Here is a 72,089-nt window from a genome sequence, read left to right as displayed (position 1 = left end):
ATTTCTGCAGACAAGACTGGTGTGGGTAAAGTCGTGTTCAGTCTCTAACTGAAATTCTTTTTACTGCTTTCTTGTGTTTTTTAAAAACAAAAATGTTTCTTAATGCACAATAGCAAAATAACTCTGTTTAACTCTGACCAACATTTTTACCTTTTAGGATTTTTGGTTACATGATTGATTAAAATTAATTATTTCTTGGTAATGAAGCTACTATTAAACTATCTGTGTGTCCAAAAGAAGAGAATATTAAAATTGAGATACTGACATTCATGTTCTCTTCATTTTTTAATTTCTTTACTTTTCATATTCTTCACATAAAAGTCAGTCCCTGATTTAGACTGTGACAAGATATATTGACAGACACCCACAGGAAACTATTAATACAGATTTTTTTCCCCTATGGCTCTTCCTCAGTCATGCTTTCTTAAAATAAAGGGAGAAAGTAATAACTTAGCATGGATTAGTATCTGTGGCATAAGGATCTCGTAGATTTTTTTCTCAAGATGCAGTGTAGAGACAAGRAAGGAAGTGGGATGACAAGTGAGAGCTTCAGGATCTGATTCAGATACAGGATATCTAAGTTATTAATTTCAGTGTTTGAATCTTCTGAATCTATTTCATCACTAACACAAGAGAAAAGGCAAAACTGGAATTATGGGTGAAAGAATTAATTTGAATGTTAATCAAATGTATGTCCACTGAATTGCAGCTACAAAATTTACCATTCAAAGGAATAATCCAAAGTAAAGGATTTTGGTTGCATTACTTCATTGTAAACAAAAGATGTCACTATCAGACACAAAAAGCACTGACGTAATTAAAATTTGTTCTGAAACTATTCAGATCTTAACATTATGCTTTAATAATGATTATTTTTAGTTTCCTTCTTTCTGCAGTGGGAAACCACTGAAGACACTCTGTGAAACTACTTAATCTGMAAAAAAAACCCCAAACCCTACCCCAAATTCTGATTTTAAAAGTTCCTTTTTGGATAGSAATGTTTATAGAAATGCTTCCAAGTTCCTGTAAATGCCCCCATATTTCACACATCATATCATATGAAGCTGTTCTTGACCCCAAAGAAGATGCGGGTGAATCATTGAACCAAAATGAAAGAAGAAGATGCAGAATAGAAAGTTTGTGAATTGTGAGGACAGAACATAGTATAAAGTGGAACAAAAAGGGAAGTTTCAAACCTGTAGATAATAGAGAAAAAATTACACCAAATGAAGAGATTTTCTTCTGCCTTTATCCATATTTCAGTGAGGTTAAACTAAATGCRGTGGAACAATRTCTGATGCAGCATGGATCTCAATTTTCATGATCCCACTGCTATCAAACTCCTGTTGATTCCTATTGACTCATCCAAAAGTAGGACTGGATTCATGTGTTGTAACTGGGCAGCATTTTCACAAAAGGAGCATCATTAACAAGAAAAATGCATCTCCGGACACAGCCAGACCCCTTCCAAGGTCAGCAGGACTGACCTATCCTGCCCTCTCGTTCTACACTACTTCCTCCAGAGGTATCTTGGGCTGGATCTGAAAGTTGTTACATGGGTCAACTGTCTCTGTTCCAGCTTTCCTGGGAGTTTCATCTCTCCCCTCTACTTCTCAAGTGTGATAAAGCAGAATGTGGTCCTCAGATTTTCCTCAGGCTTTATTGAGATCAAGCTCTTAGAAGTCCAGGTCATTTTCTCAAAACCAGTATTAGGCTGAAATGTCATATCGGCGTGCATGATCCTCTTTATCCCTACTTCCACTTCTGACTATGCATGCTCTGAAAGACTATTGTGATTCTTGTACTTATCTTTCAGTCTTTTCCTTTTTCTGATTTTTTTTTTTTTCTTCTTTCTGAAGGGAGAGCACAAGGTTCAGAGAGGAGGYAGTTTACGGGAAGAAAATAATTGTCCCTCAGTTAGTCCCTTGGGAGTCTTTTCAATGCTCAGTACAACTGGAGACTTGCATTTATTTCTCTGTGAGTCTGGTCTGTTCTGGGGAACTTCCCCATTTAGGGGAAATCCACATTCAGCCACAGCTGGGGGAGTCCCAGGCAGCTGGACAAGAGGTGAGAGGGGTGAAAAGGACTTAGAAATTGTTTCAGAGAAACTAGGGCATCTTTATAGGCAATCTTCAATRCACACCAGTAGATGAGAATGACGTTGGAAGGTCTGTAGACTTGAGGCCTAAGTCTGTGAATTGTCCCATGGTGAAACAAGATGGTCATCTTCGTCCCATTCTCTGGAAATAATGAATTTGGAAAGTTGGTGAAAGCAAGTTGTGGAAAGTGATGGGAACTTTTGCCTCATAAAGCAGTGGGGAAAAGCTGAGTGAATGCGTCAGGATTTCATCAGATGCAAGAGGCAGAGAGGAGGCCTCTGATGTTCKCAGAATTAAAAAATAAAGCTTAGGTTTACTAGTCGGGATTAGGAATTTCATACACAACATTGGGTCACAAGCTGGYGAGAGATCATGCAGGGAAGATTTCTGTATCTATGTAAGTGCCAATACATGGGCACCTACAGCATGACAGGAACCAGGCTGTGTAGCTCAGCTTCTTGTGAATTTATCTAGAAATCAAACCCATTCTTTCCATATTTGTTTCCAGGTACAATTATGACTACAGATCACTGGGTCATCATCCTATGCTCTTTATTTAGGGTGAAAATTTAGACATGTCTGCCTCCATTTAAACAGCTTGTTCTGTGAGAACAACTTGGGAGAAGAAGTAATTTTCAACCTATCCAAACCAAAGGAAGTTTTTCTGTTTCTTTCACAGGATCTTTAGACCAAAATATAATTTTCTGATGAAATATAATCTTCCATTATAGCTGAATGATAATGGAAGTTTTAGTGGTTTGATCTCACTATAGATGAATGGACTAGGAAAAGCACAGTGCAGTTTTTTTCCCATTTTATGAAAACTGTAAGGTAGGTGACAGCAGGAGATGCATTAAGAAATATTCAAATGTTGATAAAAATGTTGATCAGTTTTGGATACCATAAGAACTTCCCGGAAAGGTGAAAGGCACAGGTTTCTTTCATTTTTCCTACCTTGGTACCTCCTTAAATAAATGTTACTCAGCAGAGTGTAGTGTTGCATTAAATATATCATGCCATACAGCATTTTAAGAGAGCAAACTCATTAATTTAAATTCAGAAAAAATCTGAAAGTCAAATTACTTCTGCTTCTTAAGAAGTTTGCATAATATGCAGAATTTCTGTTTCCTTAAGCTATTTCTATCATTGCCACCTTTTCCTAAATTTCTACATAKGTTTCTGTATAGTGAAGTAGTTACATGGTATATTTATAAATGGTCTTTAGTTGCCAATTCACATTTTTATTTTCTAGCAATTTTAGGATATTCCTCTGTAGCAGTTCTTTCCAATCACACTGCTATAAAATTTCATATATAGATCAAGAATCTTCACTGGTTAAATAAATCTCTATATGTAAAGAGCCTTTTTTTCGTGATCATGCAATAGYATAGTCACTTCACTTGGCACTCATGTCATATTCCAATAGTGGCATATGCAGACATATCTCTGCAATGCACTGGATGCTGATTTATAAAGCAAATATTTTAAAGTAAATATGCTYAGGTATAAGTGCTAGGGAGCTCATCAGAGCTCTTAATTGATACTGTATTTACTAATTGCTTTTTGATTCCCAAGGTTTCCAGACTGAGCATACACGTTCTATGTACTCATTTTATTTGACTGTGGTGGAATAAGGGATGCATCTGCTCTAGTTTTGGTACACAATTATTTGAAATGTGCAAGTATTTACAAATCTTGCCCAGGGTACATTGGAAGTAAATTTTATTTGGAAAATGTGTAATTTACAGAAGGAYTATAGTATTTAGGAACTTGGCACAGTACCATAGAATAATACAAGGACAATATATTATTCATTTACATATATTAATATTAAAATTAGAATTGTTACTCAGGTACCATAAACCCCTTTGCTGTCAAGGTGGTTCTCTCCTCTTGGAGCTTGTAATCTAAGGGTAACCCAAAAACATAACAGTGGAGCATAGTCTGATAAGGAAGAGGGAATTTGAATTATCTCACTGTTAGCAAAATTAGGAGCATTTCACAACAAAGGAGCATTTTATAGGTACAGATGTCAGAATGTGACAGGTGGCTGTATCACAAGATATTTGAACGGACTTCTCATACTCAGCATTTCCACAGCAAACACGCAGTCAGTAGATTAAGGCTAGACTGTTACGGATCCTACAAGCAGAAGACTGGTTAAACTTACTATGATTTTAAAAAGCAAGAGGTGTCTCAAGACTCTAGATTAAATAAAAATCATAATGTAGAAAGTTTCAGTCTGCTGAAACACTTGCATGGTGTAAGACTGTGTTTCCAAAGCTAGGAAAAGAAATTACTGGGGGAGAATGATGAGCYGTATTTAGTTTACACTGATGATTTCACATCCAGAGTGAGCTGTTGGAAAGACAGGCCRAGTTGTTAGYGTGGCTAAAATGATTCATGCCTAGAGTGGAAATGTGAATCTGTAAGCGATGAGCATGAAGTCGTTAAGTGCACACACCAGGGGAGTGATTATTCATAGATAAGGGGCAGAAGAGAAGGAAACCAAATCTAGGGTTAGACAAAATACCCAATCCCCTCTGCAGTGCTGGAGTGGAATGAAGAGGTCTCCAAAGAGCTTTGTGAGCTGTTACWTGGGGTGGAGAATTAGGAGAGAGTGGAGACCCTGAAGCCAACAATGAGTGTGAAATTTTCAGAAATGACGTAGTTGTGCCAAGAACAACCAGCAGACCAAGAACGGGAAGCCTGCAGTGCTAGAACTGTAAGCTGCAGTCAAGAAGAAGTCACAAGAGACTATGGTGAACACAGTTTAGTTGAACTCAGTTGCCAGGAACTGAACTGGGGGAGGCCTGAGATGTAATTAAAACAGACAGCCCTAGACAGTGTGCTTACAGGTGCCACGTGCAACATATATGGAGTATCCAAAATCATTATTAGGCTAAGTAGAGACCATGTTACTAAATAATTCTGAAAGAAAGAGACCATGTTGCTAAGTAATTATAAAAGAAAGAGCTCTTCCATGTTTCAAACATCAAGCCTGCAAGAAATAGCTGTAGTTAATTAAGGGAGAACGCTGGTAATGTACAATGAATTAGCTGAAAGAAATTCAAGTGTGTGAAAAGAATAAAAAGTAAGTAGATGTTTTGGAAAAAAACAAGCCCCACCCAAACCAAAAACCTCGCTGATAGAATGCAAACTAATCAAAACAAACCCAAACTAATAAAAGCACATAGKGAAAATAAAGAAAAATTACACAGATATCGGAAAGTAACAACTAGAAATAATTGATAGAGTTCAGAACAAATACATTTTAAAATCAACAGGAAAAACTATGTTTATGTTGCACTGATTTCAAAGAGAAAAATTTGCTGCTCACATTTCTATCAATGTCTTATGTATATGAATATTTGCTATAATTTTAGGCATTTTGCCTTACTGATAAAAAATRTATTTGTCTGCTCCCTAATGAACCTTATTCCACCAGAGAGACAAAAATCTGTAAAAATAGCACAATTAAGAATAGAATATGATCAAAATTATTYGTGTTGGGAGGAGAAACAGAAAAGAAAAAGATCAAGAAAAAGARAGAGTGAGACATGCAAGGAAGTGCAAAAGAGACCAGGAGCTGGAATCGAAAAGAATCGTGATTGCAAGAGAAGATGTTAAATGAGGAGAACAGATGAAAACTTACACTCTGGAGGTGAGAAGARGGAGAAAGCTGAAGCAAAGGCATGAGCAATTGAAGGGAAGCTAAAGTGAGGAGGAAAATCACAGTGTATTTGATCAGTTATCRCTGGAAAGAAATTGTTGGCTTCTGGTATGATCTATTTCATGTTCTATAAYATCCTGAAAGTTCTCATCCAGAAAAAAAGACCCATTATATTAGACACTGAATAGCTGTAAAGGATTCATTTTAACAGTTTTTCCTGCTGAGCTTTTTTGTGTGAAATCAATCTCTTTCCATGAGTATATTTTTTCTGATCGTAAATTCCATCTGTGGGTTTGCATTTGCCTTTTTCTTTTATTAATATTGTTTTTCCTGAGAAGGATCTTTAAGAGCATTTATTTGTTCTGGATTATCTGTTCAAGTCTTGCTTTATGAACTCACCCTCTAATATTAGACAGTTCTTGCGCTGATCACTACTGGAATGATTGATCTTTCTACACAGACCTATAGTTAAGCTTCCTTTCATCTTTTCTTTCAAAARCGGTATCAAGAAGCTACTGTCACTATAGGTTCAGTTTGCTTCAGTCCTGTTAATTCCGTCTTCATTGCCTGTGGTAGAAGATCAATTTTTTTCTTCCTTATTCAGACTAAAAGTCTTCTGGAAATCACCAGATTTACTTGAATGTGGTCTGTATTTTAGATCTAGCTTCATGACAGAAGGCTAAAGGGATAGATCTGAATGATGAAATGAAACTTGGGAGTACTTGGAACACTGCAAGACAACAAACCAAAATCAAATATTTTAAGTTCTCATTGGAATGCACCCAAAACCAGCAAAATGTTTCAGTCAGGAGCAAAGGGTGAGAAAGGCTTTGGGAAGTTCCAGCAAAAGCTGAGATTTGATTAAAGCTAATCTCGAAGTTCCCCCACCCACATATGTCACCTGATATTCAAAAATACTCTCAGAAAACAGAAACTGTATGGAAAAGTTTAGTTTCAGCTGCATTTCCTAGCCTAACTTACAGGACCAAGGTGAAATGACAGAAGCTACTCTCACTTTCTTAAAAAATAGGAATCTCCTCTGAAAGACTGCAGCATAAGAAAAGAYGCATTTCTTAAAAGGCTGCCCTTTAAAAGTTGAAGCAATACAACCTGTTGGTGGTGTTTTGTTGTTTTGTGGTGGGTTTTTTTTTTGGTTGTTTGGTTTATTCGTTGTTGTTGTTGTTACTTTTGGGTTTTTTGGTAGTGCTTTTCTTGTTTTGTTTTGTTTTGGTTTTGTTTAGATTTCTGCTTAAATCTCTCCACTCATTCAAAAGAGTGGATATAACAAAATATATTCCTTGCTGGAAAGATGATAAGATTGTCAGACCCAGAAGAAGGGTAAGAGGAAGGAAACAGTGTTATCCCCATTTTCTTGAGGTGCAGTTTTCAGATTTTGGTTATGTTTACCCTTTAGACTTCAGTAGGTAAATAGATAYCAAATGATACAGAACTCTACTTTCAAAATGTACATTAGATGGCTCAATATCTTAATCTATTCCAATTGAAGTATTATTGTCTAATTTATATGAAGCTCTGCACTACAGACCTACTGAAATGCAGGAAACAAGACCAAGTTTTAAGAATCTTAAATYCAGAATCTTTGCTACCACACTTCCTGTCATCCAATAGTAAAGATGTGATATGAAAACTGGAAGGAGAGCTAAGACCATGGTATTAATCTTAATTTAAGTTTATAAAAATTACCTTTTTAKAAAATTCTCTTTGAAGATTAAGTCTTTTAATGAAAGGAAAAGAAAATAGTGGAAAGCAAAAGAATCTGTGAAACTGTAGAATATCTTAAGCGAGTCACCAAAATGTATAGAAAAACCCCAACCAAACAACCTCACAAAATGATGTATGGAAGTAGATGTAATATGAAGCTCAGATTTCACTATTTAGTTTCATTACTGAAAGGGAGGGTAGGAGATTTGGTGTACAAAGAAACTGCAATGTTTAGACACAGCCTGAAGATGTATTCTTACAAAGATGGATAAGTAAAGATGGTAYCTAACAGTGAGACTCAASTGAGGATGTTTGTCTTATCCTGARGACTGAGAATATGGAGAARGCTTTTGGGAGAAAAGCTTGAAGTTCTGTCTGTGTTGTCTTTAAGGTGATGGCTACAGCCCATGAGAAAATACTGAAACAGGGTATTTGTTTGGAAGGCAGAGGGAAAGTCCAGGAAAAAAATAATTGTGAAAGGCCAAGGCTAGCAGGGGAGAGCTACAAGAGCTGCCTCTTTATGTGAGATATCCCTTAGCAGTAGGTGATACATGGGGAAAAGAAGCAGAATCATTGGGTCCAAGACTTAATTGAAGTTGGAAGGGATCTCTGGAGGTCACATAGYCCAAACTCCTGCTCCAAACAGGGAGCATGCCACAGACAGATCAGGTTGCTCAGGCCTTGCCCAGTTGGGTTTTGGTTGCACACAATCTCTCTGGGCACCTGTTCGAGCCCTCAACCACCCTCCCTATAACCAGGCRTGAAACTCTGGAAGACTGTGTAGGATGCTGGAGAATGGTACAAAAATTTTATTTTAAAAGGATGATTTCAGCATTAGGATAAAGTGCCAGAAGTTGTCAGTGAATGAGGTTTCAAAACTGGCAGGTCAAAAGCAATTTTGCATAAGCCTTTGATGTATGACACAGGAAGAGTTGAGACTTTTCTAGAAGACTTCTATGAGCTCTAGGGATAAGAAAACTTAAAACTAACTTTCATTGATAGATAAGAATTTTTCAATGATTTTGCAGGTGTTATATCCCTTTCAATGGTCSACCTGTTCATATTTCTAAAACAGGTTTTTGCCCTCATCTGTCTGGTATGTTCATGGTCAGATACCTTTCCCAGTATTTAAAATATTCTGGGGAATCAGAGACAGAATTAAAAAGAAAGATTTAATTAGCCACATGGCTTCAGCAATGGGTCTTCTGTTTGGAGGTTCTTTTTGGCTTTCAGAATACAAGATGAAATGCTTTATAGTGTACAACCATCACCCAAAMTTAAGGTCAATAAAAAATACTGTCTATTTTGGTGAAAACAGTTAGGCCAACACTTTGTGGTTTTGAAAATTCTGCCCATAGATGACAATTGAAACTACTCAGAATATTAACTGTGATGGAAAAAATGCATGAGTAATAATATTCGAGACTGAGCGTTACATTGCACAACTAGTAATGCCATGTACTTGTGTAGGTGCCAGATCAACACAGTTTTCTCACCTCTGTGCCACAGGCATGTGACATGCTGCCCAGGCCAAGGCAGGACTGCTTTATTATCAAAGGGTGTTTCAGGGTGCCACAAAATAATGAAAAAATAGCCTGAATGTCACAGGCACACAAAAAACAYGCAAAGCATGCAGCAGGCTCACAGCTAAACAGCATCCTGGATGTTCATTCAACTGCTAAGTAAAATTTGTAAGTAATACATTTCATGTCCCAGGAAGAGACATGCACCTTGTCTAAATTTATATTACCTGCTGGAGTAGACATTGGCTGCTCACAAATTTGTCCATCTAGGCTTYATTGTCAAAGTGCCAGTGACTGTAGCTGTGTTTTGAGGTGAGACTCCAGTCAGATGTTTGGATGAAGCTGAGGCTGGTATTTGGTCTCAGGAAGGCATAATTTTCTTCTGTTTCTTAATCTTGAAGTAGCTTCAAAGCCTGTCTTTCATTTCCAGAGGTTTAGTGCTTAGACTTTGCTGCTGACCATACAACTGTCACATTTCTCTGGCATTTTTGCTGAAATAGCAGCCATCTCTCTGGTCAGCCACCAAAGTAAAATCATGAGAGGGTCACTGGAGACTCACTAAAAAGAGATCTTTGTCTAAAGCCAAGAAAAGCCAAAGGCCAGTTTAAATCGGACACTGTTCTGAAGTTACAAAGAAAGCATTCCACTTTCTGTAGGAACAGCAGTCATCACCACTTGCATTTGAAAAGGGGTTTCCCCCTGATTTTACCTCTGTGCAGTGAGGTGACCAATCAAAGGAGGTGTTATTTGATTCAGTTCTGCATGAAAAAGTTCAGTCTTTGCAGCAAGGACTTTCACACCTTGACCCAATGTATACAGGAGCAYTCCCTCTGTATCACATTATATTACAGTCACCCTGAAAATGATGAGTTTACACAGAAAATATTCAGGGACATAACATGATGTTCTGGAGAAAAGTTTCAAGAAGGAAAGAAGCCATCACAAGTGTTAGAGATCTGGCTGAATTTATGCTATCAGACTGCAGAARCAGGGTAATCTTGCTTCTACACAGGCAGAAAACCTGTGTACGAAAGACAAAAGTTCTTGTATTCACTAATGATTCATCACTGCAACAGAAATTGACAAGCAAATAAATTTACACGTTCTTTCTCATTTCACATGGGCAGAGGAAAACAGCTTCTTAATTTTAAGAATTAGCATCAACACTTTCAGTAGAGAATCAAGTATGCATTGAAGATGCCAGACTGCCGAGTGCACCAGAAGGTGCACAGAGACTGAAATCCTCCCTGTAACCACAGAAAGGCTCACAAAGGCAACAGTAGTGTAGACTTCCCAAACGCAGACATACAGCAATCTTGTTCTAAGGGTATCACTCCTTCCATCTCTTCCTCTCTCCTTCTCTAGTACTAGAAATAGTTGAGCAACATCTTCTGTGTCAGCAATTTGTTGGAAACCTTTCAGACTTAGGGGCAAGTGATACAGCTCTGCTGATTTCAGTCAATGTTGCACTTGATGGACTGGAACTGGCTGTCACCTTTTGGTTTCCAGTAGGACATAAACTACATTGGGGTTTTTTGAACACAGAGACATACAATAGTTTGATTTGACTCAGCAAAATCAATCCTTTTAATGAACCTTCTATTTCAAGTTCCATTTACAGACAGAGAGGTACTGAATCTGCAGCATAGACAGGATGTCATAGCTCCTGTTTCTCAAGAGTTGGTGCTTTGCCCTGTTCTGTTTCCTGATGAACTGCAGAAAAAATTGTTTCCTGTCATTTTTGCTCTAAAATTATCCTTACTGTTGGAGTGAATAAATCAAAAGAGGTCTGCTTGTCTCAGACAGCATCCTGCTGCTCATAGACCATCCACCAAAATGTCAGATGGAAACACTTTTCTTCTGTAGGATCACTCCCATAGGTGTCAAGGTGTGTGTGAGTGGAGGAGGCTTCAGCAAGAAGAGGACGGAAGAGCCAGGGGGTGGAACAGCTGCTATCTTTTGTGAGAACCATTTTTCCCATGGGATTGGTACTTCAATCAGTAGAAGCTATTGCCATGCAGACTAGCACCAGCTCTGCTGCTCAGCTGTGAGCTGTATCTCATGTAATAGATACAGACTTGGCAAAGCCAGAGAAGTAAGTGCCTACCCCAAGGAATRTTTAGCTTCCACTACAGTTTCCACTAGCCCTCCTCCTTCTTACATCCTTTCTGCTGGAAAAGACAACACACAAAGAGACATGGAGAAAAATTACTCATCTTTCTGTAGTTGCCTCTCTGTTTTATGTAGTAAAGGAGGCAACATATTTGATCAATATAGATGCAAATGCATCTGTCATAATCCTGCTGACCCCGAGATGTGGAATGAAGGTGAATCTGGTGAAAATATTTAGAATCATGCATTGTGTTTGTAAACTTCTTCAGGTTAGAAAATCTGTGTTTTTTCTTTAGCTCTGGCTTTCCAGGTATATTTTCTGGGCACTGAATCTCTGGAAACCCTTCCAGGAAAAGAGATCTTGTGGTCCATCTGCCTAAGCTAATTTTTGAAAGCAGTTTTGTTCTAGCAGCTTTTGACTCCATTTTTTTCCTGTGATATTTTATGCTCAACTCTGCAGAAAACCTGATGCCATTAAGCCAGATCCATCCTATTGTTCTGCAGCACTTTCAATTTGCATGGAAAATTACTCATGTTAAGAACTCCCCATTGTTCATGTCTTATCTTCGTAAGTCATGTCAGAGAGCTACACAATGCAAGCCTCACTGTCACAAGGTTTCTGTATACTTAAAGGCATGAAGTAATTTGTCTTCAGAGAATTCAAGTGAATTAAAGGTTTTAGGGACTTATGTAAAATCAGACAGAATTCWTAAGATTTTCTTAATTTCTCCTCAAGTYGCGTTATCAACCTCTGCCCCTGCTAGCAGTCTTTGACCCAAATACTCCTGCCTGTGGTTCTGCTGAGCCTTGTGYTTCAAAGGGAGGCCACCTGTCATTCTGCACTGCAATGGGAGGTGTTCAGCTGACAGTGCAATGGGAAGGTACTTTCTCAGCTGTCATCAAGTTAAGATATTGATTACAGATATCACTTGAATTCAGCAAATGATATTTGACCTATCCTTGCATTTGCTGCGAAGGGGTTTGCCTGTTCCTASAAACCAGGAGGGTAATTGCTGGTCAAGTGAAGTTACAAAGTCTTTTAGGTTTATTGCCTTCTTTCTCCATTTGTACACATAAGGCAATGCTCTGGATTAAAAAAAAAAAAGGGTTTTAGCAGTTAGATTCATAAGTGTGTTTTCTTCCTCTTCAAAAACTGCTGATATGCTMATATTACAATAAAAAAGTTAATGTTTGATGGATATAATCCAAACTACACTACTACCACTGATAGAAGATGCAGTGTCTTGTACATAATCACAGAAAACTCTAACATGTTTTCAAAGTATGAGGGAGTGCTTTAAAAAACATCAAAGCACCTTTTCAGTTGCTGTTTAAAACAACTCTTGTTTCTCAGTTTTTAAGCACTATCACTCAGCACTGGTTTTGCTTCCTAATGTTGATTTGCTTTGAGGTGAGCTTTTGTTTCACAAACTTTGTGAAACACACCTGTTTAAACACTTTGGCAATATGGAGCAAACCTGAAAATGGCTCAGTATCTATTATTTCATTACTGAAACCCAGTTAGGTTTCTTTTGTATTTTAGTATAATATTGTAAGCCACACAGGAAACCTACCTTCATTTCTATAGTGAGTTATTGTAAAATATTTGTTCAGATATTATCAACTATATGATATATTAAAATTACTCAGTTTTGGCACCTCTCCTAAATACAAGGCCATSTACATGCACTATAGATCTATTCGGATATTAAGAGTATAAAATGAGTTTCATTTTCTGACAGATGACAAATAAAGTAACCATYAAAGCAGGTGGAATAATAAATGAAAAAAGATACTGTGAAATTTCCTGAAACGTCTTCTTTCATTATTTACAAAAAGATAGGTCAAGTGAATCTGGTATGACAAATGGTGTTCCTACTGAAATCAGTGACTAAGCTACTCTGACTTCACTGGCAGCATAAGCTGTTCCTGTTAGGAAGTAAAAATGCAAACCCTCATTATGCCTTCATGGACTTCAGTGTAAACTTGCATTAACCCTACCCAAGTCTAACTGGAGTTYGACCATTGCATTCCCTCCCAGGGGGTTTAACTCTTTCTGAACAAAGTACAGTTGTACTTTGAAGGGACAAAAGTATTCTTGCTTACAAAACCAGGTTCAAAGACACGAGTAAATGAAAATAAACTTAGTTATTCTACTAATAAGCTGAACATTTAGCCCATGTTATCAGCATTGCCAGATGGATTTCACTGGAAATATGTTGTCTTTTCACAGGTAGTGCTCTGGTAGCATATACCATTTTCTCARGTTAAGGGGAAATTTAAATATAAGAAAGACTGAAAACTTTCTTTCAGTCCATTCTCCCCATTGAATTTTCCCCAGCATTTGTATAACAGCAATTTTCAGAAACCTTTTCAAAGGATTCCCCAAACCTCAAAAGGCTCATTAAAAGGCTTTAGTTTGAAGGAAGGTTCTTTTGTGAATTAGTAATGGGTTAGAGGATGAAAAATAAAGGTGGRAGCTTCTGATCATTTTTCAGAATTAAAGGAATTTGCAAGAAGAAGGCAAGCATAGGAGACCATGCCAGGTTCTGCATTGTCCAACACATTCACAAATGGGCTGGAAAAGAAAGTGGATAGCCAAAGTGGCTGATGATACAAAGTTGTTTCCAACAGTCAAACCCAAAATTTGCCTCAGAAAGTAGCACAGAGATGTCACATTATCAACTAACTGGGTAGTAAAGTGTCAGAAAAGTACAATGCTGATAAATATGAAAGAGTGTATATGTGAAAAATACAGCCCTAATAAATGCAAACAGTTCTGAATGAGCAGTTGTCAGTCCAGAAAGAGATCTTGGAGTCACTGTAAATGTTACCACAGAAACACCAGCTTAACATTCAGTCCAGGGACTGGGTGTGCCCTTGGCTCACAAACTTGACCTGCTGGTTGCCAGAAACTGRAAGATATAAAGGGGGAGGGAACCTTCTGTACTCACCCTGTTTCTCATAGGTATCCACTACTCGCCCCTATTGAGAGAAGATGTGGAGCTTATGGATCTTTGCCAYGACCTAGAACAGCTGCTCTCATACCCTTAGGTAAAATGAAGAGTTTGAGAGAGTAGATCTAAGATGAAGTCACAAAGGAAATTGAAACCATAGAGCTATACAACCGGAGAACCAATGTCTCAAGTCCCAGACAAAGGACCAAAAGATCAAAGCAAACAAAAAAGACTCAGAAGAGATCACAAGGAGACCCTGGATTGACTCTTGACAGCTTAGAATCTTACTGGGTCTTCTGGTGCTTTAGCAGAGGGGGTGACTGAAAGTCCAAAAAACCACAATAAAACATCACAGAAACCCCTGAAGAGCCCAGAGACTGACGTAGCAACATGTCCTGGAAATGCAAGGTGTCCAATACTTACAAAACTAGACAGACATCTGCTTAGACAGCAGAGTGTAAACAGAGAAGACAGTATCCACAGTTTCAGAAGTTCTTCCCTTGGAARGAGGCACTGGTTGAAAAGACCTGAAAACAAAGAGCACCCATCCCAGACCAGTAATTCTGTGAACTACTTCACTGCTGACTGTGCCTGTAGTGCCAAACAAGACACATTGGCTATTACTATGTCTGAAAATATCTTTAGTTTAATGACTCTGAATTTACACCATGTGCAATGGAGCAAACGTTTACATATCATTATCAGGTGTCCATCTGTACTTAACTGGGTCACATCAGTGGGATGGTTTGTCAGCAGTGGATACTTCCCTTGGGAGATACAGTGCTCATCAGGAGATGATGTTAGAAGAATAGGGATTTTCAAACAGCAGAATTTGAACAACAGCAGAATTTGAACAACTGGCATTGTTACTGCTTCCTGAGCTTGACATCATCACATCCACAAAGATACTTAACCATTGCTGAGAGTAGTTGCAATCACACTGATGCAGAGTGTCTCAGGAGGCCACATACCTAGAGAGAAAACACRGTAACTTGCAGAAGGCAGGCAGGCRAGGGGCACTGAGTTTGCTGCTTAACCTGAGAACATCCTAAGGGTTTACACCCACACACTCTGAGGCAGGTTTCTTGGCTGTAAGCAYGCTCTGTGCTCTGCTTCCCACTCATCTCCTGTTCCCAGCTGTGCTACAGACCACTCCCAGACAGCACAATGCAGCATCCTCGGTATGCTAAGTTCAGATACATCAGAACCAGAATTTCTAGGTAACCATGTAGCTTGGAAGCAGCTTTGGAGCAACTCTGCTGCCAGATAACTGCAACAGCCTAAAATAATGAAACCAAGTGAAAACTTTGCAAGAAAAAWCAAATAAATAATACTGGATGATAACACTCTTGTATCAAGGGTTTTTTAAAAGCAACAGTGCAAGGGCCTCACAGAGTAACTGAATGTTCTTGGAGAATGTGATCACATAAGTATTTGGATTTGTTTTTCCTATGTGGTATTTAAGGGCTATTATCTTAAATTTTGGCCAAGAAAACATAATATRGAATTGAGAACTGTTTTCAATTTTTCAAACACAGGAGATCTTAAGACAAATCCCATTAAGGAGAAGCTRTTGGGAAAATGCCATCAAAATAAAGATCTCTGCCCAGTGTTTTGCCTGGAGGCAGGCTGTGATTGCTGAATACCACACTCTATAGTGAGTATCATGTGATGATGGAGGGATGGTGAACTRTCTCCTGGCACTGATCACAGCTTTTTGTGCAGTTGATTCAGAGATTCCTGCTCATTTTTTGGGGGTCAAGCCCTAATAGCTCTCAACTAATGGATGAACATCTCAATTATGYTCACCAAGTTTCAGTGAGTCAAAAACTGAGCTCTTTCTACTTTGAAGAGTCTTCATGGACCTTACAAGAAGAGTCCAAGGGATAKAATGGTCTGTGGGCTTTCTCCATAGAGATGTTGTGAAGGCTCTGTGGTGGTCCCCTAGGATTACATGCATATGGCCTGCAAGCATAGGTTAGGCTGTTATAACATTGTTTTTCCATTTGATGACACTTTGGCGTGTGCCCAGAGAGAGGAATACATGCTTAACTTATCAAGRGAATGCATTTGGATATTTTCAGTCACACTCAGCAATGCACTATTCTTAGTAACTAATAATATGCATGTGCCTTGCAGCATGCTTTTTGATAGCCTTGTTTCTATTCCTTAGGGATCTAATATTTTACCATATTTCCAAAGAATCCTGGAGCAAAAGAAAATGTCTTATGCTTTTTAAAACATGACAGTTTCCTGCAGTGAAAAATGAATAGAGCTGGTGCTAAGACCAATTTCTTTATTATAAACACATTTGAGGTAAAGGTGTCAGGTTGACCTGAAAAATATGGGCAAGGCAAAGCAGTACAAATGCAGGGTTAAAACTGCCTGCTGTGAATGTTAAAGAAATTATGTATTCTTTAACCACTTACTAAAATCAGAGTTTTCAAGGGCTATCTCTAATTTTAAAATGTTTAAACCAAGCACCCCACAGCAGTCCTAGTATCGGCACTTCATTTGAAATCCCTCATGAGTTTTAAGGTGGATTAACTTGTTTTAAAGCCTGAAGAACATACAAACAAAATCAGCTGCTGGCAGGTTTAGAGACACAGAAGTGCAGTAATTTGGTACATGGTTGCCATGGCAGCTAACCTACATCTAAATTATCCTACATGCTTTTCTCAGCCATTCTCTGGCATTGTTCCTCCTGTCTGAACCATTGGTTCCTTTTTTTTTTTTGAGTGCTGCCTTCTGCAAAGCCCTTCTTTGTGTCACTTAGGTCTCATCTGCCCTCACATCCTAGCATATTCTCTGCTGTTATCCATTAATGGAAAGGGGAAGCAAGAGGAGTACAAGCCAGGGTTACAGTCTTCCAGCTACTCTGCCTGTTGAGTGCAGCTTCCTGAAAGTGAACCACAGTGGTAATTCCCTTCATTTTCAGGACTTCAATCTTGCTGCAGTATCATTGATTTGATGAAATTACTACAGATTCACAGAGACATAGTAAAAGCCAAATTTGCCCTTAAGACAGTGAATTTTTCAAATGAATAATGAACTCTGGTCTGAGGCTACATAGCAGCAAATCAAGGTGTTCTCTCTTCTATCCAGAGAAAACAGGTTTTGAAATGTTTTGGCAATGTTTATTACYAAGTAAAAATATCAAAAGAAAGGGAAATGAGTCCTCCAAGCTCTTTTCCTACCACTGATCTCCCTCTCAGCACAGTTAGAAAACAAGCCCAGTGCTATATATGAMTGTTAAGGTTTCATTATTTATTTCTGGTGAAACAGTCCCCTTATGTCAAATCACTCTGGTTCAGAGGAAAACCATCCCACTGGCTATTTCTGACCAGCCATCTTTTTTATCTCCCTTCTTGCCACCACTGAGAACTCAGTTCTGACGTTGCTTCCCAGGAACCCAGCCCAGGTCTTATCAGTTCCTGACAGATCAGGGATAGCTGACATACCTTCTGCCTATGATTGCATGTGAGCTCAGGGTTTAGAGAAAGTGAGATCAGAAGATAAGAAGTAGAGAATATTTACTTACATATTTTTAACACAGTAAGTACTRTCRAAGCAGAAGTTTTGTTGTATTTTTAAGAAGGTTCAGTTTCATTATCCATTTGGTTTGTTGTTAGTTTTCAGGCAATTGCCTAGAAGATGGTCGCTGCTGCTGAAGACCTGACATTAGCAGATACATTTGTGTGTGAAGTCAAGAAGTGGGGATTACTCAATTTATGATCCTCATATCACAAAGGAGTAGGAAAATCCCTGGATTTGAGGGATTACAGGGAGTGCTAAAGTGATCTCTTTTCAGGGATACTGATTGAAGACTGTGAGATTCAGCAAGAGCTTTTTTCTCTTTTTTTCTGACTTCATTTATTCTGTCCAGTCATCTCAGGATAACTTGCTTTTTAAAATGAACTTTCRAAGTATTAAAAACAGTGCAGATACTAAGCACAAGGAGTAAGATCTTGAGAAGTGACAATGAATAAATGTTTYATGAGGATTTAGGCTTATTGAAGACCTGCCCCCATAAATGCATTATGTGGTATTTTATTAAACAATTGGCAGAAGAACTAAAACAATCACCATTTGGAAAAACTGGGTAAGAGAGGCAGGTCTGGCAACAGTATCAGGATTCCCCCTGTAGACCCATGCAGAAGGAAAGGATATACTATACACACGGGTAAGTATTTAAGAGAGAAGTGTTTTTTCTTTCACTTTTTAATATTGGTATGTTACATTCTTCCTCTCTAGTTTTTGCTCTTTCACTGTAAAACACTGCATGCATGCAAGAAAAGTTTAATATGGGAAAACACTGCAGGCTGAAGAGACACACAAAACTTGAAATTAAAATAGAAGATCCCACTTCCCATTCAGAAGAATGAGGATGTTTAAAATCTCCTATTCAGAAAAATGTCAGATACTAAGTTATTCCGTCTGTATTGCCTAATATAATGACTTCATATGAACTGCCCATGCACAGTACTTTTCCAGGGGTCTTTGAAAAAAAGGTCAGAAATATTGTTACTTATGTTTTTTTAGATAGAGGAACTGAGTTATGGGGAAGTAAATTGATGAGCCCAGGCTTCCAGCATATTGACCACAAGGCCTTCCAGTTATCCTGGACCTCTTAGCACAACACAGATCCCTGCAGTTATTATGGATATTATTTACTTTTTATCCTTCTTGCCAGAGTTTCACTTCAGGGATACAATGTGTTTAATAGTTATTATGGCAAGCTGTGATTCATACTGTTTGGACCTCATTGATATTTTGCGTGGCATGAGAATAAAGTAAATTACATTCTGGGAAGGTTTGCCAATGAAATATTAAAGTCAATATCTGAGATAAAGCTCACTGCTGTGCTTTTCAGCAGTAGGGAGGGAGAAGGGGGAAAGGCAGCATATTAAATCTGGTGACTATTATTCCTAGCCTTACAGAGAGACTGCTCTGATGGTTTTGAGGCTGATGATGACACTATACAGCCCCAAAACTCTGCTGAGCCTCAGGGAGAGAGAGGTTCAGGAATGATTTTTCCATCTTTCTACATAGCTAAACTGATGTCTTAACTTCTGTTGGCTTTCAAGTGTGTCATTGGCTTCTGTGGGAACAGCACCAGTTCTTGAGGACGTGACAACCTAATGACAAGCCACTGCTGACGTGGATGGTCTTGATTACTGTCTCTGAGTGCACTGGTCTCCCATGGAAAGTGGTTTTGTGACTCCCCAGCTTTCTACAGGCTTTATTCTCTGAATGAATTTGGTCTTGGGTTAGATAGGTGTCAAGGGTTGTCTAAGGAAAGGGGAACAGAGGTGCTGTCAAGGGCAGTGTGAGGACACGYTACCACCTCTTTGGCAACAGCCAATGTTTGATTGCATCTGGAGGTTGTGAAATTGTTCCCTTGGAGTTTGCTTGTACTGGCAAGTACTGCCACTACATAAGAGTCCCCCATCACTAATCTACCCTTTCCAGAGTTCATCTGTCCATTGTTTCATACCTGGTCTTGCAACCTGTTGGSTTTTACTATGTTCTCCATCTTTCACCCTTTCACTGCCTACCTTGGACTGCAGATGCCCCTGACCTGCCTAGTCCTACCAAGTTGTGCCCAAAAAATGACATCTTCACTTTTTATACACATCTCACACTGATGTGTGTGTAAATGCACAGGGAATGTGACAGTGGCCACACAACRGCATGCTTCTTTGTTTTGCATTCGAGCCGCTAAGGATATCAGGGTTTTTTGGCCAGTAGGGAAAGAGCTTATGCAGTAGTATCCTGTTCCTGCATATTTGAACTGTGCGTATCCTTTATCAAATTAACTCTTAGGAGAAAATTTCTCTGACTAACTATCAGATCCCCATCACCACACCTCCAAAAAACACATCCCCGGTGTTAGAGGGGTGCGGCTCCCACGCTTAACTGTGCATTAGGGAGCAAAGCATGGGGGTGGAAGTACTGAGCATGGCTTTGAAGCCGCGCCTGCCCAGGCTCAGCAATAAGCATCTCTCCCTGCTTCATGAAGATGGCTGGACTAGGCAGCCTCTAGAGGTGTCTTTCCATCTCAGTCACTATGATCCTCCGATGCTTGCTTCAAACTATTCGCTCTCTCCTGTGTCTGTTTGAGTTAAGGCATGAATGTCCTTTGTCTATCTGCCAACCCAGCCTGACCGCGGCATGGCTGGGATGACAGAGCAGGAGCCACTGCAGGTGCTGTGACAGGGCACAGGTGGCTGGGCGAGGCGAGGCTCGGAGCGCAGCCCGAAGCTCACGCGTGGGCACCGCACGGCGGAGAGGCACGGGCTGGCAGCGGGACCTGTGGCGGCAGCCCCGGCGCCCAAGRCCTGGAGCCTCCTGCCACAGTCCTTTCGAGGCCAAAACCAAACGGGGTTCGGGATAGCAGCGGCGAGCGGGTGGGTGGGTGGGCAGCACCCCTCGCACCGCATGCCACAGCCCTGCCCTCCATGGGCGCACCGGCGGCGGCCGCACCGTGCGGGGGAGCGACCCACAGGAACCAAGATCGGGGCTGCCGCCCCTCCGCCGCCGCGGCCGGCGCTTATTCATCCTCCCCGGAACGCCCGCCGGCCGCGGCAGGTGGGGCAGGTCTGCGGCGCGGGGGTCTCTGGGAAGCGTAGTTCCTTGTGGCGAGCGGCGGCGGCGCGGCGCGGCGGCGCGGACTACAAGCCCCAGGGTGGCCCGCGGGGCCGCACTGCGCGTGGGGAGGCGGCGGCGGGAGGTGGTTCCTGGCAGCGCGGCCCCGCGGCTCTCGCCGCTCCCGGGGGCGGCCGAGCGGAAACCCGCCYCCAGCCGCCCGGCATCCAGGAGGCAGACGGCCCCGGCCAGAGCGGGAGGGATGCGCCTCGCCCTGTCCGACAGCGGCGAGCAGCGGCCGCCCTTAATWAGCAATTAGCCCGTCCCCAGTCTCCCCTCGGCAAGCACTATCCCATGCACGCCGACCCGCCGCCGGCAGCAGCGGCCGACGGCTTCTCCCGCGGTGCTGGCGTGCGGGTCGCTTAAGCCATGGGGAATGGGATGAACAAGGTAACGCCGCTCGTCGTTGTCGCCGTGCGCGAGTGCATGTGCAGGGGCCAGGGCAGCGGAGCCGGGGTGGCGGTCCCTCCCCGCCTCGGGCGGGCGGGATGCCGCGGCGCCCCCGCCTTTGTCTCGCCCCTGCGCCGCGGGCACCCGCTCTAGGAACAAAGGCCAGGGCSAGAGGGCTTTTCCCTTCGGTTTTGGGGGTCCCCCGCCTCGGGGCGAGGGCGGAGGGACAGAGAGCGGGGCCGKGCCGCTCCCTCGGGGCGCGCCGCCYCTTCCTCCCCAGCCGCAGCGCGGGCGGGCTGGCGGGAGGGGGGCCCTGGTTTCGGTGATGCGCGCCCGGGCTTCCCCTCCGCGGCTGAAGCGAGTTCCAGCGGGCGGCGAGGGCCGTCGTCCCCCCGGCGCYGGGCTTCGGTGCCCGCTGTGTGTCCCTCAGCCCCGGGGGTGCCGTGGGGCAGYGCCGGCACCCCCTGACCTGCGGCAGGAGCCGGGGCATGGGGCTGTCAGCGAGCGCGGCACTGAATCGTGTCACTTGGCCATCGCTCGCTGCCCTCCCGGGGCGCGGAGCAGCCGCTGGACACGGGCTGTCGCTGGAGGGYTGGGCCGGTGCCGGTGGGACAGGAAAGCGCTCGGCCCCAGTGGAGATCGCAGTGAGGAAGGAAGATGGATCTGTTTTGCAAAGGGTGTTGGCCTTTTGGCAGTACGGGGGTTATTGTACGCCCCGATTCCCCCGGCATGTCATGGTTATCAAGTGACAGCTGTGATTTTTCTCAGTATCTCCACCTCTGTTTAAAACCCAGGTTTGAAAGTGTGATGGTAACTAGCCTTTTATATATAGCTTACTATGAGGAACAGAAGTTGAGTCACCTCCTCTGTCTTACATCCTGCTTTGAGTGCTTTGGGAGTAGCTTTGCTGTGTGCGTGGCCTCTGACAAAGCAGAGAAGAGCTAGAAATAGCTGCTCACATCTTGTCCCAGCCTGGTATCCTTGCCCCTAGAAGTCAGATTGATGAATGTCCAGAGAGCTTAGTGTGCCACCTGGGAAGGTGAAGCCTTTTCATCCTACGGGAAGAGATACTGAAATAGAAACCTTAGGCAGGGAAAATGTGGGGAATAGATCTGATTGGTGAGGAATTGAGTTAGGGCGTAGGAGTTAGAACATCCCTTGGTCCTTTTCTCAGTTTTTTCTTTCCAAATCTGGGGATAATGCTGTGATATTAGCCACTTACTGATAYTAGCCTTCTAGAAGTGGCCAGTTAGGAAGAAATACAGCTAGAGAGACTCCTTTTAAGCTTCTTGTATGTTTGTAGTATTTTTCTTGGAATGTTTGAAATTATCAAAACATTTAGAGGGACACAATATGGGATGCTTAAATTGCAGTCTGGGGAGAAAAAAAAAATAAAAGGGCAATTCTCAGCCCTTGGRAGCTGCTTTACATTTTACTTTGATACTGTGTGGGTAGAAATTGGCAATCTGGCATTGGCCAATTTGGTCATTTTAATTCTGTTAAAGGTTGCCCTAACATGTGCCAACTGGATCTTTCAGGACAAGCATAACACAAACTTGGATTTTTCCTCCCATTTCTTAGGGCTATATGCAAGAGGTTGAGATGTTCAGTTTGGGAAGGGCTGTCTTCTTGAAAGGCTGCAACCATTTTGGGTACTGGCCATCAGGGGTTTTTTTTGTAGGGGTCCCACATGTAGGTCTGGTATTTGCCACCTTCAGAACGTGCTCTTTCTTTTGATCTTATGAGTCAGCAAAGCTGGAGGGGCAACGGGAAGCACGAATTCATCAGCTCAGATGTTGGGGGGTGTTTTTTTGAATCAGTGTCAATCAATACAAATTGCCTTAGTTTCAAATTGAAGAGGGTTTGTTTTTTTTTTTGGGTTTTTTTTTTTTTTTTTTGATACAAATTGCCTTAGTTTCAAATTGAAGAGGGTTTGTTTTTTTGTTTTTTTTGTTTTTTGTTTTTTTTTTTGTGGTAGGGCTGTATATGGATGGTAGGAGAAAATAATCAGCTTATTTGATGGTGGATTATTTCATTTAAGGAATCCCTTTGTMCTGATGCCAAGGGAAGAGGATTAATGATGACCTGTAATGGGTGTGGTAAGGAAGAGCTCCGGGGATTGCTAGAGCCTCTGGATGCTAAGCCTTTCTCAGTGGCATGGTCCCCTCCTTGTTTTTCTGTCCCATGATATTGATGTATTTCATAGCAAATAGCAATTGCACCTGACTTTATGTGGCCTTTAGAGAGATAAGGGCTGGAGGCCTGGCATTCTTTATAGGTGGGGTTTGTCTTTTRTTGCTGATTTTCTCTGTAAAATTAGCCTGGCCTAGTTTTTTTTTGGAAGCCCATCCAAGCCTTCTGACATTTTCCAAATTAAACTGAAAGCATTTGTTCATGCATACCCTTCTTACTCTRTTAAGAGAAGGAGAATCGGCTTGTGAATGTGCATTAACCTGGCTAGTATTAATTTTCAGTGCTTCACCTTTTTTTCTTATATTTTTGAGATGTATGTTTTACAGAATGAGTAATGGGCTCTGAMTTAGGAAGTTGTCTGGGTGATTTGTTTTCATGCTTAACTTTCCTCTTAACTTTTATTCAAAGTTCAAGTTGATGTCTGTGGTTGAAATTTACAAAGATGTTTTCCAGGAGCTGAAGTCTAGCGGCTGAGATGGTGACAAGATTTGATTATCTGTGAACAGGATATGCTTGGTGAAGAGTTTTTCCTGAGGTTTAGTTGTTGTTCCGTGCTGTTACAGTTAACTGACGGTTATTCATGTAAACTCTTCAGAAGGTTTGGTTGTTATCTCTACAAAAAGGGCAGATAAGCTCTGTTCGTTGTAGGAGTGGATTCATAAGAATTAAACCAGTGAGGCTAACTAGAACTAGGTAGCCAATTTTATGGAAGTCAGAGAAGCTGGGCCAGTTCACGTCAGCAGCAAATCCCCCTTTCTGACGTGTGCCAGTCTCCTGTACTACCGGACAAAGGTAGGCTTGTCTTCTTCTTTTACAGTGCCTGGCCATCTCTGAGAAAGCCCCATGGACTTCTCCGGAGTGCCCATCAGTACTAACACACCTAGAAGCAGTGCTGGGCAAGGAGTTAGATGCTTTGTTATAAGCATTTGTCTAGATAGGAAACAGCAAAGTAGCCCTTTAAGCCATTTTTCAGAGAGGTGTATTGTCAGAGAGGACTGACAGAAGCATTAGCAACTGCTGCCTCTTCCAGGGCTCTGTCTTTGTGCAAGGTGGAGAATGTGAGCTGCTCTCGTGTGAGGTACAAGGGAAGACAGGTGTTGGGAGTCCTTGGTAGTGCATTCTTCTACTTCAGTTACTTAGTCTGTGGTCATTTTCTTGATGTTTCAGATCGTATAAAGAGGCTACTGTTTTTATTCATWAAGCAGTGGTGGAGAAGTTCACAAAAACAACCACCTTATTTTTCTRCTCTTCTGACTCCCACCCCTTCTCTCTCACACGCCCCTAGCAGCCATCAGCCTTCATTTTGCACGTACCAGAGTTGCAGTTACTGAAGGCAGTGTGAGATGACACAGCTGAAAGTTCCCAGCCATAGTCGAGTGCTGAAKTATTAGTCAGCATGACATGAAGATTCACTTCTTTCCAGGTAGCTTTCACCCATAGTAATGTTTCTTGCTTCTAGAATGACTCGTACAACAGGGGTGACATCTGTCCTTGGCTGCACAGTGTCCTAATTACCTATCTAGCATGTAGCCTTGCTTCATGATGCACAAATGCAGACTTCTGGATTTTTCCTCACTTGCCAACAAGAAAYCTCATTTCTGCAACCCCCCAGTGTTTCTCAGTATCTTTAATTTCTAATGTCAAAGCTTAATGACTGCGACTGGAAATTAAACTTTTATTCCCTCTTGAGAAAGCACATTTGATGCAGAAATAATGTCCTGGAGTCTATAAAACGCTGTAGTCTACAGCAGTGGCAGTGCGATTAGAGATTTGTTCTGCAGATAGGAAATACCAGACAGCTATTTAAAAATATCAGAAAGGCTTTTTTCATTTTTTTTTCATTTTTTACACTTAAGATGAGGGAGCTCACTGGGGTGATCTGGYTGGTGAAATTCATTCATAACTTGAGTCCCTTTTGCTTTAGAACATGATTTTATTTGTGGRATTTGGCCTTTTTGACAATGACTCTTGAGTACTGCCCTTTCTGGAACAGGTACAGGCTTCTTTTTTCTGGCCTGGGAGGTAGCCTTAGAGCTGCACTTCTAGCAGTGTCATGAARTGTGCTTGAAATACTGAATCGTCCCTTGAAACCGTGAGTGTTGTGCATGTAGAAAGGGACAGCAGGATGTTGTAAAGGTTCTTTACCCTACGTGATAGATACTATGGCACTGGAAACTGCCCTGGGGATTTTTGCTGTCTTTGTAAGAATGTTGAATTTGTACAAATGAAGAGGGTAGGAAAAGCAGAAAACTGTCTGGGCTTATATTTGCAAAATACATGCAGGTGCCTGTTTGTATAAGACTAAAAAACTCTTTTCTTGACCTGCCAGTGCTGTTAATCAGCCCTTAATTTGCAAGTGAGGGTGTACAAGCAGTAAGGTASAGCAAGGGTCCTGGAGAAGCCACCTTTCAATATTGGGGTGGGAGGGGGAGTTGAGCCCTGTGTTTAGAGCTGGTGTGATACAGCAGGCAGAGAGTGATTGCCCAGCAAAGTCTAGAGGGAGGAATGTTTGCACAAACCAAAGCTGCAAGGAGTGCAAGAGGTGACACAGCCTTTTTCTGTTTCCTGCAAGGCTCAATAAATAACGGCGAACATGACACTTTTATTGGAGGAAAGGCCTGGAATAAAGGCAGGTCAGGAGGTATTTTACAGACTCTTCTTACCTGTGCATGGTGAGCTGGGTCGCCTTTCAGCAGAAAGGCTACAGTGAAACGGAGGAGGCTGTGGCATTAATCCCTGATGAAAAGTCCTTCATGACTTTCGGAACTTCGTGGCTGCCAGATCGAACAAAATGGGTGGAGTTTTCCCTTTAAATAGCTGCGTCTGAGAGACTGTTGCTGCTGTTGTGGGGACACCGGGGTGTTGCTAAGGCTGTAGGAAGTGAGCGCTGACATATCTGTATTGGTGGTATGCTCAGYATGCACTGAAGAAAAATGGATCATATGGTTTCACCACCACAGTTCTGATGTCTTGAAAGGATGTAGGTGTGGGTCAGAGACTTTAGCTGGCAGAGAACAAAAATCTTGGCCAGAAAATGTGTGCTCTGTGTGCCTAGGTTTTTTTTTATTATCCTTGCTGTTGTTACCAAATAGGGAGGGTTATGAGAGGGTGGGAGGGGTAGCACTACGGTGTCACCTGCCTCTGTGGCTGCATGCACGTGTCCCCAGACTGCACATGCTGGTCCTTGGGCAGACCTTGAAACTCCCCAGTTAAAGAATGTCCTGTAACTGAGAGCTGTGCAGGCGTCTGGGAGTGGGGGGTGAGTGGGTAGATCTGGGAGAGAAACATGCAAGTCACGGACCTTCAGCAGTTCCCTTTCCATGTGAACGCACAAGTCGCTGATGGCAGTGATTTCCTCTGAGAGTCCCACAGTGCTGCAGCCCTGACTTGCATGGTGCTGCACTTCAAAAGCCTCGAAGGATGTCGTTTTGCAGGGCTTTGTCCAGCTTCCTTAGCAGCTTTAGGCAAATCACCTTTGCTGTGTGAAGTTTCATCATTAGTTCCATGAGGGTAGCTCTTACCCTGCTGTGGGGGGCAGGGGAGGGCTGTGTTGCGAGGCCCACTTCATATTTGTAAACCACATTTGCTGTCCTTGGAGAAGCCTCCATTAAGTGAGAGTCCCCACGATTAACAACAACGGTCTGCCAAGGAATGCTGTCAATGCTCAGTGTGCCTAGAGCTGGCTGGTTTGAGAAGGTTGCAAAGAGGCATGAAATGCTCTCAGCATGTTTTAGATTGCATTTGACAATAGTCTGCTAAAGTAGTATGTTCCATCCTGTATGCAAATTGAACTTTGTCAAATTGTCTTACCACAAGATATCTATATTTGATACTATATTTCTTTCTCACAGATTCTTCCTGGCTTGTTCATTGGCAACTTTAAAGGTAAGATTAGTTTTATCATTATCTCTAAGATTACTTAGCAGAGATCTTAAGGTATTGTTTTGCAGGCACTCAGACTTCTCTGGAATCTCTGTAGCTTTTTAACCCCATCTTGCTTCATTTCTGGATTCATCTGATAACACTGAAAGAAGAACTCATTCGCTTTCTCATCCGTGTGCTGTGTTGCAAATACTTTTAAAAAGTAAAATGAACATCATCTCCTTKGAGCATGCTTCAGCTGGAATTCCTAAACACTGTCTGCCTTAAACAATTCCTGCGCTTGGMAGGGCAAGCCTGTGAGCCAGGCAGATCCTTTGTAAGGCTTATTTCAAGCCCTCCTTATAAGTAAAGGCTTACTATGCCTCTTGTTCATTGCTTTCATTATTTTGGTTATTTATAACAGCTGCTAAAGAGTTATCATTGCTTGTGAGACTGATAAGTCTGCAGCTTGCRGCCTGACCACTGATACTCACACTGTCTCTAGTGCAGATGTAAGTTTCTATGGATTTTTTTCCCTTTGTGCACGAGGTTTATTTTTGGTGTACAGAAAAACAGACRTATTTAGAAAACACAGGAAACTTTGTATAGACATCCAAATAAATGGCCTCTTCTCAAAGCACTCTGTTAGCTGCAGTTCCAGCTGACTCTCCCTACTCAGAAGTAAACCAGTTGTGCATGTACAGTTGTTTTGATAGACGTAGACCCCACATTTCCTATACTTGGGTAAAACAGCAAAGCAGGGCTCACAGGGTCTCCTGTAATATCCTATCGTTCCTGGGCTGTCTGATACCATGCCCAGTCTGTTAAGAGTGGCTACATCTACCTTGGATTTAGATGGTACTGCACCTTCTCTCTGCCTTATGCCCACCCTTTCTTCCTTGCCTCCCCATCCCGAAACATGTGAGTTYGGTGCTTTTTGCCTGATTTACCTGCCACTGGATCTGCTGACCCATACYGCAGATCCAGTGCTTGCTGCCCCTTGGGACATGGATCTGGGACATGGATCTGTGACCACTTTGGAAGGCAGCCCAGAGGCTGGCGTGTGAAGTTAGAAGCTGCCTTTTTCCACATCACAAACACAAGTACAATGGCTACTGCGTGAGAGTGTTAATCATGCCATGGTAAAGCAAATGAGAGCATGGAGGTGATTTTATGCTGCTAATGGAAAGAAAAAGGTAGGAAAAAAGGAACATAAGGCCAAGAGGGTAGTTTTGAAAGCACTTTGGATTGACCACTAAATGGGCTGATGACAAAATTAACTAACTTGGCCACAGCCATGTGTTGCTTCCTCTTTTTGTTTTCTGTTTYTGAAATAATTTCGGCAAGGAGTAGAATTGGGAAGATGTTGGATAGTGGAGTCCTTTATGTTTCAGATAGTCTGGAAAGGTGAGCAGGATGRGCCCTGGTAACATGGCTTCCAGTCTGTCCCTGTCACCATGGCCATCCCTCTGGTAAGCCCTTGCCAGTCTGCCCAGGGGAGCGAAACCCAGCTGGAGTATCTGCTTGCTGGTGCAGTTGTGGTTTCAGTGGAGGGSATTTGGCCAAGGTTGTGGAGTGAGTCAGCATCTCTGCCCATGCCAGGCCTGTGGCCCTCTTGCTCCTGCTGTCCTGGCCACACTCCACCCACCTTGGGAGCAGCCCTGGAATGGCACAGCAGGTCCTGCCTGCGCAGAGAGCAGAGGCGTGCTCTGAGTGGGCAGTGTTTCTGGGAGCCTCGCTGAAAAAAAAGCAGAGGGTGTAATGCTTCTGCTTACCTCCATAAAAGAATAAAGATGAGTTGACTTTAACCCCAGTGTTTGTGTTATGGAGTCTGTTTTTTAGATTAGTTAAAAACACGAAATGTCCGTTTGTTTACTGCTATGACCTTTGMTCATATTGAATTTAATCATTACGTACTACCATCACAAGTACTTGTTATAATATCAGATAAACTACCCTACCTGGAAAGGAAAAGATATTGTTGCAGTACTTCACTAATACAAAAGCATACTTTTACGTTTCTTGCCCTTTTCTGCATCCCTTGTCCTTCACTGCTTAGGAGCAGTTGCAACACGTCTCTGTGCAGTGAAGTCATCCCATTTAGGAACAGGTTGTTGGTGAATTACCARTGTATTTTTCTGGAGGAGTTTGATCACCATATTGCTGGGGTGTGGCCTGATTTGTGGCACTTTAAAAAAAAGTGACTGATGAGTGCTATGAAGGCGATAATTGACTGAGAAATACTCAGCAGCATGGACAGCTGGGATTGGTCAGAGTATCCTGATTCGGGCAGCTGAAATGAGTATCTACTTGTAAACACGGGCGTTTACAAAATTATTTCCGCTAATGCCTTTTTGACCAGTCTCCCATTCTTCAGTTTAAGACTGATAGCTTGAATTGAATAAAGTTGCATCTTGTCAGTAAGAGGAGGAAACACTGAACCCCTGGTGTTGCGCATCTTGCTTGGACAGGGTTGAGAATTTGTGGCACTGAGTCCCTGAGCAGACGTGGACAGGAGGGAGCTTCTGCAGAAGTTGAGTCAGGGGAATGTCTGTAAATCGCTCTGATCTGCCCTCTGGAGGATAGCCTTTCCCCGGTAGCTCCTCAGGGAGCGTGGGCATGCTCAGTTTCCAGAGCTAGATCAAAATACCATCCTACACACCCTCCTGTCTCGCCACTGCATGGGAGACCTCTGGGARCACTGGCAGACTGGGAAAAAAAAAGGCACACTTCTTCCAGATGGGTGCCTTTCAGCTGAATGAAAGTAGGATGTTTGAGATCCTAAACACTGATTCTAGAGGGCTGTTGTCTTGAGAAGGCATTCAGCARTTGTTCTGATTGGGGAATTATTATTCACCATTCAGCTGTATTTCTGCTTTTAGGCTTAATCAACTTAAAAACTGCTCYGTGACAGAGCAGTGGAAATTCTGCATTTGACTGGGAGATAAACTGAGGCCCAGGAAAAGCTTGTGAAATGAACTGTGGCAGAAATGGGAGCTGAGCTTGCTGCTTCTGTTTTGTTTGCTGCTGCACAAATCTATAAGCGCATAGACTGAGATGAGGTTTAATAACCACCTTAAGGGTCTTTAGGGTAGAAAATTATATGTCGTGCTAATTATGGAAAGCACTGAAGTATCTCCTGAAATCCCCCTGAGTCCACAGGGCTTGAGTATGTCTCTGAAAAACTTTCCTGATTAAGCACAGATCTTGGCATATGTTCAAGTGCTTTTTATCTTACAAGCTCTGTAAGCATGATTCAGCTCATCAGTAGYACATGAAAATTGTGGTATGCTCCTGAGAGGATGTATTTGAGATTGCACAGCTAGAGGGCAGAAAAATTCAAGAAGAGCCACAGATGTCCATAWCAAATACCAAGACTGAGCCTGGTCTGAAAAGTCCAAAAGGAAACAGAGCTCTTGGGCTCTTCTGTGAAAGTGGAGTCATTTCTTTGCAAATGGGAGAGTAGGGGGCTAAGAGAGAAAAATGAGGGAAGAGAAAGAGGAAGTTAACACTTCTTCCCACCTCTGGTTTTGGAGAAATTTTGGTTTGTTTCATTTGTACCTTTCAGATGAAATGCAATCCTCTCAAAAGATGAAGAATTTATTGTGGGGCTGYTCCACATGTCTTAGGCACTGAAACCCGATTTCCCTTGAAAATAACCTGTGCTCACAATAAAAATGGCTTCTTTGTTCCTTAAGGGATTGACAGGACAGCCTGTTTCTCTGCACAAATGAAAAAAAAAATCTGTTTCTTCTGATGAAAGATTCTCAATAGGTGCTCAGTTTGCCTCCAAACCAAGAGTTGCAGCATTAGCAAGAACCAGACTCAAAAGTGTTTCTACCTTGATTATTAAAGAGTTTATGTTCTTCCTTGTTTGTAATCATTCRTGGTTTTTCCCATGGAATATTTGGGGGCTTTTTAATTTGAAGGGGAAAGCCACAAAATGAGGTTTAATTTCCCCCAAAGAGTCCAGTGTTTCTGTGGATGTTCTGGAGAGTCTTGGGAAAGTTTCTGCCCTTCCCATTACTAAGTGTATAAAAAGGCAGTGCCCACCAAATAGGTCTGCTGTGTTTCTGGATTCAATTAATTCRTGTTCTCCTCTGCTTAGTATGTTTTTAAAGTTCTGTTTCCTTAGGCTTTATATCAGAAAACAGGAGAGGATGGAGATACCATTCCCTCTTTCAGATTTCACCTTTTCCAGGAAGTCAAATTATTTGTACTCCATTAAAGAGTACTGACCYCTTTTCCCCACCTTCCTTCTTCCCMAAAAAGGTGCATCTGAGAGGAAGRGACAAAATATGTTTTMRAACATAGTGTGAAGTGGAGACAGAAGACATGGAATTTTTGTTCATGTACACAGTTTGTGTGTTTGTCTGTAACTGCACATAACTGGATTCAGAAACAAAACTCTCCTGATGGGAAACCATTCTCAATAAAAGCTCTTAGTGCTCTGAATCACTGCAGAGGACATTCTTTAGATGACTATTTCTGTTTAGCTCTCTCCAAAGTAGAAAATAAAGTGTAGGAAAAAAAAATGCTTTATATAATAAAGATCTTGTGGTGATGAAATTGYCATACATCTGCAGATTGAGACTTAATACTATTGTATATACTGGGCTGACTTGCCTTTTCTGAGAGGAAGTGCTTATCCCTCACCTTGCATGTCTGTGAAGACACTAAAATACTAAAGTAAGAGAGAGYGGTTGTAGGTACATTTGAGACTTCACCACTGTAGTATGGGAGTGATTCAGTCGCTGACATGTCTCARCTGCAGTGGTTGGAGCTGTGTTGTCTCCCTTGCTTGTGGGGGATGGAAGCACACTGCACTGGGTGATTTGCTCCCCAACCACACAGTGAGGCTTCCCAGAGCTACAGGGAACAAATTCTGACAGGCCCCTGGTTCCATGTTGATGACTTTGGCATTGCTTTTGCAGTTAAGTGATTGCAGCTCTCTGCATGAGTAGAGATTAAGCTTGGAGTCATAGAATGAAACTGAGGGAATAAAGGCTAAATATGGGAGAGAGAGAGGAGGACTTCCCTTGTGTGAATTGTGTCAGTTTGTGTGAGGAGAGTTTCCCAAAGGCTTTACTCAAAAGTCTGCATCTGCTTAAGCTGAGAAGCATTTTGCTGTAAGAAACAAATTGTTAGGTAACGTGTTATGAAGAATAATGCCACATTTGAGGCACCCTTTAGAGGATGCACAAGAGGGGCTCTGATAGGTAGGTTTAATCTTAACATGTGGAAATGAAGTGTTTCATGCGGTGATTTGAAAACGTGAGCCTGCATGTGCATGTACAGCACTGTGCTACAGCAAAGAAGTTAGAATTGCTGTGGTGATGGTGGTTCTTTTGGTTTTTGGTGGTTCTTTACATAACCTCTAAGGTTTTTTTTGTTATTTATGGTATGAGAGTGTGAATGACAGGATATCTTATTTGTACYTGTGTTTAAATAGCCTTATCTGTAGTATCTGTAGAGACTTAAGGCAGGTGCTGGGGAACCAGGGGAATTTCCCCTTTGTAAACTGTTAAAAGTTTAGATCCAGATAGTAGTTGGGAAGCTTTTTCTCCTCTGCTTTAGTGATTTGAATCGTTGTTTCCCAAATAGATTAAGGACCTGCTGGCTATACTGTGACATAGGTCTAGGATGKCCATTTCCAACTTGTTGCTAAGAATATCTGAAATCTCACTGTATAGTTTTGATTTGCTGAAGTTCCTTTAGCCTGTTTCAGTTAACTGAGAGACTTCAGTCCTGTWCTATGTCCATTAAGCCTTTCATAATGGTTCAAAGCAGTCAAAATTTAATTTGGATTATATCTCCTTTTGAAGCGGTTTGCCTTGTGTGGCAAGACATTTCTTACCATGTAGGTCATACTGATAATTAGAGATTGAGGTCTCGTTGTGCTAGGTGTACATTAACACCATGATTTCCAGCCAGCAGGCTCTGAAGCCTGCCTTTAGCCTTTGTAAAACAAAGAACAGTGATTTTTAGGGACACTTAGACTGGTTTCTGACTTCCAAATCTTTGCCTGCTTAGTGTTCCCTAAGGAATTGCAACTGTCCTACAAACAGTTAAAAAAATCTGAAGGTCAGGTGGATTAGAAGACCTCACCTSGCAAGCATTAGCATTTCTTCTTTGAAATGCTTGCTCTGAGATTTTTAGGAAATTTTATTTGTTCTGTGAAGCTAGGCTTTAATTCTGTTTCAGAGAGAATTTGTGTTAATTCTCTCCTGAAGGATTAGGCATCTGTGTTGATCATGCAGGCTTGATCAGCAGTGAGTAAAATCCATGCAGTTTTGACTCTTTTCTTCATTTTATTAGCTGTAGAGAAGCTTTCATAATTGGATTAGGTTTAAATTTTGTTGCTTGTTACTGTGCTCACTTGGATCTTGTCTATGGGGCAGTATAATTAAATGTCCARCTCCTCTTTGTGATATAGAAAAGGCATTGAAACTTTATAGTAGGTGGGTAAGATGACACAAGAGACGCTAATTGAACTCTTGCATGTACATAAAGAGCATACAGGTGATGCTATTGTTATTTTTGTACCTAGAGAGAGCCGGTTTGAAACCTTTGTGGTCAGTGTTCTCTTTTTGTGTGCAACCAGGCTAATGTGAACAGATTTTATGGGCAGATTTCGAAGGCAGGTGTTCGCATCACAAAACCACTGCTGTACTTGCCATGGTGTGCCCTTCTCAAGCAAAAAGGTCGTAAGTAAACGGGCACAAACTAACTTTTGCCTGTATTGGTCGTTCTTTCAGGTCATTTTCCGACACAYTGATACTTCACTGTAGAGAAAGTTCCTCACTAATGATAATGTATTTTACCTTTTTTTCCCTCATAGAATCAAGCCCATGGTTTTGCCATATCTAGCATCAAATTTTTAGTCGCCCCAGTTTTCATTCCAGTTTTGAATGTCTGAAACCCCTTGGTTACAGGTCTAGGAACCACCTTTTCACAAAAGCATTTTCCTTTTTCATGCATTCAATATCTTTATGGCCTGTCTCTCTTTAGACTTAAAATTATCACACATATTGGCTAGATGCACATTTTTCTCTACTGCTTCACAGAAACTAAGAATCTGGTTATCTTCTTGGCTTGTCTGTAGAGACCTCAATTCAAGTGATACAGCTGGCTTCCCTTGTCATACCTGGATATCACTAGATCTGTCTCCCAAGTGAAAAWGTATCCCCTGAAGGGGGATTTGTGGGTAGAAAGGAGGTCAGATATTTYTTGTACAGCTCTGACTGCATGTTCAGATGGGCATCACCTGCACACAGGCATGCACAGACTTACATTTCAGATGCAAAATACATGAAACTTCTGACTTGAGAACACATTCCTGAGTCACTTRAGCTTGGTCTTTATATAGTATATAATTTGTTTTGGAGTTAAAATTGTGTCTTCCCGTTACCCACTCTCATGATGGTGTCTAGAACAGCTGCATTTGGGGTTTTGCCTGACTTTATGTAGCTTCAAAAAGAAATGTATCAGTGTTMAGTGACTTTTCAACATGCACAATGGAAATGCTATTTAAAGAGATTWAAAAAAYTGTYTTCCTTTTTCCCTCTATCACAGATGCCCGAGATGTAGAGCAATTGAGTAGGAACAACATTACGCACATTCTTTCAATCCATGACAGTGCCCGCCCTATGCTTGAGGTAAGAGTTGTGGGGGTCTCCTCAGTAAATCCTTGYTTTGCAGTTCACTGTTACAGTCATCTTGGCACTGGTTTCTTGTTCTGGGCTGTTGATGTTTTGAGACTGATTTTCTTAAAAGCAGTAGTTTTGGAATCCAGCCACAGGTTTTGTTGTTGCTGCTGTTGTAACAAGAGGTCTTAACTGACAGAGGAAGAGAATTACAGCATCAATCTGTATAACACAATAACAGGATTATGTGAAAAATTTAATAGTAAAGGTAAGTTTCCTTCTGTTTGGAGTTTAAACACCACATAAACAACATTCTCCCCCTGGTACTAACCCTTAGTACTTCCCCCAGTACTAACTTTGTACTTAGGCCCCTCATTGAATCTTTGTGGCAGATGGGTTTGCAGTCCTTTTCTATGTGAAGTATTTAGGCTTGGAGTGTGGAAAGAATCTATGACCCTCATGTAATACATCTAATGTAGCCGGGTGTCTGTAATTGCCAACACTTTGACATGAAGTATTATTCCCCATTTTACTGAAGGGAAGCTAATCTAAAGACCTGTATTTGCTGTGCCATCTTGAGCTGAGAAGGAGCTGGGAACAATATAGGTCTCCTTTGTTGAAATGTTGCGCTTTCTTCTTTACCCCAGCTTACCTTGGAGGGGAATCTGCCTGGGCTTTGCTACGTCCTAAAATCCTGCTATTTGATATATGTCAGGAACTGTTGTCCTCTTAATTTTTTTCATTCCTTCCCTGCATTTCACTTCTCAAGAGATAMGGTAAAATTGTGGGTAAGGCCGTTGTTGGTATTAGCCCTCGTATGCTGCTGGTAGTCTCTGCTTTCCTTTTTCTTTGTGTAAAATGTCTCCAGTGAATTCAGTCCTTAAACTAYAGAACTTCCACTTCTCCCAGGCAAGTCAATAGGTAAGGCAAACAAGAGGTGTTCCCAGTAGTCACAATTAAACCTAATACCAAGATAATGATGAACTCAGGGTTGACCTTGAATTTATAAATGTGCTGAAGCAGAGCTTTCTTTAGTTGTTRACTTTGTGCATTTGACTTGCGCTGTGCTTGGTGCTTATTAAGTCTGAAACAGATTGAATTTCAAGAGTGCTCTTAGTTGAAGGGATAAGCATTTGTGCTGAGTAAAGGAGATGTAATGTTGCCTCTAGGGTGCTGGTCTTTAGAATGAATAGAATTTTATTTTGTTCTATTGTAATTAGAAAATTAGGAAGACTGATTATGGTTCAGATCAGCTGCAGCTTCAGACAGTGCTTCTGGTGGTGRTAGTGATAGTTTTTTTGGCTGTCCACATTCCATCTCCTTGCTTGTGGTGGTGCATCTGTTTGTGAGCCTGCATGGTAAATAGTACTGGGAGCTTTTGTGGTTTAAATATTACCAGGTCACCATTTCTTCCTCTAGTTACCACCACAAAAGACATRAAGGATTAGATTTACCTAGATCTGTCCCCAGTTTGGTTCACAGCAGTGTCTTATAAGTGTCACGGGAACAAGCAGTGGCTGCTTGAGGAGGGACTTTAATCACCCCTGCTTCCAGCTGTGCCTTCAGTTTTCTCAGCATGCAACATACTCCTTTAAAACTTCTCCCCARTTCCTAAAGCAGTGTAAGGATTTCAAATTCCATTTGTTCGGGGTCTGAGCTGATTTTTGATTACTTTATCAGTCATGACCTTATTGTGGTGATGGTTTGCGACTGAATGCTTCTGTTTATGAAGAGTAGAAAACTTCTGTTACGTTTTGTTACTTCCTTAGCTATTTACATTCATGCCAGGTTGTAGGTGGGGTTTTTTTATAGCTTGTGTGTCCGCACTGTGCTTGGGGATTTTTCCCATGCCCACTGAAATCAAACAGGAATGCTTTGCCTGTGTGTATCCCACATCACCTTCTGTAGTAGTTGCCTTTGTCATGCTAGCAGTGTTTTATTTCCWGTATTCCCTTGTACTGTAGGAAATGTAGGAACCTGTAGGAAATGCTACAAATAATTCATTAGACAAAGCTTTCTATGCAAGMCAAGGAAGGTAAGTGTTTTTAGACACTGAAAAGCCAGTAGTGTTTTAGTAGCATGTCATCAAAAACAATTGGGCCTTTTCTGGCTGTCTGTGGAACAAACGAATATGGATGCATACTTTAGCTCTCAGACATCATAAATTACCATATCTTGTTTGCCAGATTTTTAAGTTTCAGTAATGACTGTTTTGATGCAATAATACTTCTGAATTCAGCACTTAAAGTGTATCAGAAGTACTGATTCTGTAYGCATTGCTGGTGGGTAGAGAACGAAAATGCCCAATCTGACTTTGTCATTCATAATTAAGAATGCAATACTGAAAAAAGAGACAAATATCAGTCTTTGTGGTGAACACTAAATTGCTAGAGATTGTAAAACTGTTTTCTACTGTAGTAACTTAAGGCATTGCCCTTCTCTGTGATGTTACAGACTGTTTTTACCTGGTTGTTTGAAATGCTCACAGTATCTTTTTTTAAACGTGTGCTTCTGTGTGTGACATATTCTGCTGATTTTGGATATAGGTTGCTTCAGTTCCTCATAAATTAGTAAGCTGTTAGAAAACAATTGAAGAGTTTCACAACAAAGTATTATATTGGTTTAGGTTACATAGTATGTGCCTAGTGAGATATACTTAAAAAAGAAAATTTCATATAGAAATTTGGTTTCGGACATTGGCTCAATCATCATTTACAAACCCTTACGGATGTGGGAAGCATGGCTAGCTTATAATCAAAGTTTGGCCTTATGAAGTCACTGAGTACTTTAAATCTGGAATAACAGGAAAAAGTAGGTGTAAAATTAGTTGGATTTTAGGACTTTTTGCACCTTTAAACACAGCCAGCTTTCATTAAGTGCAAGACGCAGAATTGTTTTCTAAGACTTCAAGTAATTTACACGAGAAAAAACTTGCCAAAATCTGGTCTTAACTATCTTGCAATATTGCTCCTTAGTTGTTTTTGTATAAACTGTTTCAAGGAAATTTTTCCTCTAATAAGATCAGTTTTGAAATAGAGAGCATTCTAAGACTATTGTTCCAATGAGGTGCACCATTGTTATACAGGATCTTAACCACTTTGGTGAGCATTTTGTAGTTTAAAGATGCACRTTTATAGCTGCTGTGCTATAAATATCTATCTCACAGAAAACCCTGTGGGTAGCAGGTAGCATGTCCAAGAGAAAGGCATGCATGCCGTATGAAGCTGGGTTTGTTATTTCAGATGTAATGAGTAAAAGCAGTGTCCAACAGCACCATGTGTGCTCCCACTGATGCACAGGGGCAACAGCCCTGGTGAATCAAATTGGCTCCTCCAGAGCACTTTGGATGGCTGCCCATGGAACACTCACAGATGTTTTATAAATCCACACAAAAGCCATAAACAGAGTGGAATAATTAAGTTTCTTGCCACCTGCTTTTTCTATTYTATTTCTCAGTTAGTTTAGCTTTTAAAATCTCTGATCAGAATATGAGACACTGAAAGGTAGATGGGAAAACATATCTGTGTGCTTTAGGTAATACTATGTCTGGCAGTGACCTGTGGGATCCAGCCAAYAGGTTGTCATCTATCTGGATGTCTGTAAGACCTTTTACATGATATCCCACAAACATCCTTCTCTAAATTGGAGAGATACAAATGTGGTGCCTGGGCTGTCTGGTGGATGAGGAAATAGTTGCATGGTCACATCTAGAGGGTTAATAACTCAATGTCCGGATGGGAAACCAGTCATGAGTGGTGCCCCTCAGCAGTCTGTATTGGAACCAGTGCTGTTTAATGTCTTCATCARTGATGTAGACAGAGGGATTGAGTGCACTCTCAGCCCATTTGCAGATGACAACAATTTTTGTTTCAGTTGCTCAAAGTCAAGAACATAAAGGTGAATCTTGTTAATCTTCCCAGAAGAATCTGGTTGCAGGTCCTTTGAAGTGTTTTTATCTGGATTTTCCATGTGTTTAACCCTATTCTGGGGGTGGTTATGTGGAGATGAATGTGGGCCCAAATCAAACAGGCTGTAGATGTGRATTGGGCAGCAGCTTGAAAACAGCTGCATCCCATTCTGGAAAATGTAGGCCACGGTGGACAGTCATGTCCAAGCATCTGCACTTGCAAGCATCCTTAGTCCTCTCATCATTCCTCCCCACAGCCACCGGCTTGAGTCCTGGTAGATGGAGGAATGGTTGCTATGCTGCATTTGGTTGCTGTTTGCAATGCAGGAAGGAGAACAGCATGAGTTCTGGGGGAGAGGGGTATTGAGTTCTTCTGGTTGAACAGAGAGGTGTTGTCCCCAAAGAGAGGCAGGGATGGATGGGCATTTTGTGCGGCCCTGTGTGGAAAACCCATGGCAGGACTGCGTGCCATTGTGGCTGGCAAATGACGTGTCACAGATTCAGACTGGAAGTAAGCAAGGCTTTGACTGTGAGGGTTAGTAATTGCTGAAATRTATTTCCAGAGGTAAAGATGGGTTTTCTCATATGCTCCATTTTTGTGGGGAAGTTTATTCAGGTAAGGCTGGATTATAGTGGTCTTTGAGCTTTGCATTTTAGAGCTAGAACATTTCACAGTTCTCGGTCTGTCTGAGATACCTTGAGGTGCCAGTTGTGGTGACTGTTGTGAGCATTGCAGACACGTGTCCATCAGTCAGGAAATGGACTGAAACCAGCAGCTTCTTTCTCACAGTCCACCACACGTTTGTCAGTTACCAGTAATTYTGCTGCTGCTCTTGACCTGCACCAGAGTTTTGATCTAGTAAATGTATGAATCCTATTACCAGTTGCCTGTGGTTGTYGAGTCCTTTGGCATTAATTTATTTATAGCATTATCATTGTCAGACTGACTCCTGCTGCATCACTGGAAGCTCTGCATGCTGCACTCATATGGTAGACATCTTAATGATCTACAGTAATGTAGATCTTAAATCAACAAAAGTTAATGTGTTCTTCCCTGTACTGTCCCCTGCCACAGAAGCTTTCTGTTATTCTCTCTGTTGATAAGAAATGGCATTAAGAGTAGCTTTTTGCATGTGTGCTGCCACTGTATGCATGCCAGTTTTCTTTCTTTGTTTTCTGTGGGTACAGAATATTTGTTTGGTTTTTATTTTCAGTATGTTGATTTCCCCCCTCATTCTGCAGAGTTAACCAGAGCATCCACTTTTTTTCTTTGTATTCTGATATCATTAACAATATCATCTTAATCTGGTACATGCTGTCTCCTGAGCAGTGGCTTTCCCCTCTTTTTTCCTGAATTTGACAACCTAAATAAGTGTTGATATGGAAAGTGGGTGGAGGGATGGGGGAGGCAGAGAAAAGCTGATTGCTGATGGAACTACTGTGTGCAGTTTTGAGCACCCCAATATAAAAAAGACTTTGAGCTATTGGAGAGTTTCCAAGGGAGGACGATGAGGATGGTGAAGGGTCTGGAGGGAAAGCCTTATGAGGAGTGGCTGAAATCACTTGGCCTGTTCAGCCTGGAGACTGAGGGGAGACCTCATTGTGATCTTCATCATCCTCACGAGGGGAAGTGGAGGTGCAGGTACTCATCTCTTCACTCTCCTGACCAGTGACAGCACTTGGGGAAACAGCATGAAGCTGAGTCAGGGGAGGTTTAGGCTGGATATCAGAGAAAGGTCCTTCACATAGAGTGTGGTTGGGCACTGGAACAGGCCCCCCAGGGCAGTGGTCACAGCCCCAAGCCTGACAGAGTTCAAGAAGCATTTGGACAATGCTCTCAGGCAACATGATGTGACTCGGGGTGTCCTGTTGGACAGGGCTGGGAGTTGGACTGGATGATCCAGATGGGTCCCTTCCATTCTATGGAATMGTACATTCTATGATTCTGTGATCTTTTATGTCCAGTCTGTTAGCTTATGCAAGCAGCACAACTAAAATGAACTGTGTCTTTGGAAATAAAGAGCTTCTCAGCCAGGTTGTCTTACAAAGAATTATAGTTATTTTCCCTTTCAAATTCTAAAATTTTTGTCCAAGTGGAAATAGTGTTTCAAAGACGCAGTATCTAAGAAGCTGAACTGAAAGGAAACAACAGAGTTAAAAAACTCTGTGATGATCTTTTGGAACAATCTATCATACTCCCTGAGTAAACAGTCAAATGCATTAATAGAATACAGGCATGAGAAGATGCTGTAACTGGAACAGTAAGTGTGAGGAAYAGACATTGCAGAAAAATAAGGATGCTGGGGGAGATGTATGACTTCTCTGCACCAGATTTATTACTGCTGTGATATACCTGTTYTATAAGGTATTTAGGATGAGGAGCTTGCAGCTGGAGAAATCACAAGAGGAAGTGCTGAATCAAGATTATGAATTAAAGAAGTGTAAAACTAGCTGGTAAATCCAGCCCTTTGGAACAAAGTGAAGAGCTAAATGACTGAACACCTGTCRAAAACTGAGAAACGTTTTTAAGATCAAATGGTCATAGGCTGAAGACTTAGTACAGATAATGAATTCATATCAGCTTGCATTAGGATCCAGAACCTTGCTTCATATTTTTCAATCCTGGCTGTATGTTGTAAATCTTAATGCGGTTTTAGCTGAGCTTGATAATCTTACGTGTTTACCTGTGATCTTTASACTATACGTGTGTGCTTTTTTTTAGAAAAGGAAGGCAGGCTCAGCTATTTTAGAAGAACTGAACTGGCAGCTCTGGCACAATGCAAGTTATCTGGTTTGCACAGTTTGTGGATAGTATTTTTGCAGCTATTTAAGTTTTGACTGTAGAAACCTATGATGTCTGCTGTTTAGCACTTAATGTGATGAGGTTTACAGTCTTATCTCCTTTAAGTTTTCTGATTCTTTCCTTCTATCACCAGTTTGGGGAAACTTCTTTCTCTCACAGCTGCACGTTCTGGATTGACTTAATATTTTTTGTGTGTGTGTTAACAGGAATTACCTGTGTAAAAAAAAAAAACCAAACAACCTATCCTGTGTTGTAACTCCAGCTGATAACTTTGTAAGTGGTGAAAGCTGCTTTAGTGCTTTGTTCTGTAATCACTGATTCATAGAGTGGCTTGGGTTGGAAGGGACTTTAGAAGCCATCTCATTCCARTCCCCTGCTGTGGACAGGGACACYTTCCACTACATAAGGTTGCTCAAAGCTCCATCCAGTCTRGCCATGAGCACTTCCAGGGATGGGGCATCCACAGCTTCTCWGGGCAMCCTGTTCCAGTGSCTGTCCAYCCTCACACTAAAGGACTTCTTCCTAATATCTAATCTAAATCTACTCRCTTTCAGTTTGAAGTMATTTTTCCTTGTCCTATCACTACATGCTCTTGTAAAAAGTCCCTCTCTRTTTGTCCTGTAGGCTCTCTTCATGGACTGGAAGGCCACAGGATACTTGGAAGCCTTCTCTTCACCTGAAAAATCCCAATTCTCTTAGCCTTTTTTTCTCGGAGGGGTGCTCCATCCCTTTAAATGTCTTAGTAAGGCCTTCTCAGGACTTGCTCCAACAGGTCCATGTCCTTCTTGTGTTGGGACCCCAGAGCTGGATGCTGCACTCCAGGTGGGATCTCAGCAGAGCAGAGCAGAAGGGCAGAATCCCCTTACCCTGCTGCCATGCTCCTTTGGATGCAGCCCAGGACATGTTTGGCTTTCTGGGCTGCAAGCAAATATTGCTGGGCCGTGTTGAGCTTCTCATCMACCAGCACCCCCAAKTCCTTCTTAGCAGGGCTGCTCTGGATCTGTACMTCCCTCACTATCTGAAGTCTGTTCACACACAGAATGTAGTCCAGAAATCATTTGTCTGGACTCAAAAATGCTCAATGTGAAATAACTAAATAGGGAAATACTGGGAAACCAATTAGCTGTTTTTTTTTAAATTTTTTTTTTATACGAAACACAAAACAACAACATATGTTTATTCTGGACAGATGCTGCTCAGGAGATGAATACAGCCAACCTGTTAAAACTGTGTTGCAATATTGGATAGCATGCAGAAGTCTTGAACTGTAGGAGGCCTTTCATGTATTAAAATTGCATCTTAATGACACAACGRGTGACGTCCCTGCTGGGTATGGCTGGGCAACAAATTCTCTGTCCAGGCTCTGTTGTCATTGATCTCCAGCCCAAATGCTTACAGGAACTGTTTTAAAGAGGGAGATGGGAAGACAGCCTTCAAAATCAGAGTTGCTAATATCATATAGCAAAGTCATGGCTGTTGTATAAAGATCAGCTCTACAAAGTAATAATTGAGTCAAGTTGGACTGTTGCATTTCCATCCATTAAAACAAACTCTTTAAACTAAAGAGGGCTAAGCTCTCACATCACCACTGTTGAAAGCTTTTGGTTTTCAACCATTGTGCTAACTTAAGAGAAAGTGTACAAGTACTYCTTCTAACAAAAAACCTTAACTTTCTTCTGTGATGTTTCACTGTCYTTTCACGGTAAGGGTTTCCCCTCATGAGATGTTTCAGAAGACCATGCTGAGCAAAACAGCTACCATTTTTCTTTCAGGTGTAGCGGGACCAGATGMTTCTAGTTTGAAGTAATGCCCTGTCTGGCATTGATTCTCCTTGTGACATTGGGAGATCTGACTAGTTTTTCAAAAATTGCCTCTGTAGCTCACTAAGAAGCCACCAATAGACATCCACAAAGCTGCTTTTAAAGTGTGTCAGGCCAGGCCTCCACTCCTGGCAGAGTCTGCTGTGGTGATGCACTGAATTAGTTTGACTTGCTTGTCACACGCGAGCTGTGTCAAGGGAAGCACGTTCCTATTGTGGCAGGTGGCAGGGAGGAGAGGATGAGGGCTGTAGGGAGCTTTCAGTGGTGAGCTGTTCACATGAGAGATGTTTAGACCAAGAGATGTCTGGTGTTTCTGATTGCTCAGTTGTGGTGTTGACCAGAACAGGACAAGTGCTCTGACCTGCCTCTGCAGGATACATAAGTGTGAGTGTGTTAACGCATGCTTCTAATCATAGAATCATAGAACGGTTTGGGTTGAAAGGGRCSTTAAAAATCACGTAGTTCCAACCCRCTGCCATGGATAGCCAGGAACACCTTTCATTAGACCACCCAGCCTGGCCTTAAACATTTCCAGGGATGACAARTCCACAACTTCTCTGGATAACCTGTTCCAGTTCTCATCATCCTCTYAGTACAGAATTTATTTCTTAAATCTAATCTGAACTTGACCTCCTTGAAGGGCACTGAAGCCCTTGGAGACTGAAGCCATTGCCCTTTGTCCTGTCACTATGCACCCTTGTAAAAACTAACGTGTGTGTATTCCGGAGGTGTAGTGATCGTGTTTCAGTATTCCCTTAAAGAAAGAGGTGGTTGGGATATATTGTTTTCTTTTAGTRTTCAGAGATCCACTTGAGTGTTCAGGGATCAAGTGTGACTGCTAGTGCTCAGATATGCCCTGACATGCCTGGGAGCTCAAATAAGTCATGTAGTCAAGGCAGACTAACAAAGCCCTTCCTCTCAGCTAAAGTATGTAGTCCTGTAAATAYTCTTGGTGTGTCCTAAAGGAGATAAACCACAAGTTAATACAAACTGATTAGTGTTTTCTCCCACTCTGCGTTCCTTCAAATGAGACAGGTTAGAATTGGAATTCAGGGTTAGAATTAGAAATAATAACTACACTTTGTGCAATTAAAATAAAATCCTTTTCAACATTTATCTCCTTTAATTTACTATAGTAGAGATGGGAGAGTTTTAACTTTATAAATGTGATTGGCACATTCTAGCCTTAAGGAGCTTTTCAGAAGTGTCACTGAGACTACTTGCTAAGGAAACCATGAACCAGGTTTTTACAGTTCACAGGTAAAAATCTGTGAATTGTAAAAACTATTGTATTATTCCTGATAGCACAAATCAAATGTATAAATTCTGCTGCAGGAGTATCCCAATTGCTGCTGTTCATATTGTTCGTGTAATTGCAATTTCATTTATAATACTTTTCAAAGCCAAAACTGAGTTTGTTGTTTGCTAAAGTCAATTAGTGGTTATCCTCAGCTGAAACACAAATGTATTTTCTATGAGTTATTAATAAAATCAGCACTAATGGTGATTGCTACAGAAAGCAACTGAAAGGACAAACAAACGGTTGAACGGTTTTCAGTTTAGCAGGTTCAGTTCAGTGCATTACTGGACAAAACCCTTTATAAACTCTCGTTGGTTTGGCTTGAGGAAGCTTTGTGCCGGCTGTTTCCCACTTTAGCTTTTTTGCTGAAATGCCCCTRAACAAAAATAAGTCCTCCTGTCCTCATCTGTTGATGTGACGACTCAAATTAACACATGGTTTTTGACTARCCTGAAAGAACTTGCCAGGTGCTGGAGGTTTTCTATTTGCATCTTGGTTCACAAATACAAGTTTAGGGTTTTATGTTTAAAAAAAAATTTCTTGGAAATCGTTGATGGTATCTTTACATAAATTTAAATAGAGAAGTTTAATGCCAAAAATATAATACTGCTTTTTTTAAAACTTCTTTTTACAGACCCTTCCCCCACTCCCTGCCCTTGSAGAGCAGAAATGTTGTAATTTAAGGTTCTTTTCCCCTCTCCTCGCCTTTTAACATCGGATRTTCTAGATTCAGACTTCCAGTGCTAGCTAGAACCTCAGAAATTTCTGTACATCAATGATGGAGACAATGTTCTGAAAAAGGTCTGTAAAATCATTACTTGGAAACCCACTAAACATGAAATAATGAGTAGCATTTTTAGTCCTTGTTCTCATTCACGCTGTTTTGTGAGGGCTCATTTTGTATAAAAATTTCCAGACAGTTTCCTTTCCATATAAAATATATGTTAGTGTAATTTAGGGTGTAATCAAACTGAATATCACTCTCAATGATTTAAGAATATCTTTGATTGTTGCAGAGGAGCAGCCATCCATATAGGTGCTGCATTTGTCTCACAGTACTTTTTGCACCTTATCCTGTTCAGAGTTGAAATAATTCTTGGTATTGTACAATTAAATTTGTGTGTGCTCTGCAGAGGTCCTGTTTTCAGTCATTGACCCCTTAGTTGGCATTTAGCACTTACAGATATGTCATTTTGCTACTGCAAAATTCTGCATGTTCTAGAAAAAAACAAATTCCAGTTTTTACAAGTTTAGTTAAAARGAAGTTGGAGTTTTTAAAATAGATTCTATTTAAGAAGGATGGAAACAGAGTTTTCCTTATATTGTATTGTTACATTCCTGACCACKGAATGAAATACTGGATTTAATAACAAAGACTTAATTACCATWTTTTAAAGATAATAATATTGGGAAAGTCTTGTTCTTTAGTCTTACTGACTTTTCCAAATGTGACATAGCTGTTCAGTTTCCAACCRTAGTAGATCAACCTTTAAAATAACTAGAAACCTGAATATTTACTGCAATTCCACAAATACCTTATTGATTGTATTGTCAAATTTCTGCATAAATATGTAGGCACCTAAATCTGTTTTAATGCCTTGATATTCTCTGCAGCAGAACTGACTTATTAATTCCAGAATCTATGATGAAATCACACAAGTGTTGTTGTTTCTCAAATAACAGTGAATTTTAGAAATTTTACTTAACTCTCCCTTGTTTCATCTTCGACAATCTTGAAATCTGAATACTTGCTCTAGTTTTGTTAGCTCTCACTGTATCGGTTTAACTGCAGCACTCAGTTTCAGGGCCTGAGACAGAAATCTAGTTTTGGTGGTTACTCTGCTGAAACAGAAAATAAAAAAGTAAATTATATTTGATTTTACTRATTTTCTGGGGGAACAATGTTAACAGGTTAAATACACCAAAAGAAAGGAAGCACTGCATTTATTTGATGTGGGCATCAGTTAGGATCACYATGTGAGTAATAAGCAAAAAGTTTAGTGTATGTGTGTTGGAAGGTAGGGATGCTTGGTGGTAAAGATGATTGATGGAGAAAGGAAAGTGAGCAGTGATTTCAAAGTAACAAGTGGAAAGTAGTAGTGAATTGACATGAGCAGAAAGGAGCTGTGTTCAGCACCTCATTGCCCTAGGAGCTTGGGTCTGTACACATTCCATATGTTTGGGRTGTTTTATTACCTAAGACTATACATAGATTCTGTGGAATTAAAAAGGTTGGATCAATTGTTTTTGTTTGGGTACTCTGATGAAAAGCATGTTTGGAGAGATAAGGCATGACTGATATAGCTGACAGCTGATGAAATGTTTGAGTTACAATGTATATRCAAGAGAATTCAATAAATGAAGGGATGTATAGGATTTAAAATAGTGTTTCTCTTTTCATCAGTTTTTGTSCTTTGCAAGCTTTTCCCTTTGTTTTGAATAAAATACCATGTTTTGAAATGAATAGCTGCTCTGTAGCACCTAATTTAGTGTGTGTAGGTGAAGTGGCCCAATACCTGGTTTGAGTTGTTCTTCMTTCACTGAATGATTTTACAGAACTGTCATTATCAGGGAACAAAGTATCCATAATTTAAAAAGAAGTAAAGACTTCCATATGGTTGACATAAAATTTGTATTTGTCTTTCCAACTTTATTAATACGCAGTTTTGGTTCAACCTGGGATATTGCATCTGCAACTGTATTCAGGTTTATATAATGAAATAGCTGACTGGGACAAATTGAGAGCCTGTTGAAGTTTTCGCAAGAAGCTGGTCTGCTCGATTCTTCAACAGTCTTTTGATTTAGCTAATTCTGTTTTAGTCAATGTTCCAGTGATTGTGGCCACTTCACATTTTATGGTTTGCAGTTTCAGAATGGCAAACAAACTGCTAGGTAAGAAAAGTGATGTTTCTGTCTTTCTCGCATGCTAGTACCATGTATAAAATGTTATAGGTAGCTATTTGTGTGCTTGGTATAAACTGTTTTGCTTTGAAAGGTCCCTTTGGGACAGTTCTTCGATGGTATCTGCAGGGTATGTGCACAGGAAAGACAGTAGTGTCTTGTGGCACAGATATACAAATATTGTGATCCCAGGTAGCTTTTTTTTTCAAAAAGAGTCACAAACAGCAGGGTKCAGTAATTAAGTATCTTCCTATTGCTAATAAGTTTAAAAATGAAAGTCTATATAGCATGTGTGAGAAAAGTCTAATTCCAGTAATCAACATAGCAAWAGCTATGCAAAAAATTCTGAGTCTCATATGAATACCTGCCTCATACAGTCTTATAGTGGTGTTGTATTTCAGGTATCCAATTATGATGAATGATACTTGATCCTATTATTATAATTATTATTTCAACCAAGAGAMGCAAAACTAGATGGTAGGGTGGGATCCTTGGGAGTTATCAACTCTGGCCAAACCGTATTTGGTTCGAAGTCGCTGAGAGTTTCACTGTTGATTTTTGTGGGAGATGGGTTAGGTCACTTCACAGTACTTTTGAAATCCCACCTCTAACTATTTCTGAGTTGAGTGTGTGATTATTTTCTCACAGGGAGGAGTCCATCACCACAGCCTTCCAAAAACAAAGGTGATATGCATCAGTCAAAATACCAAATTCCAGTAACTTTAACCATCTCCTTTCTGAGAAGATTGATTAATAAGACTAATAGGCTGATGCTTTTGCAAACACCGTGGTAAAAGTGTGCTGTGGGCTTCAGTGGGAGTTGTAAATGCTGAAGATGYCTGGGATCAGGCTTTGGATGAGCCGTTCAGGACCATGTGTGGTCTCTCATAGGCTGGTTTCATGCTTGCTTGCAGGAGTTGGAAYTAACCATCCATGACAAAAAAAGAACATTGTGGGTCTTAAACTTGTGCTGGTGCTACTTCTGCTTTTAGAGTGAGCACGATCTGAAAGCCCCTCTGCACTCAGCCTGTGAAAAGCACRCAGCATGTGCCAGMGCTTCGGAAACCTGTGGAACAACTTGCATCAGTCGTGCTGGGGGAGCGAACCTTCTGGCATGTACTGCACTCTGGACTTAACCCATGTCCTGCTGTCAGTTTTCAATTTTTCAATGGTATGGAGTTGCTAGAGGTGATGGGGAAAGAATAGCATGTAAATGTACTTTTGGGTCACAGGCCTTCATTTTACTGGAGTGACTCACTTGAAGTGAATACTAGTGTCCAACATAAACCTCTCAGATGTGTCATACAAGTGCTTATTGTCCTAATTAATCTGTCAGTATAATTAATCATCCTTGGCTCAGCAACATATCAACATCAATATCAATATCAATATCAGTATTACTGCTGCACTGTCTTTCTAAATGAATGTGTTTGTATAATCTGTTTTGGATCAGCTTATGGYTGTAGAGCCCTCCTGGTTTCCCACGACCTTTATGACATTGTGGTGAAGTTTGTGCATCTTGCAGAGGAGTGTCATCTTGCAGATGAGTTTGTACATCTTGCAGAGGTGCTGGGGTCAGGATCTCTTATAAATGGGCTTGCTCCTTGGTGTGAGATGGCAAATGAAGAAACAAAGTGTGTGTAGGGGRAATAAAGACGGGTTTCTGAGCCAACAAAGCAAAGGGCTTGTAGATGATGCTGCCTCAGGTAGCCACACACTTGAGCAGTGAAAATTCCTCTCCTTYCCCCAGCTGGCAAATGAACTGCCTGGTGGGTGCAGATTGTGTTCTACCTTGTTGGCAAAGGATCTCTTGCACATAGAAGTGTCACTTCATGTGTGGTGTTGAACGTGAGGGATTATTGCAGGGGTGTGTATCTTTACAAAAASATAAAGTAAGGTGCATTTTATAGTGACCCTTTTGCTTGAATTCTTATCTTTACAAGTGCATCTGAAGAATTCATATCTCAGCATCTGAAATAATTCAAAAGAGTTCCTGTAAATGATTTAGTTATTGTGTGTCTGAATTGCAAGCTATGTTCTTGGAAGTGCTATTTGRGAAGTCAGTTAAATGTGCTTTCAGAAGTGTTCTGTTTCTTAACAGTCATAGGAGCAAASCAAGCTTTGAAAATAAAATGACAGTTGAAATGAGCATTGACAATGCAAAGCAGTAGTGTAGAATTATAGATATGTTGGTTTAAATATATCCAGTCATTTTTAATGCATCAGAAATGATTGTCTAACTTCCCTAATCAATCTTGTAACTTAATGAATGCTAGCTGACTAAGAAAGAGAGGCCGACTTTGTGGAAGAAAAATACAAGTTTTATGGTTGTCCTTCTTGCAGGTTTCCAAAAAGAAAAACCAAAATCCATACCACAAACATGTTTCTTCTTTGAAATACGTTTTGTTAGGTTTATCAACTGGGTAAAGAAAAATGATTTTATGAGATCAAAAGAAACTGCGTATCACAATTTCAGATTGTTGCATCTGTTTAGAGAAAGGGAAGGGCAGAAGAAGATGCAACTTCATTTTMCTAGAAATGTAAGAACAATTATGTATTCAGAAGGAAGTTTAGATCTTTTTAATAAAGATGCTCCTTTATTTAAAAGCTCATTGTTGAGCCTTGGGAGAAGCATGACTTGGGAGAAGCTATGTGCTGGTGTCTTAGCAACAAAGAAGATGTGAAAGCAAGGCTTTTAAAATCTGATTGTATAGAGACGATCTCTGTTTGTCTGAATGATGGTGTTCTGTCCTCAAAATCAATAATATGCACCCATCTGGAGCAGAACTTGTGCATTGCTGGATGAATGTTTAATCTTACCATTAGATAAATGTTCCCATAGATAAATGTTTAATCTTCCTTTTTGCTTCTTTACACAGGGAATGAAGTATCTGTGCATTCCTGCTGCTGACTCACCCTCGCAGAACTTGTAAGTTTTTTTTAAAAAAAAAAAATTCACAAAACCTCAGAAATCCCATGGTACCATGATGCCTATTTTAAAATTTACTGAAAGCTCTGTTTCTGATCTCTCATGAGCATTAGACAAGCATGGGTTTTAATCCATTAAGAAAACACAGTTAACTCTTTATTTCAGCCTGCTTTTAGTGTGTAATTGCTTGTAGGAGGTTCAGTATGTAAACAATCTTCATTTGCAGCCTTAAACTTCAGGAATTCCTTAGTGACTCTGCTCCTCATTCAGTCCCAATTTATTCTAGCCACTGTTTTTGTACGTCCTTGTGCTTGGCTCCTCTTTTGTTGTTAGTGTCATCTCCATCCAGTAGCAAAAAAAAGTATTTAAAAGAGGTTTGAAGCCTGGTGCCTCAAGGGAATTAAATTCCTCACAGTGGGCCTTCAAAACAAAATCCCTGTGGCCAAAGTACTCCTGCAACTRTCTGCTCTGGATTTCTTGAACCTGCCTTAGAAGTCCCTGCTGCTCTTAGTATAAGCTGGCATAGCAGGGAGCTTTCTGCCCTGCAGTGACTCTTACCTTGAGGATATAGGTACTGCAGCTAGGGCATCCCAGCCTTGCTTTTTCTCATCTTTGCTAATGTTCATGTAGTACTAATTGACTTACCCYTGGTTTTAATTGAGCATAGCAAGTCTTGATTCCAAAGAGAAATCAAAACAAAGGAACTTGGATGGTGACCAGCTCTTTCTTCTAGAGYTCACTGTTTATGTTGGGAATAGGTGAGGGGGGTTTCAGCCACATCCTGCTACCAAGTTTGTAGAGAAACAAGTAGTGGAAAGAGGGCCTGGTAGGTACGGAAGGAAATGCAGCACTGCTTTTCTCTTGTATCACAAYAATATTCCGACTCATGCTTTCAGGGGATATTTTTAGAGCATACTCATACTCTAGAAGGATTCCAGTGTGGCACTTGATGTGTGATGATTTGCCTTTTCATTCTGCATTTCTATCATGATTTTAGGGGAAGGAAAGTCAAAAAAAAGCACCACACCCCAACCCAACCCCAATAAAAAATCCCCCAAAACCCTGAATTTCAAGACAGGTCTGTAATGAGAAGGCAGATAGCTAACTGCCTTTGTCATGGACAACTTCCATGGCCTTAATATTTAAAATTAATAAAAATAAATAAATGTAAAGAAATAYCCTTTTGGGAAAGAAAGCAAATATGAGATTAGAGGAAGACATTAACATGTCATTAATTGTTCATTGGCCTTTTGAGGTCTGTAGCATTTCTGACAGTGTTTTCTAGATCTGCTTCCTTTGTTAATAGAGATGTGGATCAGTTTGGAATGGAAAGAGAAAGGATGGCATTTATAATGAATATTAATCAATGTACAGTTCCCTCACTGTTAAACATCAAGGGGTTGCATTGAAGAACCAGCTCCTGTGCTTGAGCCGTCTGGCGCAGTACCAAGGCTCTTAAGGCTTCAGTAAGAAGATAGAATATTTGCATGAGTATTGTTTCTGTTACGCTGCAGGCATCTAAAATACTTGCYTTGGTATCAGGTGGTTGCAGGCAAATGTCATTACTTCTAATACTGATACGTTCTATCACTTAAAATAAAACTTGATGAGTAACTGATTTTTCTTTTTTTGCTTTATACAGTCCAAGCCTTCAAGTAGAATCAAATCATGATGCTCACAAATAGCGCTGTTGCTTGTTTTGTGCATACAGTCTTCTGACAGCAAGAGGAAGTTATCTTTGTTCAGCCTGTGAAGACTGGAAACGATCTTATCTAGGAGTGGTTAACCAATACTGCCCGTGCCCACTGTGGAGGGAGGGATAGCTGGGAAAYGGGAAAGGGAATTGCTTCCTCTGAAACACCCATGCGTATCTGCCCTCTTCTTCTGTAAGAGCGATTCTGCTGCTGTCAKGGAGAAAAAAACAAACAAACCAAAGCAGATCCTGTATTGCAGGTCCTTGTGTTTTCTGAGCAATGGTTGACAGGCACAGGTCACAACTGACCAGGTACACACTGCTCTCTTGTCTGTATCCCAACAGCAAGGACAACTAGAAGGCTTTAACCACTGAATTTGGGGACTGTGGATTCTTTTTCTGTAGGAAACCTCTAGTTTCTTGTATGTGTAATGCACATTTACTCCTAAGAAAACTCGTTTAGTCGAGTTCTCTTCCTCAGAGGGATGAGCTGCCAGGGAAATACAGCAGGGATTCCCCTGTTAGCATGTGGGTATTCACTGAAGTGTTTAAAAAGCTTGATTCTACTCCCCTGTTCTGCCCCTATCAAGCATGGAATGAAAGTAGTTGCTTTTGAGACTCAAGGTGCTTCCTAGATGTTAAATCAATGTTTTCTTTGGTCTGTGAGAATTTAACCTTGGACCAGTAACTGCTCCAGAAATGTCATCTCCTATAGAACTTGTCGTAAAAAGTTAATTCTATAGAAATAAAATCTTCCCTTCCTGCCCTGTTCCAGTTAATAGTCTTTGGCTGTGTGTTTCTAAGGAATTAACCTCCAACAGGCAGGTGGTTAGTGATGATAATGCCAAAGCCAGATGACCTATTATGAGGAGAAAATTTCGGTGGATTTTTGTTGCTTTTACATTACCAAAGGAAGAAAACATTGAGATGCTTTGTCCTGATTTGGATGCTGTTTTTTAACGTTTATAAGTATTCATAGAAGCCCTACTAGCAATGAATGAAAATATAGCTCTGGTATCATGACTCTGCTCTTGGTCTAGTTTTGGATTATGCAGCATGTTAATGCATGAGTTTAGATCACTTTTACAACATCCTGGTAGGGGTGTTGTGCCTGTGGTTCTTCCTCTGGTGTTTTCCCACTGTAAAGATGATGCAGTTCAGGACCCAGCTTTCAGCTGGGAGATGTAAAAGCCAGATATTGTGTCATAAATTCTCCTGAAGTCCAACAAATGGGCTGCAAATCAACACATTTGTCAAATGCTTTCCTGTTAGAGATGATAATCAACTGTTTTGTGGTTCATGTAAGGCTTGCCATTCTTCTTTGTGTCTGGCACTTGCCACACAGCTAATTGGTCCTCAACCTTAGTTTTCATCGAAATATGATTTTACTATAACATTGAAAATGGGCTTAGGCAGTTGTGTTTGCTGGCTCCAGAAGATACCCTGATGTGGTAGGGTTGTGGAGTACATTTCTCCTTTTCACTGACTCYAGATGAGGATGGGCCAGGGTTCTACAGAGCAGCACTAATTCTAGATGTGACTATTTCTCTTCTCGTTTTCGTGAATGCCTGTAAACATGCTCCACAGCACTTCAGCAGACTGAGCATCAGCAGTAAGGAAGGGTGAARAGAACTGGGTGAACAGGATTCCCAATGTTTACTACCTTGCAGAGGTGTTTTGCTCAGTCACAGATACTTTTCAAACCAGGGCATCGAAGTATCTAACTGAAACTTGTGCGAGACCATTGAAATTAGTTCAGTGGTGCATGAAGCTGCCCTCCTGGCCAGATTTTCTAGAGAGAAAAAGAAAAGATGAAAAGATCAGTACGTTGCCAATGCAAACCTAACCAAGCTTCATCTGAGTGAATGCTTTCAATCTCAAGCTAAGTGCTTCTTCTTTGTGTGATAGCAAAGCCTCTTGAACATAGCCAGGCATCTCATTTGTCCGCTAAGATCGTTTATATGAAACCTCTTGTGTTCCCTTGGCAGACCTGAGCACCATGATTTGTTGGAGCTCAGCCACTGACAGTGTTTTGCTGCAGTAGTCTGAGTCCAGGTGCATTTTTAAGGCTTTGTCTTCACTTATCCCACACACTACATCASTCTCTTGAGAAACATAAAACTCCGAGTTGACCTGCCGTCCTAAAGCTTGGGATTGCATTGTGCCTTGAGATTTTCCAAATAAGTTGTTCAGTGCTTCTCTAGCTGTGTTTTCCATGTTGTATTCMGTGATGCAGGAACTGCCTTGGAGAGGGAGTTCTGGACTTTGAGATCCTTCCTTTTGTTTATTCCAGTTAGATGTCATTGCCTTCGCAAGTTCCACAGGCAGTGACACTGTTGCATCAGTGTTGTCCTCCAGGTTGTGAGTGTTTACAGTATCAGCAGCTGCACTGTTAGGCAGGAAGGGAAGCTTCCTTTTATGTGGGTATTCCTGATTTTTTGTGTGGCTGCTGGTGCTGGGCTGAGGTTTTTTTCTTTTACCCTTGTGGTATAATATTCACCCAGAGAGGGGAAACATCTTGAATACAGGACGTTGTGTTTCATGGGTGTTGAGCTCAATGTGCTTTCAGGTTCGCCTTTGCCAGCAGGCCTGGTAATGACTGCCCCCTAAGAACCTCTTTCCTCTGTCCACGTTGCCCAYATTGCTGCTGCTTCTGGGCTTGTACTGCAAGAGCATTCCAAGGCCACAGTGAACTCAGCTCTGTTGGACTGAGAGCTGCTGCTTGTAACTGTGATAAACTGCAGGCAGCGCCAAAGGCTTCGCAGTTGGAAAGGCAGGGTGAGCAGCTTGGAACAGGCTTGGAATGCAAAGAGGCAGTGCTGCATGTTCACTGAGATGATGACAGCTGCCCAGTTGCCATCTTTCACTATGCTTTAAAATGAAGAGGCATRTGTAAAGGATAATGAGATTATAAACACTAAAATTTGCTGAGTGTCCTCTACGTTTTCTCCTGTGCTGCTTTAAAACAGGGAGGCTGTAGGCTGACACCCTAAATATGGGCAAAAGGACTCTTGCTGTCTGAAAAGAGAAGACTGGAAGGAACTGAAGAAGCCAGGGCTTGAACTGAGAATTTTTTCATAGCAAGGCCAAAAGGGAGAGATTTCACATTGCCAAGAAGAAAGTCCTAGYGTTTAGATATGCCCTAGCATATGGCTTAAAGCAGGAGGTAGAGTCAAAGTTAAACAAAAGTTTGGGTAGTGGGTGGTCTCTCTTTGTGAGAGACAGTATGTCTGGAGAGCTGCTCATATAGTTGTGCTGAGTTCCATCTGACATTCGGGCACACATGAGGACATGTGAGGTCAAGTTGCAACTTTTAAGAGGAATAAAACAAACTGAATTACAGACTTGACAGATATAATAATAAAATGTTTGTTAATGTTTATCACACTGTAGTGCCTAAAATACCAATTTCTTACTCAGACAGAGTGGACAATAACTTATGCCAGTGAATTTTGTGTTTCATTGGCAGACAGTAGCTTTTACTTTATAAGTCCTATATTCAGTTCTAAAATCTAGAAACAGCRCTAAGTGAGCTTTCGGATATAATTCTCTCTTTCTAAGTAGTGATTTTACTAAATAGAGCACTTTCTTTATCCCCCTTCTGCTTTTGTTTTCAGAGCAAGGCATTTCAGAGAGAGCATCAAATTTATCCATGAGTGCAGGCTCACAGGTGAAGGCTGCTTAGTTCACTGGTACGTATACTGCTTGCTAAAAAAACTTTTTAAGGGCTTCTCTGCCTTGATGTGGATATTCAGAATTTTAATGTTAGTRATCATCTCCACTCTGTAGCAAAATTCTCTTTGGCTGAACTGCCCCCTTTATTCAAAAAGCCACAGAAGATTTACAAATACCAGTAAAGCTTTATGCTAGGACTTTTGAGTCTCTGGAATGGGCAGCTGCCTGGAGATGAAAGGAGCCCACAAAATTCTGCTTGACTTTCTTTCTCATTTCAAACATTTTTTAAGGATTGATTTGACTAAGAATGTGTTAACTGGAGACATGTATTATTTATTTCCCATCATTTAAATCACTGTATTTCTAAATGTGATTGCCATTATCCTTACAATTTGATTATCTTCTCTGACAGCTGTTTTGGGGGCTTCAGAGTTGTTTAAAAAATTGTCTGAACAAAAATTGATATTTTTCCTCTTTTTTTCTTTGAACTGCTGAAGTATTCAAATGTTGCATTTGTTTTTAGCAAGTCCCTGATTGRAGAGATGCTCCTGGGACTGTAGAGAGTAGAAAAGGAAATCCTACCCCGGGTTTTTTCTTGCTCTCAGCTATTGGTTGTGGTCTTTATGCTGTATGTCCAAGGAACATACATATCTGAGTCTAAATCTGGAATCACAGTCATCTCATGATTTGARCACTGGACTTGTACACAGGCCCTGAGCATAAATCCTCACTTTTCTGTTGAGTCATGAGAGGGCTGTGTGTGAGCCATTTGATCAGTGTTGGTTATGGAGAACAGGAATATCTAGTCTGAATTCTGATAGGGTTTTAAAAAATACATATTTAAATTTGTGAAGGATTTCAGAAGCATAAAATGTTCTTGAAATGGTAAATGTTACTCAAATACATTCTTTATACTTATAATAGTAATGGTTCTGAGTTTGTCCGGTGTTGTTCAACCAGCCATAATGAATGATTCTTACTCTATCCCAGCTTTTCWTGTGGGGAAGCTGGAGTCTTGAGARTTGAAGCTGCACAGTGCAGTGGATAGCAGAAAGAGGAACTCAAGCAACCAGACATAYTCACCTTTTAACGGTTCAGTTGAAGGTCATTTTGGCCCTATGAAATTGCAGCTTTAATTCATGGTGGAGAGGGAACAGTCTTATTTCACTGGTCTGATCTATATAAGCAGAAGAAAGAAAGTGGGTGATTTATTTCTGCTTTATTAAACCCCAACTCTAATTTAGAATGTGTGCACTGTGAAGGCTATGTGAAGACTTTGTGAAGGCTATGTGAAGGCTTTGTGAAGGCTAGGCTTTGTGAAGACTATGCTTTTTTCTTCCTTTTCAGTCTCATATGAATTACCACTCAGAACCCACTTTCTTGATYGTGTAGATTTTGTCTGCAACATTTGGAAAAGCAGCACCAAACCCATTTAATTCAAATATTATCGTATTTCTTTCTTGTGGCAAGCCACACAGCTGTCTGCCGTGATGTTGGGAAGTGATGCCTTTAGCTGGGGCAGGTGAAGTACAGCACTGCTTCATGTATTGCACCTCATTTTCCATGCAGCCTTGCAGGGGTCTCCAGGAGTGTCACACTGGTGGTTGCCTACATCATGACCATCACAGACTTTGGCTGGGAAGATGCGCTGTCTGTCGTCCGCGCAGCGAGATCCTGYGCCAATCCAAACATGGGCTTCCAGAGACAGCTACAGGAATTTGAAAAACATGATGTTGATCAGGTAAATGAGCTACAAACAAGAGATGTGAAACACAACTCCAAGTCAGATCGTGGGCTGCTTCTCATTATTTTGTGGTCTGTGTGGTTTATCTGACTCCCTGTTTTTGCTTTGAGGGAGCGGTTTCTTAGCCCAGCCTGCGCCAATAAGGAGATACAGATACATCTGGAGGTATCAGGGAATGCTGGATGGGAGAAGGGATGAAGCACAGCATCTAAACACCTCCTGCCCAGCTAGTGTTTGCTTCATATGAGCTAAGACAGAATTCAAGATTGACACCCTTAGAGAGGTAGAAGCTGGTGAAAGCTAAAGGGTGAGTTGCTCAGAACATAGCGAAAAGATCAACCTATATAASTACCAGTTGCATAAAAATAGTGGGTTTCCCCCCAACACATTTATTTGGCATAGTAAGCAGGAAAGAATTCATGATCACAAATCTTTCCTGTTCAGGAGTTAGAAACTAAGTCCTCATTATGATTTATTGTTGTGACCCCCCCCCCCCTTTTGGTGCTAAGACAATAAATTTTCTATGTGTGGGGCAGCCTTAAATCTGACCCTTTTTTTCCTTACTAGCCTTTGAAGGCTTTGTAGGACTAGGAGAATTGACAGAASAGTAAGGCTGACAAAGGGGGTTTCATAAAACAAAGATTAGTGTCTTACTCCAAAAAAAMCCCATCCCACGCAAAAGACCTGCTCCCTGGGGGCGATTGGTGACTTCCATTTATGTTACCAGCCTACTGTGGCCTACTCCCCATCATTTTCCATTGCTCAGCATGTTGTTGTTGTGTGGGTTTTTGTGCCTATTGTGCTTATTAAAAATAACAACAACAGAAGCAAACCAAAATTGGAAAGCAAAATACACGAGGCAAAGGATGTTGATTTTTTTAGTCCATCCCTGTCATTCTGCAGCAGAAAGCTCAGAGTTTAGAAATTACCATWTGTTTTGCATGATGCAGTTTGCAACTGTAAATATTTGCCTTTTTTTAATATTCAACTGAATGTTTCCTGGATCGTTTGGAACTGGTGTAARTGGCAGAATAACTGATTTTTAAAAGACAAAAGTCAGAGGGGGACTTTCCAGACTTGTCTCCTTCCTCCCTTACAGTCATTTCTACTCTAATTGGTTTGGTCTAACAGCAATGACAATTAAGGCTATATGCAAATAGCCTGATAAAGACAGTAACGTCTCGTTWGACATGTCGTAAAGACATTCTGTCTTTATTCACTGAGGGGGAGGCACTAGGTTGCAAAAAGAAGTATCCACCTGTATTTGCTGGCTGGGCTGTAGTTTCTTACTGTCTCTTAAGAGCAACCACATCCTTAGCAGGTGTCTGTTTACACACCTGATTTCAGTGGAATAATGCCATCTGCCAAGGGCGTGAACTTCTTTCAGATTTCAGCAGCACTGGGTGTTTTCCTGTGCCACTGTAGGGTGGTGGTATCCTGTGGGCTCTCTGGAATGTTTTCCTTTAGATCTCGGTCTTACAGGATGAGGTTTAGTCACTAAGGTCACAACATAGTTGGCACCTSTTCCAAACCTCCACATGGTGGCCTGAGGCTTCAGATTTGCCTCAGGACTTCTTTAAGGAATGGGAGGAAGTAACTATGTTGAGTAAATGATCTTTATGAATCAAGATGTTCATGAACCCCAAACAGAACAAAGCTATGAAGGTTAAAGTTTGCAAAATTAGTATTGTCCCCGCTGGGATACAACAGTTGTTTTTACTAGCTGCTTCTGCAGATAAGCTCAACAMAATTGTCAGGAATTGGACAGTTCCTTAGCTGGAATTGTCCTTAGCTGGACTCAAATTCTCCAATTGGCAAAGAAATGATAGATTTGAGTGGATTGAAGAAGTGGACATGTAAAATTTCACCTCTTTCCTATGAGACAGTTATGTATTGGCAGGTCCAAATCAAGGAAGAGGAGTGGGGGTTGTATACAATATTTACTTACGGAGCTTATTGGCATGTAGATATCTTATGGTAAAAAACTGTGGGTCTAAAATGTGATTTCTTGACAAAATAATTAATTTGTGTTATCAAACACAAAAATACTGCCTCAGCCTCTGAAAGCACCTGAGCTGAAAATTGCTGCAAGCTGAGGAAGTGGCCAGGGAAAAGGTCYCAGCATTATTGCCCTGCCATTGCTTGATTTGTTCCTCATCATTTACATCTGGTTACTCTCATACCAGGATACAGAGCTGGACTCACCATCAGCTGGKCCTGGTACATTGGTGTGCTGTATTCAGTCATTCATGTCAGTAACATATGGGACTCTATTCTATAGCTTGTAAAACTCCTGGACTGTTTATTCCTAGAAGACACCTATTAGGATATCTACACTACATTTTTTTACTACTGGTGTTGTGGGCTCAAGATAAAAAACTTTCAAGAGTGATACACCTTCAGATCTTCAATCTTCTCGCAGGCTGTTGTGGCTTGGGCAAGTTGGCTGATCATATTGGCTTCCATGCCAATGCATCTTACKGTTTGTGTATGCAGCAGGAACAGGGAGATATTAAGTCCAGGGTGTCCTTTCCCAGCAGGTGTTCCTTTCTCTGTGTTACTCCAGTCAGCCAAATTGTTCCGCAGCTATCTAAGTTTAGGGGATGTAAGAGGTCTCAGTGATTTCAAATATATGTGTTCCTATGCTGTGCATTCTGTGCTGCTTTTGAAGGGTATGCAATATTTGGAGTGCTTTTCTTTAAACTCTTTGTGATCCTAAAGGCTATTGAAATTCTCTTGGACAGGACAGRGGGAAGTTTTACTTCCCCATCAATCTCATGTTATTGTTTCATCATTTTGTATATATATTTTCAATTTCTGCAGTTCAGGCAGTGGCTGAAAGAAGAATATGGGGAAAACTCTTCTCAGGATCTGCAAGAAGCCAAAAATCTTCTGAGCAAATACAAAGAGCAGGCAGAGTTGCATCAGACTACTGGAGGAAGGCAGTGGAATAACAACTTCTCATCTGTGCCATCTCTCTCATACAGCAACTACACAACAGAGACCTAATCGCAAGAGGTCAAATTTTTTTTTCCACCTTTGCAAAACATCTTGCCATGTTTTCCATCCCATCTTCAAGACTTTCAGCAGTAAACCATGCAAACTGTTGATTTATAGAAAGCTTCTTGATGACATTATGTGTGTGTGTGTATGAGTGTGTTTCACACAGTTTTGTGATTTGGGCAGGATCAAGCTCTGTTTATGCCCAGAGACAGGATCCAGTTACTGTGGCTGAGGCAGTTTGTCCACCAGCCACAGCTCTTTCCCCTTCTGCCCACATTGCCTGKCATTTGCTGTGAGGTTAGCTCAACTCCTCTCATTGTAGGCTAGYAAAGGGCTTGGAGAGATGAAGTCTGGTGATTCAAAGCTGTGGCAGTTTGGCATCTGTGCACTATTTGTGTGGCAAAGGTGTTGCTGCACCTGAAGAAGGGAGCTCAAGTCTGTGTCTCGGCTGCTCCTGTTGGCGAGCAGTAGTGTGGAGGTGGGCGTGAACTTGAACGCTAGGCTGAAAGCTGGAGCGGGTGAGACAGGGGCACAAGTACCTTTCCCCCAGCAATAGCATCTAGGAGAGAAGTGGGACAGACAGCTCTGAGTAATAACACTGCAACGGCCACGTTTGTCTTTGCTTCAGTGCCCGTGAGACAGAGCTGTCRGCAGAGCTGCCGCAGACCAAGAGCACCCAGGCTGTTACCACAGCTCAGCTGGTGTGCAGTGATTTAAGCCGTGGTCCCTTGATTGTGCATCTGGTCTCCCAACATCAGCTTTTCTGGAGAATAGTTTATCAGGTCTCCAGTGCYGCTGAACTTCATTCCCCATGGAACACGTGCCTCCTCAGCACACGCCCCTGCGCACACGATAACGCGTCTCCAAAGAGTGGGCTCGGTGTGAGTGCGAGCACCTGTTTCTTTGCTTGTGCTGTGGTTTGCTCTTTGACTTCAGCTACCTCAAAAATGCTGTTCTTGTCATTGTGGTTGTAAACGCAACCTTGAAAATTGCCTTGTGTAATCTTAACCTAACACTGAGTGAAGTAAGTGGGTGCGTGTGCGAGTGTGCGTGTGCATGTATRTTTCACAAATGTCTGTATTTGAGAAGTTAATTGTTTTCTTTTAAAATTGCCCATATATCTCACTGGTTTAAAGATTGAGTTGTTGTAATTCAACTTTCCTTCCATTTAAACACCACTATATATTTTGCTGTGATCAGATTTATAGGAATGCATTTGTACAATATTTTAAACTAGGTTGRAACTAGGGGCCATGCTCTGCTCTTGGTAACGCTGTGTGTTTTTGGAATGGAGCCATTGCCTGACTCAAGCGGCTTGTAAGAGTRTAACTCCAAACTTGTCAGTAGGGATGCTGGGCAGTGTGTTGATTTCTGATGGTGTAATGTGGAGTGGCCCTGATGCCAAGATCATGATTGCTTGTCTTTGACTTGGAGGATAGAAGGCCCACTTTTCTTGAAGATTCTAGAAAATAAAAAATACCACCCAAACAGCCAAGATTGAAAACTAAAACTAAACCCTTCATTTGTTTAAATGTGGTGTATATCATGCTTTAAGCTGAGCACTGAGTGAGAAGCAGTAAGCATACTAAATAGAGTGTTGTTTCTTTCAATTCCTTTGGTRCTCGGGCCTCCCATCCTTCACAAGATTCCTCTACATGTGATTTCCTGTTTGCAGGTGGCAAGGAATTCATTGGATGGGAGCAAGGCTTTTGGGTCAAGTMAACKCTGGCTGTTAAATATCTGTTATTAAGTATCTTAAAAAAATATGTTATGGTTTGTGAAATAGTCAATAATCAATATCAGTAATTGCCTAAAAGGAAAAAAGGGAATGGCATGGAATGGACCTGTCCATTTCATCTGAGGTCAAGTCTGCATCAGGGTTCTCATTGCACTAAGTGCTGTAAGTGTACTGAGCACGATGAGAGCAGGATAATCATATCTTTGTTGCAGTAAGGGATGTTGCTGAATTTGGGAAGARTGCTGGAATTGACCTTGTTTTTAAGCTTGCAGCTAAATGAACAATTGCWTATTTGGTATATCCAGTAATTGCTCTGTGATTGCTTGGTAAGAGAGGTATTTAGCTGCTCCTGAAAATGTTGATCTGCAAATAATTGCTTAATAATTCCAGCCCAGCAGTGTCCATGCTGGCAGTCCCTTCTGTGCTCTGAGGGTAGATGTGATAATTGGAAAATATTTTCCTCGGTAACAGGGTCTGACACACGTTCAGGATGCGGGTCCATTTGTTCAACCCTCTACTCAAAATAGGATATGTGGGGCAACTTCAGCCCATCCCCAAAGGGCAGCTTTGTCAGAAGGATTCTGCCTATGGTCTTGCAAGTATCCAGCCAGTCCGTCCTGTAGCTGGCTGCCAACACTTTGTATCCTGTAACACTGCTGGCACTCTTGTCCTTGCAGTAGTAATCCTGTGAGTGCTGGTAAGTTGGCAGGTTTTTTTACTGTTCTGATAAATAAAAGGCAGAATGGGAAATATCTGTTAATATTCATCCGTCCAAGATTAATCTGCACTGTTTTTTTAAATAGTTTGGTTATCTCCAAAGAGTCAGTCCSCCATACAGGATTTTTTTGGAACTGAGTTTGGCTTTAGGGTCATATAGCCACATCAGTGTGTGTTATGCTGCAGCTTGAAAGCAGATACAGGGTAAGCTGGGAAGATGGAGGGAGTGCCATATTGTCAGCAAGTGGAAGTGCTTCTCTCTCTTTGAAAGGCAGAAGAGGTATTTTCTATAAACTAAAATTCTGAAAACTTGAATCTGGTTTATCCATKTAGAGAGCAGAATGACAGTTTACCATCCCTAATTACCATGGGTGCAGAATAGAGARCCACAGTTCTCACCTTTAGCCTTTTAGAGAGGGAGAGGGGCTAATGCAGYCTGAGAATGTGACATGATTTGTCTTCCAACCAGCCTTTCAGTGGCAATTTATAGGACTTTCCAGCTGTCTGGAACATTACTAGACCCAATTCACCTCTTAGTTGYTGGCCTTTGTAGTGTAGATGATGCATTCAGTTATTTTGTTTCTGTACTTCGAAACACTGTCCTCATTTTGATGTTCACTGGAAAATGTATAAAGTTTATAATACCTTATTGGATATCCAGATTTGAAAAGTATAATCARTTTTTCTTTTGGACTAAACTTGACATCCATGTGTGATTATAAGGAAATGTCTAGTGTTATAGAATGTAGGTAATGGGTAAATGCATTAATAGTGTTTATTACTCTGTTTTTTAACCTGGAAAAAGTTGCTTCCTTACATTTTGTGGTTGAGTGGGAAGATATGGCAAATCATATCTCTGTTTTTTAAAAAGGAYAATAACTTTGGTTGCTATAATGGCCACCACCTATAAAGATGTCAGTGAAAAATTATAGCAATTACTTCCACTAGTTTAAAAACTCTAAATCTCGTAAGCTTCTTGATTCTCTGTCTTCCTCTTCCTGGGCATCTTAGCGAAGCCTTGATTGCTTTTTCCAAATGTTTGTATTTAATACGTTCTACAATTTTTTTATAAATAAAATTAAATGTTAACACCTGATCTGCTTTTGTATTTCTTGAAATCAATAGTAGTGTCCAGAAAGCTTCTTCCTAGCTGTTTGTATCCCTGCAGTTACTGTAAGAGTACAAGACTAACTCTTTTTGGTATGTAGATTACTTTTTTCTCCTTCACACAGACTTCTTGAAACTTCCCCTTTCTTCACCAAGTTCTTCCAGGTGAGTTCAAGAATCTTCAGTACAAGCACCTCCTGATAGTCTTTCAAGAGGATTTTGCATGTTGCTGTGTTAGTTATTGTTGCTGGCCCAWCATTGCAACAGGGTATGTGGTGAATCCACAATTTTCATTATTTTGAAATACCTTGTTTTCCATAGCATGCTGATTTGGGGCTTAATCAACTGTAAAACTTACCTGGTTTTCAGGCTGCCAGTGCTCAAGGYTCTCAGTCGTGGTCTGTCAGAGGAAGCTGATGTAAGTGGCAGATGATTCTCAGGGGAAAACATTAAAAAACTTACAGTGTAAGGGGGGRAATGCCGCATTCAAATTCCCACAGATAACACACTGAATTTCTGGTTTGACATTACCTCTGCTAAGAGCAAATATCTGACATTTGGGCAATCAGTAAAAAAAACCAAACCCAAACCAAAAAGCCCACCAACCTGGAAGTACAATCAGTCAGATTATAGGCAGATCTCATGGCCACTTCAGGCATTGCTGAAGGCTGAACTGTTTCTGCAGTATAACTCCCTTATCATGAAGGCAAAATCAGATCCTCAGGCACAGTGAGTTTTGAGTCTTCTTTTTTTCCCCTCTCTTTCCTCTCCCAGCACTTGTTGATTTATATACTATTGGGAATGTGTAGATGATGATTCTTAAGGAACCTGGGGCATTCAACTAATCAGTAATATCCTCCATTAGAATAAAGTAGATGTGTCTGTAGATAGCTTTGAAAGGGATAGGTGCGCCTTGTTCATATTTCATTTCATAATGCATAATACATGATTATTCAGTGTAAATGGGATGGTTTGGATTTTATTAATGTGTGTTTCAGTCCTCTTYGTGTCCTTCTATGAAAATACTTTGAATTCACTGCAATCTTCTGTGTGACACTTGAATTAGTTCCTTCTCCCATCTGTTACCCATAACAGTGTCTTGGATATATGTGCTTACAGCATTGATGAGACAGAAAACATGCTTAAAGTATTAATTCCTTCTGACCTAGGAAAACCTCATCAGTKTTAGAGGAGGCTTCCCCTACCCCTAAAGGAAGACAGCAGTTTCCAAATGAAAAAGTTCTACTGCTTAGTCTTCCTTCTGACCGCTTAGTACTTTTCAAGGGTAATTTTTATCCAAATCACATGCAAAAATAGTGCTGGAACCATGGTGCTGTGTTACTCTTCCTGACGGTGTGTCTCATTCCCTCCAGTGTTACATGTAACTGCTGTGAGTTGTGGAAAGTGCCAGTTTTGATCGGATTCCTGGCATCCTGTCCCACCATGCAGTCGAGTGAAGGAACTAGAGGGCAAACCTGCATGTCATTAGATGTGCTTATAACCTGATAAGGAGTTTTGGCTTTGCCAGCAAATTAGGAGAGTCCTTCCTTCTCCTCAAGAAGGTTGCACTGGCAGASGGAAAATGAGGATGGTATGTAGAAAATACTAGATAGTGTGAGAAAGATGGTGTTGCRCTGTGCAGTGTTGCTGTAGATGCCCCTGGAGACACAAGGCATGTGACAGAACAGTTCATTTCACACTTGGTTCCCAGCAGAGCTTTAAATGTGGGTCTTGTTTTCCATGTGGCCCAGCTCCTGTGCTTAACTCTTTCATTGCTACATATAGCTGCTCTGTCCAATATTAGTATTGTGCCCTCAGCCAAGGAACAAATGCTTCTTTATATGTTTGAACGTTTGCGTTGCTCTAGCGGATTATGCCAACTGTGGTTTGCCAAAACTGAGTAACTTGTGAGTAGCAAGGTGACTTCCTGTAGTTTCCATGTAGTTTCTTGTGTAAATAGTAGGAGTGGGCATTAATGAAGTGTGAGCAGAGGTGTCCTTTTGCCATTGAGCAGCTGCATAGCTCAGTCCTTGTAGAAGACTTGGTTCTGCTCGTGTGAGCCAAMCAATCTGCGGTAGACTGGGACTAAAACTCACATGCAAGCAGCCTCAAAAAATTGGAGATTTCAGCCAGACCTGATCCCAGTTTCCATTTTAGTTGAGACAATTATGAATGTGCAGGTTTGTACCTTTCTTTATTTATTGAACTATGAATCAAGACATCAGAAGTAAGACATGGAAACTRCTTTAAGTGCGAAGTGTTCTTAGGTTGTTTGCTCGATTGGTCATTATTCATACAGACATTGGCAAAGCAGTTCTAGATCTGGGAGGATGCTTTTACAAATGGACCCTTTGAAAGTCGAGTTCTGATTCTCCTTCCCTTCTTTCTCTGGAAGCAAGTGAGTTTTTATTTAATTTATCAGCTAATACAGCAAATGGGATTTTTTGTTACAATTTATTGCATTTCTTCCCCTCCTCCTCTTTTTACTTCTTTTACCTTTTTTGTTTGTTTTTGTTTTTTTTTGTTTTGTTTTGTTTTGTAATAACTAGTATTTATCCCAGAACTCTTGAGTCAGGGTGAGTGCCAGTGTGTGGCTTGCAAACAATTTGTTTCCTGTAAATGTGTATTTCTATTTAAAAAAAATATGTTATAAGAGTGCTGATTTAATTAATTGTATTGTTGCTGTCTCYGTTTCTGTCCTGTCATGGTTGGGGTGGTTTTTTCCAAGCCTGATGTTCTTCTGTTGGATGTTGTCATCTTCTGTGGCCTTCTGGCTCTTATACAACACTGGATGCTTTGTATAAGTAACACTGATCCAGGACAGCATTGAGCCTGGCATAAAAAAAATTAAAAAGGAATACTTTATTTCTGATTTCTAGGCCAAAAAGCAGTGTTCATTGGTGGACCAATGTCCTGTGCAGGTTACTGGTTACAAACATTTTACTTAATTCTCTCTATTCCTTCTATTTTAAGGCAAGGTGGGAGTTTGGTGAAAGCTTTTAAATAGGGGAAAACTCTGTCCTGGGTTTRGAGGAAGTATATGTTGAGGGTGTCAGAATTACAGCTGTGTATGTGCATGCTCACTGTGTATTTTTCCAAGGACTGCATTTTGGAAGTCTTCAAAATTTAAGTCTGCAGCATGTAACTTTCACAGTGAAATGGCTTGTGAAATCCCTCARTGTCTCAAAAGAAGGAAAGAAAAGAGAAAAACAAGAAACTAATAATTGCACATCTCGAAGGCTGTGAAAATGCACCTCTGTCATTTCTTAGCTGGGTAAGGCTCTATGAAGGTAACCATCAGTAATAAGTTTGGAGGAGGAATGGGAAAGGTATAACCTCCAGCAGATATTAATGTAAAACAGTAATTCATCGAAAATGCTCTCTAGAYTGCTGTCACAGAAAGAATATTACATACTTTACAGTATTTTATTTTCTTTTAGAGTTGGCCTTCATTTCCCTCTGTTGGTCACCTTATATGAACATTTCCCTTGGGAAATCTCACGTATTTCTAGCTGGGCTTCTCTCCCTTAGCATTATACCTCCCTGATAATGCACAAATTGCACAAATGTCATAGAAGGGGTTGCAGGAGCACCAGTGATGCARTAAGACAGGCTAGGGATTTCCACAGTCCTTTTTGAAACAAAGGACTTCTGGTTTTGGCTTACCAAGAAGTCATACTGAGTCAGTCACCTTGGTCCAATCCATAAAATGCTGGACCAAGAAGCATTTGGGATTCTGTCACCAAATCTCCTACATTTTGCTGTGGGATGATGCAGTCTGGTTTGCTTCATTTTCCCAGTAAAATGGGGAAGCACTTATGATTTTCCTTTCTACAGCTTCGAGAAGCCCCTGATGAAAAGCTCTGCATCAGTGTTGGTTGTGTATTGCCAAGTGAGGTATCTGCCCTCCATCTGAGGGGTATTAAAATAATAACAGAGATCCTGAAGCAGGGCAAGGAGCTGTGGGGATGTCAACACCTTCATCCACCTGCACATGAAATGCTGCACGGGATGGTGGTTGGATGTTGATGGGAGAAAATTYGAGGTCTCWTTTCCCCRGGAACCATTTRCTRTATTTCAACATGAATCATGAAGTASAGATATCRTAATTTCTAGGTGGAAAARAAATGGAGTGAARAGAAAGAGRTCCAGRGCAATTCTGGTAGTGACTGCCCTAGATGAAATTCTGGTGCATTGGTTGAAAATAAAACCTCAGGGAAGAATTAAATGTTTGGGGTATGTAAGGTGCCTGTGATTTCAAGAATGATGGGGGAGCAGTGGGYGGCAGGCAGAGGAGGAATAGCATATGGCAAAAAATTAAGGCATTGGAATAGCTAAGGGTAACAGAGCTACTGATGCATGCACTGAGATAATGTTCCGTGTACTCCAGGAAAAAGTCTGCAGGCTAAAAAAAAGGGATTCTCCAGTTTCCTGTGCTTTGGATATATGGCTATGGTGATAGAAAAAAAGTGTCCTGATTTTCTTGTTCTGGAAAGAAAATACATATGGTGAATACATCTAATAAAAGCTGTTCTGGCAAATGAGAACTGGAGGAAGAACAAAATCAGTGTCTCCTTGGCCAAGCTACTGCCACTTTTGGACTGCTTCATGGAAGAGATGAATTTGATTCATTTCCAAAGACAGCTTGGAAACTCCAGGCAGCAGAGGAAGGGACTCCCCCTTGACTTAGCTGTTTTTCTCTGAATACATTGCACTTGTGTGAAATGCAGTCAGTGCCACCTCTCAGGTCATTTCTGAGGGAAGGTCAGCGAGTGGGGACTCAGAYTGAGTGATCAGGGAGTGTCAGTGCCTTGAATGACAATGAACTTCAGGCAGGGTTGGGRAACTTGCAGTGCCTGCTGTGGGGGCCTCAGTTAAAAAGAAAACCTTCAGTTTCCAGCCAGARTAGATGCAAATGATGTATTGGAGAAGCCTCTGTGTTTCTACTGATGGCCGAAATCTCCTTGGYCTCTCCATGGTTGCCTCCAGCAGTAGGCTGGGTGATTAGGATGCTTTTAGTCCCTCCAGGCTTTCCTCCCTTCCTTCCAGACTGAATGGGGGTGGTTGCTGTGCTCTATGCTGATCAACCACTTGTTCAACAAAGCAGAACAGTTTAATCMATTTTTAATTTGAAACATGTMTGYTAAGGTGGTTAGAAAGTACTAGATKATTTACCTAGCTGAAAATAACTCATGTGGGGACCGGGCTGGGAAGCTGCAGAGGTAAGAGTAGGGAGAGCATGGTTTGGTGGGTGCTCTGAGTGATTTGCCAGCTCTGATGGGAAACAAGAAAGTGGTGGAAGAGATACTAATTGGCAAATCAATCCACACAGCTTGTTTAAAAATACCTCCTTTTTTGTGGCTTTGGTTACAAGAATGCTTTGTGGGCTGTAGAACAAAAGGCATTAGTAGCTATTTAGTATTAGTAGCTATTAGCAGCTATTTTAAACAGGCCATATTCAATATTTCCTGAATTCCTGTGAACCTCTGAGCAGGAGTATTTCCACCTGTTTGCCTGTCAGGGGAGAGGGAGGGTAAATGTGGATATTTTAAACAAGAGGTTGCAATTAAAGCAAGAAGGAGCCTCCTCTAAGCAGTGCTCGGCTGCAGTTGAGTACTTTTTCTGAGAAGGGCTGGAATGACACTCTGGAAACCCCATTTCAATAGAAGACACCAAGATGATGCCTGAAGGAAAGACTTGACGGTGAAGTTGTGTGAAATGGCTGTATCCTCCTGGGAGATGGCCATAAATAGGGTGGTGTCTCCATCACCTGGAGTGAAACCTGCACAGCAGCAAGGATTGCCTGCCACGCATCCCAGCTGGCTCTGTGCTTGGGCACAGCCTGCCCTGGCTTCCCGAAGGAGTGATGAGCGGGGATGGGCGCCTGCTGTGCTTCACTGGCAAACTGCATGAGCTGTACCCTGGGCAGCTGGGAGCTGACTGTGTGCTGGTGACACTGAACTGGTTCTGTTTGGGAGAGGATTAGCCTGATCACCCAAAGGGGGAGCTTTAAATATTGAGTGTAGCCCTAAGATAAGCCTTCAATGCACATTTTCATAAGTCAACGATGCTTTTGGCAGTTTTGCTTTTTGGCCACCCTTCAAAAGAGGATGATCARTATTCCTGGGCTGTCACATGTTGTTGCAGCTTTATGGAACAGCAGATTCACATTTCAAGGATGACTTTTGCCAGACCTGAAGGTACACACTCATTTCTGGAGTGAAGTCATAGCAGTCAGAAAAAGGAAGACCTCTGTTAGGWTATATCTTCCCTTTCACCTGTCAATAATAACTAGATGTTGGAAGAATTTATGAAGATCCCCTCTAGAGAGGTAATTCATTTATTTAAACAAGGCCACTGATGGAGTATAGCCCAATGTTGAGGTTTCAAAAGATCTTCCAGCAAGGTGGTGTATCCCAGCACCTGATAGCAGGAACAACAATCATGAGAATATTTTGAGTTATTCAGGGTCTGCTCCAATCATCTTTAAAAGTAACACATAACATTTAATGTAAAAGAAAAACTCATAGTCATTGTATGACTTTGGGCTGTCATCAAATTTCTCTTTTTCCTACGGTCTCCTAGAGCTTTGCATCGGTGACTCTCGGTTTCTGTCACTGTTGGTGTGTTGGGCAGCTGTGGTGCACACTTGTTAAGCCCCTGGAGGTGAACAGTCATAACAGATAAGCTGATCTTAATGGGGTTTGCAGTGATCTGGCAAAGAGGGGTAAGARAAAAGCATAACGATGTTTGTAGAGGAAAGCCAAGGAAGGCTTTGGTTTTGGTCTGTTGGTTTCCTGCTAATCTRTCACAAGGGAAGAACTCTACAAGCAAATAGTGACACTTCTGGGAGCTGAAACGACAAATTGGAGGATCATCTTGGAACTGTGTAAGTTTCCTAAGAAAGRTAGTGAGGTAAATGTTTTATTCTGAAATTTCTGAGAGGGCAGAAAAGATGGCTAATATTGTGTGTAATCAGAAAGACGAAGGGGAAAATACACTGTGTGAATTACATTGACTATGTATTTCAGTGCACCAAAACCCCTCAGAACCCAAAAATGAAAACATGCTGATTAGCCAAACTGATGGTTCTAGTCCAGAGTGAATGCACAAACTGGCTGCCAGTGAGCTGTGCTTGGCAGGCCAATGGTTAGAGCACCATCCAAGTGTTGCTTGTGTGGAGCAGGAACATGAGGAAGGAGCATGAATCCATCAGTAGGGAATAATGGGCCCAACACTGTTCAATACCCTCGTAAGTGATCTGGATGATGGGATCAAGTGATGAAATTTGGTGATGATACCAAACTGAGARGGGAAGGGACACTTTGGAAGGGAGAGACACCCTGCTGGATGGATTGGAAGAGCAAGTGAACAAGAACCTTATGAARGACAAGTGTGATATCTTGTACCATGSAAAATATAATCCAGGAGTATCACAGGCTGGGTTCTACCCAGCTGAGGGGCAGCTCTGTGCAAAGGGACCTGCGGTCAGTCCTGGTGGACAGCAGCTCGATCTGAGTGAGCAGTGTGCTGCTGCTGCAGCAGCAAAGAAAGCCAGRGSRWTGCTGGGCTGCATCAACACRGGAATCACCAGCAGAGATGGAGAAGTCATTGTCCCACTCCAATCAGTGCGTGTCAGGCTGCACTGGAATGCTGTGTTCAGTTTTGGTCCCYAGAGTTGCAAAAGAAGCTGTRGACAGGYGGGTCCAGAGAAGGGCCAMAAAGATGATCAAAGCCCTGGGCAGCCTGACATGTGAGGAAAKGCTGAGAGAACTGSGTTTGTTCAGCCTTGAGAAAAGAAGGCTCAGAGAAGACCCTKTCACCRTGTCCCAGTATTTYTAGGGKGGCTACAAAGAGGATGGAGACTCCCTTTCAACAAGGAGTCATATGGAAAAGATGAGGAGTAATGGTTACTCCCGGGGAGATTA

General features: G+C 41.3%; 1 protein-coding gene across 1 annotated transcript; it reads left to right on the top strand.

Moving 5' to 3' along the window:
• Positions 1-20,814: 20,814 nt before the first annotated feature.
• DUSP22 (dual specificity phosphatase 22) lies at positions 20,815-64,150 on the top strand. The gene is made up of 7 exons (XM_057373907.1): positions 20,815-21,124; positions 27,169-27,202; positions 34,754-34,836; positions 50,435-50,484; positions 55,795-55,869; positions 57,422-57,593; positions 60,420-64,150. Exons 1-7 carry the CDS (start codon positions 21,104-21,106, stop codon positions 60,603-60,605), a joined length of 621 nt encoding a protein of 206 aa, XP_057229890.1. The 5' UTR covers positions 20,815-21,103; the 3' UTR covers positions 60,606-64,150.
• Positions 64,151-72,089: the final 7,939 nt, after the last annotated feature.

Source organism: Malurus melanocephalus, unplaced genomic scaffold, assembly GCF_030028575.1.
Source record: "Malurus melanocephalus ecotype Western Australia unplaced genomic scaffold, MMel_1.1 scaffold_209, whole genome shotgun sequence".
NCBI lineage: Eukaryota > Metazoa > Chordata > Aves > Passeriformes > Maluridae > Malurus > Malurus melanocephalus.
This window is presented reverse-complemented; position numbering and strand designations above follow the sequence as displayed.